General features: G+C 36.4%; 1 protein-coding gene across 3 annotated transcripts; it reads left to right on the forward strand.

The window, feature by feature from the left end:
- The first annotated feature begins 4,036 nt into the window (after positions 1 to 4,036).
- LOC116181709 (leucine-rich repeat serine/threonine-protein kinase 1-like) lies at positions 4,037 to 42,984 on the forward strand. 3 transcript variants are annotated; one of them, XM_031502120.1, is made up of 28 exons: positions 4,037 to 4,331; positions 7,679 to 7,838; positions 7,895 to 8,060; positions 8,455 to 8,570; positions 11,264 to 11,420; positions 11,468 to 11,608; positions 11,657 to 11,851; positions 12,835 to 13,029; positions 13,078 to 13,725; positions 14,314 to 14,477; positions 14,524 to 14,909; positions 14,958 to 15,136; positions 15,189 to 15,327; positions 15,374 to 15,645; positions 15,692 to 15,864; positions 15,919 to 16,283; positions 30,980 to 31,204; positions 31,253 to 31,729; positions 31,777 to 32,110; positions 32,155 to 32,536; positions 33,095 to 33,382; positions 33,429 to 33,887; positions 33,940 to 34,081; positions 34,135 to 34,563; positions 34,730 to 34,916; positions 41,598 to 41,846; positions 41,960 to 42,266; positions 42,315 to 42,984. In XM_031502120.1, exons 1-28 carry the CDS (start codon positions 4,238 to 4,240, stop codon positions 42,669 to 42,671), a joined length of 7,386 nt encoding a protein of 2,461 aa, XP_031357980.1. In that variant the 5' UTR covers positions 4,037 to 4,237; the 3' UTR covers positions 42,672 to 42,984. The 3 variants fall into 3 exon arrangements, with proteins under 3 accessions (XP_031357980.1, XP_031357981.1, XP_031357979.1); XM_031502121.1 differs by having other exon boundaries at positions 31,786 to 32,110; XM_031502119.1 differs by having other exon boundaries at positions 4,038 to 4,331; positions 31,771 to 32,110.
- Positions 42,985 to 51,784: the final 8,800 nt, after the last annotated feature.

Genomic DNA, 51,784 nt, shown 5'->3' on the forward strand with positions numbered 1-51,784 from the left:
TTCATTATCTTAGTTTCGTAAATGGCAGTAGTTTCGCTTCGCCCTTCCCCTAAAGTTTTAAAAGGAAATGCACCAGAAATTTATCACATTTACAGGTGATGAATGAATAATTGCCGCATTAATTACATTTACCGTAACATATACATGTTTTATATCTCAATAACGAGTTCTGCCATGATTAATGATTCAAGTGTTAGGTATGGAAGGAAACCAATGTAAGTAGGTTGCTTTCTTTCTTCTTATGCTGCTAGTGCAAAAGCTTCGTTATCAACTTCGTTGGGAAAACGGCGAAACATACTGTCCTGAGCAGAGGGAATATCTTAAATACACTCCAATCTTTTTTATGATTGCGGTCTGCGGACGAGATATACTGTATAGAATATCCCAATTTCAATATCCCCTTAGGAAATGTAGAGAAACTGTTTTTATATTTTCGCTTCTGTTTCCAAGAAAATTCGATTGCGCTCTTGGTCATTTCTTTAAATAGTAACTCAGCAACTGCGCAATTTCAAACAAGTATAAATTGTGTACAACTCTTGTGCAGATAAAGTACATTTTTTTAACCGAAATAGCTTTTGTTTTGACATCACCAATGGTTATATTTCTTGCAGACGTCTCAATCGCCCTTTGTGAGTACCCTCTTCCGACATTCCATTCTTGAGGTATAAGGGAATATACCCGATCACGATAAGAGGTCGAGGAGGAGGGCTGTGTTTGGACAGAAAGAAGGGCAGTAGTTGGTAGAAAACGGTTCCTTTTGTTGAGACCTTTAATTAGAATACAATGAGGGATACAATTAATTTTTAACCCCCCCCCCCCTTCCCGCTCAGCCCCGTCGCTCACTTGATCTCGAAAAAAAGAGTCGACGGAAACGTTACAGTTTGTACAAACCAATTTTATTTCAATGAGACCTGTTCATTAGAATACCCATGAAGGGTTAGAACATGCTTTACCCCCCCCCCCCCTCTGAACGTTAATCCCCCCCTCCCCCAAATTTCCTAAAGTTTAACTAAAGGCATGCGTATGCAAAATCTGAGACCAATTGGTTGTCGTATGTAAAAGTTATGCACGTTTTACTTTCAAAAACAGCATCTCAGGAAATAATTCGTGGGGAGGCCCCCCTTTTAGACAGCGAAATTGGATGGCCGTCTAGCACACCTGCAAGGTATAGGCTACCTACTGCAAAAAATTCCAGGACTCTAGGACCATTCCCTTAGAAGTCGTTCAAAACGGTAGAAGTGGGTCCGGACAGACAAAACGCAAACAATAGCACACTTTTTTTGATTCCTAAAAAATGCGTTAAAAATAGCACAATTCGTTTTTAATATCTCATTTATTTTTTTAAATACAGAAAAAACAAGGAATAGAAGCTATTCATACTCAATTTTTAGGTCATTTTTAAGAATTAAAAGGCTTCTTAGAATCTCGTAGACAGCGTGTTTATAATTTTCTATATTCGTGGGAACCGTGAAATTTTTTTTAGCAATCTTAGGAGTAGTTTGAGAAATTTTAGACACTATTTTCAAAATGTTCCTCCAACGCTTGAGGAATGTTAGAAATAAGAGATTAGAAATCTTTTCGAAACATTTTTGGAAAAATGATTTTGTTATTTCGAGTTTGTACTCTACTGCTCTACCAAGTAGACCACTTTACCCTAGACCCTACCCGATAAATTTTTTTATTAACCTGTAATTTTAGGAAATCGTTAAATGTCTTAGAAATCCTAATAGGAATTTTATTAACGATCGAGATCGTTTATAATTTTGTATTGCTGTCTGTCTGTCCGTCTATCTGTCTGTCCGTGTGCACGATAACTTTGTGAATCAAAAAATTTGGTTTGCGCATGCGCAATCCGATTTTTTACATCTCCGTTAGTTACGAACCGAATTGCATGAAATTTTGTATGTAGGCACCTCAAATAAAAGTAAAACTACAGCCGAATCAAAAAATTTGTTTTGCGCATGCAAACTAACGCCGATTCAAAAGTTCGTTTTACAAGCCATGCTGATCTGGTGGGACAGAATCAACCCCTTATGTATGTGTGAAGATCTCGAGGAACGTTCGGTATTCAGTTGTATCGGATTTTTAAAAACTATTTGCAAACCTTTTTAACAAACTTCCTATGAAATTTCAACTATCCAATTTTTTTTTAAATCATTCAAATCTTTATTTAGTAGTTTTTCTATAAATCTTCTTGAAAATTCTCGTTCGTTTCTCGTTTCTTATTGCTTCCTTTCTTTTCAAAGTTTTTTCTAAATTCATACTAAAGACTCATACAAGTCATACACCGGTGAGGGTTCAAAATGTTTCATTTGGGAATCCCAAAATTTGTATTTTTTAATTTTTTTCCCAGCAACTATCATACATGGGAGGATGGAATTAACAGATTTGCGTAGGTTTTTGAGTATGTCGTTGATTTTCCTAACATTTTTAAAAAATTCTTATTCCGACCCGGAAAAAAATTCTGTTCTCGATGAAACTTACATTGAATATTAAAAAAAAATGCAAATGAAACACTAAACCGCTCAGACGTGTTATTTACTCGTATTTATTTATTTGCCTTTATTTTTGAGTGGACGGGATTTCAACCAAGGCCGCTCTACCAACACAACCCACTATACATTTACAAATATCCATGCCCGAACCCGAATTCGAACCAGGAACCCTTAGCACTACAGTCCAGCTTCAACTGAACGGCGCCACACACTCAAAGGCTGGCCTTTGGTAGGTAGGTAGACATTTCATTTGTGAATGTGCGACAACTTTTTTAGGTGATTTCGATGATCGTAGGAAGAAACGGTTGCACATTTTGTTCTTACATAGATCGTGTATCCACCAAATTTTAATGAATTTGTTGATCCGACTAAGAATTACAATTAATTTTTCGAAAAAGTGTCTTTGGGTTCGTTATTTTCACGCTGAGAAATCTTCATAACCGACTTTTGCCGAAATCGAAATTTTTCGCGCAACCCCGTACCATCTTATAGGAATTTTAGAAATATTTTTCCAAGGTCAGAAAGGACATATCGCAAAATGCAGGTTAAGCTGCAGGTGACTGTTTCTGAGAAAAAAATTAAAAAAGAAACGCAAATTTTGGGACTTTTGCTCATAAACTATAAATTTTAGGTCATCGGCTTATTCGAAAAAAATGATTATTTTAGTATTCGCTTCTTTGGCATAAGTACTTAATACTTATTTGTGACAACTTATATATTTCCTCTTAACGCATGACAATGGGGATGGGCGTAAAGGGTTGAGCGATCCGCAATAGCTACAAGGTAGAAAATTATGTCGTTCCCATTGTCATTTTAGCTACCAGAACGCCTCTGGTCGCACTATTGTAATTTTACCATATAGATACCAGATACCACTGCGTTGCTAATTAGGAAATTAATCGAAGATCGTTTACAATACCTATTATATTATCCTAGTTACGTCAATTGATGTAATGAGGATGTAATGTAAGATAAGGAGTGTTAAATGAACCGCGTGTGACTATGTTTACAAAGTAATTGTTCTTTACAACCTATTATAATGTCATTTTCATTTCTGTTAAACAAAATGTTCGACTTCATTCCAATAGGGCAAACATGTAACTTTTTAAGTAAATGTCAAGACTCCTTTACAAAATCAAGCTCAGTTCATTTCAAATACCTACCCATTAATCCTCAACAATGCAGTGGCTCACCTATCCCGTATTGAGCAGTTAAACTGTAAATTGAATAATCACATTTTACCAATGAACAAACTTGCAATGGCAAGATGTGTTTTTACCGCAATATTAGTGCTCATTCTTGCTTATTTGATCGTAATATTGCTACACAGGAAGTTTAATAATTTGGAACTCACGACGCCAGGATATTAAACTGATTAAATTAATAAAGTAAGTTACTGATACTTTATATTGTAAGGAACTAGTTTTCATAACCACAAGTAACGTATTTATGGAAAGTATTTAATTTCGTTGTAAATTGCCGTATTTATAACCTTTCGTCTACGCAGTATTGATTTTAGTGTTGCACCCTCCTTTGCTATTCACGTCCTTTTAAAGGGAGAGGTCTTAAATGCCGGCCGTTTTTGTTTTTGTTTAAATATTGTTTGCAGAATTTTATTGTGTGCTGGTGGGGTGTAATTAATTAAGGGTCCAAAGAATCGAAATATATTTTTTAATAAGTAATTAAATCTTAAAATTTGAAATTTTTGTATCTACATATTTACAATCAAGAATTGCGGCAATATGTTTAAAAGAAAAAAGACGAGGTGTTCTCCTGAAGTTGCAATTGAAGCGTGTGATTACTTTGTCCGTGATCTTAGTGCAAATTTTGTAAAAGGCAAGTACTTCTGTTATTTTCCATTTAGGGATGTAACAAAATTTGTTTAGTTTCATTTAGATACTGTAAGTGTAAGTAATGACCAATTTATTTGTAAAACAGCAAAATGATATTCTTTTATTTCATTTACAACGGACCAATTAATATTTATAGTAGGGTCGGGGAATGCCATCGCACTCCAACAAGAGAACGACATTTTACCCTATATAAGAACCGGTTACTTAGTACCTATGTCATGTCATGTGAAGAATGAAATCGATAGACAAGACAAATTTTACGTTGATAACGCATTTTCCAACTGTCCACCTTGGCTTATTTTACCATCACCAGACTGCACCAGACACTATAACACCCCCTCAAATGAAACCGCATTGAACTGGGAACTAGGATGTTTTCCGATTTTCCACTTCCTGCGTTCCACCAAAAAAAGCTAGGAAACGACAATTATCGATAACTATTGATAATAATAATCCTTAATTGTCGATAATAATAGATTATTATTGACATCCGTCGAAAATTGTCGATCTCTGATTGTTATTGATTAATCGAATAGCGATAATTATCGAGAGAAAACTATGGATACTTTTTCCTAAATCCTATATCGATATAAATATATTCTCAATGCGTACACTCTTTAACAATTTTGGTGATTTGGTATTGATATTGATAATTTAAATAAAAACAGGATGTTTTGAAAAATATTAAAACAACTACATATAGGTATTCCGTAGTTTTTTGAAATCAAAGGTGATCAACTAGAACTAGACAATAATCCTCAAAAATTTGGTACGTCCTTCAATAACCTCAAAATTATTAGTTTTTAATTTTTATTACACCATGGTTTTTAACAGAAACGGTATTAAGCATAATAGTATCTAATTCACGTCAACCAGCGTATAGTAGGTTGTGAATTGTGATAATATTTTATAAGTGTCCAATTCTTATGTAAGATTAATCAGTAGATTATCGATTTATCGACCAATCCTTTAAAATCACAATTAATCGATACATTTTTCAATAATTTTCGATAAATTATCGATTAGTCCAATTTTAAAAAATTAATCCATTATCTATTAATCGATAATTGACGATAAGTTATCGATTAATCGTTTTTTGGAAAGCACTACTTTTAATTGACTAATTTATCGATTAAACCATAATTTTTTTTAAATTTATCGGTCGGCAATTAATCGCGATTAATAGTTTTTCTTGCACAGCACTACTTCCAATACATTTTCTGTACCTACTCTTTATCCAATTTAAGCAACATGCTGCTAATAAACTCAGGATGTTTATTCAAAAATAGTTAAAGCAAATGTCAACGTATAATATATTTTTGAAATCAGAAAGAAATTTATTCAATGTTAAAAAATATATAGGGCGCTCCATTAAATATTTACTAAATTTGCATTTCTTACTAACTTTGCGATAATCATTTGTTTGCTTATATTCACTGGCGATATTATACGATACGGAATAACCCTGTACACCAAATCGGTGCGGGAGAGGAAATGTAATTTTTAGCAATTTTTGGCCGCGTACTGCTAACTTCAGATCTTTTTGGCGGCTCCATATGGAAGGCTATGCACATTGTTTTGTATCGTATTCGCACCGAAATCATTTCGTCAACAAAAGCTTTTGTTCTTAAATTGATGTGCTATTGCAGTTACTATCTCTGTGCGTCCGTCCGAGACCTTAACTGTTCCTACAATGTTTAGTACATTTTTACCACCCGCACTTTCGTAAGGGAGGCATTGCATAGAGGTAAAAAAATGACCACCCACTTTTTTGACCCCAAGTACACGTTTTGAAGCACCAGGAATCCGAATCAAACAAAAACTCGATGATATTGGTTTGTCGGTCCGTTTGTCTGTTCGCCTGTACTCTTATTTAACCGGCTGAACCGATTGGAATCAAATTTGGTACAGCTTTTAGACAGAACGCGCATGCGCAGGTGGTATCTGCTACTTTTGCTAGTCGCAGCAAATTTTTTGTTGTACTCTAGCACCTGATCCAAGAAAAATCTTTGTGATAAATCTGCGCATGCGTACATTGTCAACTTTTCTATTATAAAGATATTCCTTTGAGATCCGCGCTTTAACCATAAAAATGCTTGTATTTATTATATTATTATTATTTTTTATTATACTATATTTATTATTCGTGCGCAGCACCGTTACCACAGCTAACGGCCGCACTTATTTTCTTTTGTCTACATAAATAGCCTGTTTGTGTTCCTATACTACTTCAGGAGATACCGAACTCTTTGTAACAGGTAGTTGCACAACTAGGACTGAAATATCTGCTCGTACTAATAATTCTAGTTTTATTTTTAAATGATATAACAAATATCTATTTATTTATCACATGCTTGGATAAAGAACTAAATATACACGAGTCAAATACAAGATTTTATCCACAACCGCTAAATGACTAAGTTATTAAAACCCGATTAAAACCCTGATCGGTTTCCCAACATGGGTCGTGACTGTTAAGGACACATACACATACGCGGTTACGCGCGACGGAGGGCGGTGCGATGAAGCGCTTTTTTTCCTCACAATGATTTAATTAGGCAAATGCTCACTGGTGCGAAGCGCGACGCGGCGTATGAAATCAAAGTGAGCGAAAAAGGTGCTTCGTCGCGCCGCACTCCGACGCGCAGATTGTTTTCATAAAAGGGGTATCGGTCGTGTGGTATTCAATTTCACAAAAAAGTGGTACCCGGTCGCGAAAACCGCAAGACTGTATCTTCAAAAACAGCTGAGATATACTGCAGGCTCCATCAAAATAGGACACACTGTGCAAGCCGAAAAGAGTTAAGCAGGTAGGATTACAAGCAATCGCACATATTTGAACCATGATTTCGTAAAGTTTTTTTATAAATTTTTTTTGGCGTTTTGTATTATTTGTTTCGCGGTAAACAGGTGTAGACACTATTTATCATTTTAATAATTACATATATAATGCTAATAATATTTAAATTATGGTTCAGTGGTAGAGCGTTTGACTATAAATACGGAGGTCGGGTGAATTTTTCATCTGTGGCAGAGATGGGAATTACCTTAGACCGGCAGTTTTCCTAATTAGTAAGGTAAATACCGGAGTAGTATAGAACAACTTAAGACCTTCTGCAGAGGCACCTCTAAAAAGCATGATGCGGGTCATTCTGTAATTGGGCGCAAGCCTGTTGAGGGCCAGAACAAGAGAGGGATAATAAATAAATAAATAAAGCCATTTGGTTAGATATATAAAATGTCATGCACTGTAATACATTGTCACATTAAAATGTTGAACTCGTTTCTTAACGAAAAATATATTAAAAATTAATTGTGATATTTTTCCAGATGCTCGAGAAAAAGCAAGATTGGATATTCATGCAGCGCTCCGAGATGCTGTTATTCAAGGTGATTCAAGTTCCGTACAACAGTTGGTTACATCTCTGGCAAAAGATGCGGAGTTAATAATAAATATGGCACCTAGTGGAGCAAACACTCTACTATTCATGTATTGTTTCCATTTGAATAATTGCCTTACATTGATTTACTGTTAAATTTGTTTAGTGCTGCACAGACCGGAAATAAGGATATTGTAAAAATACTTTTGAATAATGGTGGTGATGGAAGGTATCATCCTGTAACGAAATACTCTCCGTTGTACATAGCATGTTACCATGGTCACAAGCATATAGTCGAAATGTTGCTCTTGCAATTTCCGGAATTAGTACAGGTAAATGAGGTTTGCCACATTGGCGTGGCGGATGGCTTGGCAAGTTATTTGTTATAGTCTTCACCTTGGTTTCACTATCATTTGCCATAAAACCATGCCGTCATTTCAAGGGTTTTTGCAAAACAACTTTTGTTTATCATCATACATGCTTAAAGCTTTTCACGGTTATCCAAGAATGAGAATATTTATGGATACAAACTATTGTTTATGATATGCCTTGTATAATGTATAGTGATAGATGATTAATAAAAACAAAAATGTTCAAATTAAAGTTGGTTTTATAAGGTAAAAAAATGTTTCATTGTTTATTAACACGCAAAAAAGGACTAACTTGCCAAGGCATTGCCTATTTAGTATACTAATTTGTGCCCAGTTTTTATTTTTTAATTTTTAGCAACATACAGTTGAGCGCTGGTTACCAATCCATGCTTGTTCAATTAATGGTCATTTAGGAGTTTTAGATATGTTATTTCATTTTTTATATCCTTCACATGTCCTCAGGAAGTTCAGGTAAGTGGCGTTATTTTGATAGTAAAAGAAATTTTGAAAGGGATTAAATCGAGTACCACTATATCACAGTTAAAATTTTATTATCAACACTACCAGATCAAGGATCAAAATTATAATTAAATGCACGAGTAAAGAATACTAAATGTTTCTGTAAATTAGGAAACAAAAAGTAGAGTTTTCATTAATGTCGAATACTAAAGAAGTACGGATGTCTAGAGTGCACTTTACACATGGGGTCATATGAATAAAAGGGAGCACTGATAAAATTTCAGTAAGTAGTCACATGCTTAATATAATAAATTGATTTGGCATTATTAAAAGGTGCTACTGTTAAAATTTTAGCAGGATCTGTCCAGAAAATTACTTCTGCGCATGCGCAGATGCGCAGAAGGATATGGCTTACTGGTCCGAAAATTAATAGGTATCGTCTCCAAGTGGCAAGCAATATGCTTCCAAATATTGACGCAATTTATCCCATTAAATTTTGCTAACAAGCCGGCCAACAACAACTACAACAATGAACTTTTTCCTGTGATGAAAACAAAATTTAACCTACCCCCATATATGGGTGCGGAAATGGTAAAAGTGAGCCAATAAATTATCTTCTATAAAATTAGTCAGTGAGGGTGGTAGTTTAATTACTACAAAATTATTGTTGTTAGTTCATAATCAATGCGGAAGCTGTGATGAGTTCGTTATAAACCTAGGTTGGCGCAGATTCGATCCAAGTTCTTGACATGTGGGTTTCACTATGGTTAAAATTGCATAACAAGTATAAATTGTGGCATACCATGTGCAGAGAGAGCACATTAATGATTTTAAATGCAGTACAATGTGGCTTGTCGAATGTTGTTGAATGTTTTATCTTACCAACGGATCCCTCCTTTACACTTTTCATTTTCTCTTTGTCGGTGCTCTCTTACTTCTCGAAATATGTGATGAATTATAAGAAACCTTAGATGGATGAACAGGAGTTAATGAATCACAATTCCTTTTGTCGAAACTTAAGTACCTACCTAGAAATACACTGGGTTAGTAGAAATTAATCTGGAAACCAGGAAGAGGGCGTCGCTTTGCTGGAAACAATTGTTACAATATTATTGTAACCATAGCAAAAGCTACCGACCCAGTTAAATTAATCAGCTCAATAATAAATTGGACAAAACATGACGGACATAGAGCATATGATCACACTCACTTTTACCCACTCCAAAGCATGTGCCTCAGAGATCTATAGTCCATACGCTGAGCAATGTAACATAAGTCATTAAGTCTTAAATCAAATGTCATTTATACCGCGACCGATAGTTGTATTGAATATGTACCTGAAATGCAATGTAAAAACCCGTTCCATGCGGGCGAAAGCTACTAAAAACAAACCTTATGGAAACTTAAAAATAATAGGACAATAGCTTTCAACTACCTAAGAGTCAGCGGCTCTCAATACAATTTGTACAATTTGTTGTATGCACACAAACTTACACGAACAATATAACTAATGAAACCATTGGACTGTTTTGGCATAGTGGAGCTTAGAAAATTCACCTCTATTCTCTAATTCCTGAGCCTCACTATCCCTCAGTCCACGGCAACCCTCTGAAATCCTGTTTGCAATCTTGTCACAGTTTCTCACCTGTCCATCTGCTGTGTAAATCTGTAGTTTCGCTGTTAATAGTGTCTCTTAAAACTGGTTTCATAATATATACATATCACATGTTTATATACCGTTGAATTTACTTTATCCCTGTTTATGGTTCCTGGTGTTTTTAGCGCATTTTTGCAAATTTATTTGTAAAAAGTAGCTTTTAATCTCACTTTGGCTGGCTGGCTGGCTGGCTGGCTGGCTGGCAGCAAATGTGGGCGCGTAGAAGAACTCTTGTAGAAAGGCAACGGGTGTACGTGTATCTACAGGGCCGTGAAATTTGTCAACCTTAGGGACATGGCTACATGATGTGGGGTTGGCGACATCTGGGCGTCATCCTCGAGCGTAGTATACTAACGTGAAGGTTTTTCAGTTTTTTCCTATCTTCTACTACAGTTTTGGTCCGATTCTTTTGAAATTGGTGTCGTCGGAAAGATGTTGTAAACGCGCACAACTCCTGCGTGGCGGAATTTTGTTTTTTGTCCTAGGGGCGAAATTAGCGACCTTTTGCGAGTCGCGCGCTCGCGTCTTCGAGAAGTAGTTAACTTAGGGCGCCTTTTACCTTCCGTTGCGAACTCACGCGGTTTAACGTTTCGTAAATCTCGAATCGCTGTCTCTCTTTCTCGTGTCGCCAATAGAAGTGAATTGCGAGTGAACGGGACGTCGGAAGTGGGTACCGTAAAAGAGAATGTGGTAGCCCGCGACACGATCTCGCTGATGGTGGAGTCAAATGTTCAATCGCGAATTGCGGGTGAACGGGACGTCGGAAGTGGGTACCGTCAAAGGGAATGTGGTAGCCCCCGACACGATCTTACTGATGGTGGAGTCAAATCTTTAAAAGCGAATTGCGGGTGCACGCGGAAAGTGGGAAGCGGTTAGTGAATGTAGTAGCCTTCGACAAGATCTGTTATTGATGGTTGAGTCGAAAGTGGCTAATAGAATACTGATCTGCCACACAAAAATGCGCTGAAGTCCCTTCGATCTCAAACGAGGACTTTGATAATTTTTTGTATTTGTGTCATATTGTCAACTAACAAAAACTTATTTTTAGGGACACAACTGGTAAATGGGAGTATTATATGCCGTTTGATATTAACGAAAGAGATGCGACTGGACAAAATATACTTTATGTCGCTTGCTTATTAGGAAATAAAAAATTGTTAGATATGATTTTAAAATTTAAAGTAAAGGCTGCTAGAATTAAAGAAGTAAGGGAGGTTTCCTAAGTAAAACTAATTTTATGAGTGATTTAAAGGAGGAAGACGACGAAACAACGCCGAGTTCAGAAGTACAAAATTTAGTTAGTCCCACTGGTCGGCGTATTTCTGATGGAATTCAATCAATTATGTCCAAACTGAGTTTGTCAACGGGAAGTTCTTTTGATCGAGCATCTGATGTACTACATTTAAACTAATTGCAAACAATTATTTTAAATTTTTTTTAGAGCGATAACAATTCATCGATGGTTTGTCCATTGAAGATTGACATATACTGTAATAATAATACAGAAACGGCGTTACATGCGGCAGTTAAAGGAAAACATTATGACATTGTTCTTGCACTTTTAAATTTTGGCGCAAATCCGAATATAATTATTAGAAGTTACCACGATATTAATGACGATATTGATATTTTTTATGTTAGTATTGCTTATAAAGACAGGGTTCACAAACTGTGGGGGATGGAAGTGTAATTTTGGAAAGTGGACGATGCTGTATTGCGATATTAGGTTGTATCACATAAAATAGTGGGTTGTGGCTCTTGAAAAAATTCATTCTAATTTTTTAATTGTAGCAGCTAAGCCCATTAGTTATTATAACTGATTCACCTGCACTATATTCACAGGAAAAACATATTGCATACAGGCACTAAACCACTCGCATAAACATCTGTCCAGGTAACTCAGGTATAAAATTTCTCAAGGCACATTCAGCATGTGATATCATGAAAAATCTCGATAAAACTTCAATTTTGGTAAATTGGGAAATACAGCAGCCTTGGTCACTTCCACAATTACAAAGAATGATTTAACAAATTTTGAATTAGCATCTGACATAATCATGGGCACGAATAAAAAGTCATGAGAACTTTTATAGTGTGGGTCGTAATATGGGCTCGATTAAACACAAACCTAATCATTTCAAGACAAATCAAATTTATTTGACAAATTCAATCAATAAATCTGAAATAAAAACAAGCACTTAGGGCCAGATGACAAATACCACGCACATGCTTCGATTAAAACAATTTAAAATTAAAGGATGTAATTACAATCATTTTTTGGTGGTAGAAAACTTCCCTTTCACAAGTAACAACCTACAGATATTCTATTTCTTCGTAAACGTGAACAATGCCTTTGCTTAACTTGAATTATAACACTCACCTTTATAACGATGTATTATAAACTCTTAAATACTCTAACTTTCTTCTGCAACACGAACTTTACCATTATATAGACTGACTGTCTTTTCAAACTTACCTTTGAAAAATGCCACATTCATAAGTGTTTTATGGTTCAAAGGTTTCTACAACATGTTTATACAATTTCCAGATAAATACATTTCCATGCCTTACAGTTACCAAGTTGGAGTTTGCATTTTTTTTTCTTTATGGTTATTTCAGAATATGAACTGTTGTTCTGCAGAAGAACTAAATTATAGTCAATCAACGGCTTTAGTAGAAGCGTGCCGCAATCGTGACGTTCCATTAGTTGACTTGTTATTAAAATTTGGTGCGAGAGACGACGAATGTAAGGCAATATCTCTTACAGTTCAAAATAAGGATGAAACATTGATTGCAAAATTACTGTCTGTGAAAGTAAGAGACTCGTTTATCCGTATATAAATTTTACTTTTACTTTTATAGGCGCATCCCGATCCAGAATATAAAATTAATAAGAAAGCGATGACTGAAAGCATAAATTCGCCACAATTTTCAATATTTTCAAATGTTACCCAGCTCACTTATAGTTCTTTGTTTCCCAATACCCCTACTATGATTAATTGGCATAATCAACGTTGCCATTTATCACAGATACGATCTCAGTGGCTCACCGATGCCGCATTGCATTTAAATCAGAAGTTGAAACAAAATCCTCGCAGTTACGATATAGCTCTATATGCCATAACTCGATTGGACATATCGAACAACAGCTTAACGTCGCTACCTTTATCAGTATTCCAATTATACAGTTTGAAGTACTTAAACGTAGCTCAGAATAAGATTGAAAAATTACCTGTACCGATGGAGTCACCGAAGAAAAACAATCGTAGGAAAAAGGGAGGCAAAGACGATTTGTGTTACGGATGTCCTGTACTAGAAGAATTATACATACAAGACAATAGATTGGATCACATTCCGGAGGCTATATTTAAGCTACCTGCTCTAGTTACAATTGTTGCATCGAATAACAAACTGCAACATTTGCCGTATAATATGTGGCAAGCTCCCAAATTAAAAGAACTGAACTGTGCATTTAATCTGCTAAAGGAATTACCTAGTAGTCCTGCTGATGTAAGTTTTCACTCTTAATGTTTCATTTGATTGGCATTACATTTTTGTTGCTTTATCATAAGTGTATCTACCTTAGAGGCGGAAGACAGTCTGCTTTTCTGTTCATTTCCATTCCTTCCCATCATTTATTGTTTGAGTTCTATTTTACTTATTATCTTTGTAGTACAACAAACTCTACCACAATGGAATTCCTGTTATTTCTTTCTTGCATGAAACCAAAGCGAAAATTCACAAAACAAATATTTAAATCCCAGCGCTATCAATTACACGAAGAAGTAGGCTAAGAAGTTCGCGTCTTTTCTAAGAAAGTAAAAACTTCTTTTGGGGACTTCGTTTTAATTTCTTTTTTGGGTTTACCACCTAATCAATGTGTGAATCACACACATTTAAGAAAATCAAGAATTACTTTTGAGTCAGGATCCTTTCCTCATCATGAGTACTGTGTTCCTTTTAACTTTATCCTTTTCCAGTCTTACATATCTACCTTTATTTTACTTCTTGTTCCTGTTTCATTTGCATTGCACATTCTCTTTTCTTATTTTATTTGTAATCTGTATTCAGCAGTTATTTTTTGAACATATGTTTCAGAATCCCAAGGAAGAAGCTGATAGACTGAGTGTTAGTTCAAGTGATAGTCAACTGTCGATCTATGCAGAAGCTGATGTAGAATCTGATATACATTCGGATTTTGAGAGTGATTCTGACGACTTCATACAATCAGTGAGATATAGGAAAAAGGACAAATGTCTTCGGTAAAAGTTGTTAAACGTTAACTATATTTTTAATTCAAGTTTCTAGGCAAATGGATTTGGTTAAACATCACATTTGGAGTAAAAGTGTTGAAGTTACTGAACAAATTTTGCATAACGATGAATCAACTATGGAGAAAGCGTCACAATTATCAGCATTGAATTTAGCTCATAACCTCTTTACGAGTATACCTGTTGTTCTTCCATGTCTGGCGGTTAACCTGACCAGGTTAAACATGGCATTTAATACGCTGCGATCGATGTCTCATATTACTAGCTATCCAAGTTCTTTAAAACAACTTGACCTCAGTCACAATCAGATCACCTGCTGGCCCAGTTTGCCTCAAGTGGAAGCACATGATACAATGGAGTTGGCCAATTTGGCATGTTACTGTGGAAGCGGCAATAAGGATAAATTGTCATCACTTGGAAATGGTATTCTGTAATATGGAATATATTCAAATAAATTTAGGTAATTTAAAGTTCACAGACAGTCTGGTCAATCTATTCGGAATATGGTACTTCAATCGGTTTGTTCACATCGACGACACCTACGTTTGGATAATTTGAGAACGCTAATATTGGCAGACAATCATTTGACACGAATTCAATTGGCTACCGATGACGATGGTGATTTTGTTGAGGATGAAGATAGTGAACGGGTACAGTTTTTTTAACGCTTACCTACATTGAGCATTTACATTTAATTTTTAGAGTGTACTTACGGCCAAAGCTCGTCTAATGTTTCCCAACATATCTATGCTTGATGTTACCAACAATAAATTAAAAGAAATCCCAGTTAACATTTACGAATTAAACAACTTATCTGTACTAAACATCAGCGGAAACACAGGCAAGACATCTTCTATTCGAATATTGGGTATAGTACCATTCTTTAGGTATTACCGAGTTACCACCTCAAATGGGCCTATTGTCACGCCTTTGGAACTTAAACACGCGTGGTTGCTCTTTACAAGAACCACTAAAATCTATGATCGAAAGTAAAAAGTATAAAACAATGGATATTATCGGTTATTTAAAATCGGTGCTTGAGGATGCCAGACCTTATGCGCGAATGAAGTTGATGATCGTTGGCGTTCAGGGAATAGGCAAAACCAGTTTATTAGATCAGTTGCGCCAAGAAGGGATATCACGTAAAAAACCGACAGAAGTAAGTTTTCATACCATCACGTTGTTGATACATGCTAACCTTTTAGCACTGGGCTAAGCGTATGGGAAATAAAAATATAAACGTCAAAACATCAAGAGGTATGAACATGTCTACTGTGGGCGTAGACATTGGTGATTGGATATATGAAAAGAAAATTCGAAACCAATCTATCCATGGTCCAGTTATATTTAGAACTTGGGATTTTGGGGGCCAAAAGGAGTAAGCTTTATGATCTCATTTTAAAAGGGGAACTCATATTGTTTTCTTTCATAGATACTACGCTACGCATCAGTACTTTTTGTCAAAACGAAGTTTATATCTTGTCGTATGGCGTATAATAGACGGCCATAAGGGCATCAATGAAATACTACAATGGCTGGTAAACATTCAAGCGAGAGCACCTAACTCTCCTGTGATAATTGTTGGTACGCATTATGATGTGGTTCAAGAGTCAAATCCTAATGTGTCTGAGGAATATCAGCAAGTTATTAGAGAAAGGTTCATTAACATAGTAGACGCTGAAAAATGTGGATTGCCTAGGGTGTTAGATACAATTGAAATCAGTTGTAAAACTAGGCACAATTTGAAACTGTTGTGTAATTTAATTTACGACACTGTCTTCAGTCTACGCCCGCCAGGTAAGTTATTTATTGATTTATATCGTTGATACTTTTAGCACTGCATGATTGTGATACGATAGCTTTGGTAAAGGTGTGATGAAAAACAAGTAGGTTTGTCCTCAAATTTTCAGAATTGAAAGATGTAGCATTCTTGGAAAATCGTTTCGTGGTCTAAATAAAGCACACCTAGTTTTGTTCCATCTAACATCTTCAGGCCATATGCTTAAGACAGTCATAGGGTTGAGGTTAGAGTTGTGGCATAGTGAAAAGGCAACCTCTGCGGTCAGGGAAATTTTGCTAATTTGATGAGAAATATGGTTGACAATTGATCTAGTGGTGGGTTGGTTTGGAAATTTTTTTTTTCTTCTGAATGACTGTGTTTTCTGTAATATTAAATTTATTGCCAAAGTTGGGATGGAAGGTGCATTAATCACTCACGTTCATAATTTTTTGTTGTCTACATTTTGCTCACTCTTCTATGATAGCAGTCCCTCTTCCACAATGTTCTAAATATAAACCTCCCGTCAGGAAAGATTGCCGGTCATAGAACACTTGATCCCGGTTTACAATCTATGTTTTTCTAAAGATGTGAGCGACTTCCGGGATAGTATCGTGTCAATATTGAACAAAAAGACTTTTTGTTCAACATTGGCATGATCCTATTCTGGTTAATATCATGAATCTTCTTTGGACACCGGTACAGATTTAAAATAATTTTAAGTCCTGATTTAATTAAAACTACTATATCTGCATTAAGTTCTTGAAATACATCTAAGTCTCGACACAGATGTGATAATTACCCAAATCATATAAATTTCAATAACTTTTTTGTTTTTTGATCAATAGCCTCAAACTTTTTTTTTATCATATGTAACTTCCGATTCTCCATAAAAAAAGTCTCTTGAGTTTTTTTGACATAATGTATACTTTACGAAATATTTAATAAATTGGAAAAAAATCAAGATGGCGGCCATTTTTTTCCAAGTTCCACCAATGCGACAAAGTGCGATTTTTGAGAGGTTAATAAGGACCCTATTGGGTACTCATTTCCGCAGAGATCACTTTGTTACTAATTTTTTCTACCTCACTTGTATAAACCTGCCTAGATTGACCAGCCTAACAACTATATATTTCGGAATGTGAACCCAGTCACGAGTGAATGTGTGCCATAATGGTCTAGTGGCAAAAATTTTCAGCTTGCAACCGCGGCTGGGGTCTGATTCTTTGCATAAAATTTTTTTTTCCAAAAAGCGTATCGTAATTCAACCGAGTTGAACGTTATTTGTAGGTTTAAGATTGCCTTCTACGTCTTCAAATAAACAAATAGAGATGACTGTCCGTAATTTAGCGTAATAGTATTTTACATTATTAGCCAGGTAAGTGAGTTTTTACTGGCGATAGGAGAAGTTGACTGGCGAGCCGTCAGGCGAGCCTGTCATCTTCTAGAGCCAGTAAAAACTATTACCTGGCGTATAATGTACAATATTTTATTTGTTACTCAATTGTAATTACAGTGGCGGAACAACGTAGCCACGGGCCTGTGTGCGAAATTTTTTGCTGGGCCCCCATTATGATACGAAGTATTGATAAGAATATTAATTTAGGTATGAATTTTGGCTACAAAAAAAACCAATTGATAAGAATTTATGTTCCTGAACCTGAACATAGAAAAATACGAGGAAAAATATGTGGTAACCTTAGAGTCAGAGCGCGGATTCAGCGCTTACGCTTATCATTTCCCCACGATTTAGAAAAGGAACCTTATTATTCAGAAAGTCATTCGTTCGGTTATAGTGGCTATAGTATCTCACAACTCATGACAATTTATAGCTAATTTTTTTGTACCCTTGAAGTTATGCTGCGTATTTTAGTACAAAAAATTAAATTTAGTACATTTTCAGTACAATTAAAAAAATTACTCAATCGCTGGCTGCAGTCTTCAGTTGGTCTCACGCCGTGCTAGAGGTATGCTGCAAAAGGTTCCATTTACCGTGTTCCGTGTTTCCGTCTTTCCGTGAACAGTGTATTATTTCCGAGTATGACAATCTCGGGCCCCGGGCCCCTTTTTAGCCCGGGTCCGTGTACTTCGCACACATTGAACACCGGTAGTTCCGCCACTGATTGTAAACAATAGTAAACGTAAATAATTAGTTCTTAAATTGATCTCGAAAAAATGTCTAAAATATCATGTTATCCATGTAACAGAGACTTCGCATTAATTCTGGCCAATGAAATGACTAGATTACTAACTTGTAAAATTTTTACAGCTGTCAGTTTTACAAGTCAGTAGCGTTTAAACATGACGTTTACCCGTTTGCGTTTTGTCTTGTTAATCAACGTTTACAACTGAGTAACAAATAAACAAATTGTTATGTCTCTGAATTAATGATACGTATAATGCATAGTTGGCATCGCTCTAATTTTTCGAGATGTAATTATTTTATTACGTATTGAATAGAACGAAATAGTATATTAAGTATGGAGAACGGTAAGGGATTTTTACCGTTCGAAGACAATTGTTTGGAGGAGGAGCGAAGCGACGACTCCAATTATTGTCTGAGAACGGTAACCCTTAACGTTCGACGTGCTTATAACATTTTTTGCGCGATCGAAATTAACATTATCCAACCAATATAACTATGCACTAAGAAATTAACGAGCAGAATAAATCGAAATGTTCGAAGTGGTATGGTGTACATCACTAGGCAACCAGTTTAAATGTCAAAATTGAAATTAATAATTTCATAAAAATGTGCATGTGTCTGATGTAGTTTACTAGCTTTGCACTTCCTTTATGACTTTATGAGCGTCTTGCTATAGGAAACAACAGCACAAATTTTACGTTTAATGTACCTAATAATAATTAAAGATTAAATGTAATGTAAGACTGTTGATTTTTAAAAAGGCGTCGGTAAGTATTTTTGCTGTTCTGTTTTTAGATCGGTAAGTAATTTTGGCGTCGTCGTAATCATAGCAACTGGTAAATTCTACGTACTGTCATGGAAACACCCATGGTAAATAGTCAGAAATGACCGATCGCGCAAAAAAGTAAAAACTTGCAACTTATTTCATTAAACGTGAATATATAAAAATGGCGACGGAGATGGGATCAAAACTCGAGAACGTTTTGGACCGAATTTGTAATGTTTTACAAGATTTACATGAAACGCAACGAAATTCCACGGGAACAGGAAATGCAATTCCAAAACGGAAGGTACATTTTCACTCCTACGATGAGACAAACGAAACGATGGAATACTTTATCGATCGATTAGAAAACTATTTAGAAAGAAAAGAAATCGCAGAGGATAAGGAAAAGGTGGGAATGCTGCTTGAACTTATTCCGCCGTCAGTATTCCAAACGCTCACAAATTTGACAGTTCCGGAAAAGCCAAAGGCAAAAACCTACGACGTATTAATTAACTTGTTGAGGACACATTTGAGCCCGAAGCCGAACGTATTTGCACAGCAACATCGCTTCGCAGTGCGAATACAGAATGAGAGTCTATCATGAAGTTTATTGAAGAATTGAAACGCCTCTCCATCAATTGCTCTTTTACATGTAGGTACCGATTGTGGAAAATCGACCATCGAGACACATTTGCGGACACAATTTATTCGTGGATTACGTGACGACGATATTCGGCAGGAGTTGTTGCGTCTAAAAGAGGACACAAAGTTCGACGAAATTGTACGGGAGGCGACAGCGATTAACACATCAAAAATTGAAAGCAGAGAAATCCAGAGAAGCCAGCAAACCCATAGTGAGCCTGTTAATGCAGTGAAGGAGCAACGAAAATGGAAAGCGTACGGAGGCCGACAAAAAGTTAACCCGACATCGTCGACAGAAACTACAAGATTTGACTTCACGGGAAAATGTTACAGATGCGGCCACGAAGGACACCGTGCTTTTAGATGTTCCATGAAAGACAAAATTTGTGCGAAGTGTAAGAAGGTATGCCACATTGCCACCGTTTGTATGCAGGGGGGAAACATTAAAACAGTTCGACAAGTAACGCAATCCGAAGATAATGATGACATCGTTGAAGACGATCAATTTGAAATGTATACGATTGGAAATATTTTTCACATGCACGGCGTAAAAAGCGGAGGGAGTGGCAAGTTTATGGTGAACATCCAGGTGGAAGAGAACAATTGTGAATTTGAACTGGATACGGGGGCAGCAGTTTCGACGATGTCTTACCGAAATTTTTTGAAGGTGTGTCCTGGGCTCTCGATTTCCGACACATCTTCTCGATTGAGGACTTACTCTGGTGAGATAATTGAGCCACTGGGCACATGTAATATTACGATCAGTTTTGGAAACAAAGTAACCATTGGGCGCTTATTTATTGTGGGAGATGATGTTGACTCTATTTGCGGCCGACAGTGGATTAGGATCCTGGATCTTCATAAACGTCCGCTGAATGACTTAGAAATTCACGAGGTCACGGTCACGCAAGCAAATTCCGATGAATTGTTGAAGTCGGTTTTTGAAGGAATTTCGGCGATGTTTTTTCGATGATAAATTAGGTCGAATTCCAACGATGGAGAGCAATTTACAAATGCTAGAGAACACCGCGCCAAAATTTTGGAGAGCTCGACAGTACCGTATGCCTTGAAAGATCGTGTGAACGCTGAAATTGATCGACTTGAGGCGATGGGCGTGATTGAAAAGGTTGTTCACAGTCAATGAGGAACACCCGTGGTTCCGATTGTAAAATCTGACGACTCCATTCGTTTGTGTGCGGATTACAAGGTGACATTGAATCGATTTTTGAAGGATGACAAGTACCCCATTCCCAGGATCGAAGATATTTTTGCGAAAATGAGCGGGGGAAGATTATTCTGTACACTTGATGTCAGTCGCGCGTATCTACACATGCCTGTTGACGAACATAGCGCAATGTTGCAAGCATAAGTACTGAAAAAGGGGTTTACAAGGTCAATAGATTAATGTTCGGAGTAAAGACTGCACCCAATATCTGGCAGCGCTTTATGGATCAACTACTGCACGAATTGGATGGGGTAGCCTGTTTCTTTGATGATATAATCGTGCAAGGATCAACGATCGAAGAAACTATGCAAAGATTAAGAAACGTACTGACGAAACTGCGAAACAACGATTTGCACTTGAAGAAGGAAAAGTGCCAATTCTTCAAGTCGAACGTGAAGTATTTGGGCCATCGAATTGAATCGAGGGGCCTGCATCCTCTGGATGATAAGACCACCGCGATACGCAATGCTACAACACCTACAAACGTCGAGGAACTGCGTACATTTTAATAATAATAATAATAATAATAATAATAACGAAACATACACACTGCATACATTGATTACAAAAAAGCATTCGATTCAGTACCACACTCTTGGTTACAACAAGTACTCTCAATATACAAAGTCAGCAACAATATTACACAATTCCTCAATTACATAATGTCATGTTGGAACACTACGTTAACACTTACACTAAACGACACCAAACTTATTACTGACCCAATACAAATTAAAAGAGGAATTTTTCAAGGCGATTCTTTAAGTCCGCTCTGGTTTTGTCTTGCTCTTAACCCACTTTCACATTTGTTAAACACTACTAACTTTGGGTACAATATTAAACACAACCACGAAATACATCACAACATTACACACCTGTTTTACATGGACGATCTTAAATTGTACTCTTCCACAAGCATAAAACTTAATCACCTTCTACACATTACCGAAACATTCTCACGTGACATACAAATGGACTTTGGAATTGATAAATGTAAAACACAACACATCACAGTTGGTAAAAGACAACTTTTAGATTATGAGCTAGAACAGGGTAATTTAATAAATTCCATGGACGAGAATGAAACTTATAAGTATCTTGGTTTTCAGCAAAATACACATATTAAACATACGAGTATAAAACAAACACTTATCACACAATACCTACAAAGAGTACGCAGTATACCTACTTAAAACAAAATTACACGGTAGAAATACAATCAAAGCTATTAACACTTATGCCATACCAGTGCTTACATACTCTTTCGGGATTATACGTTGGACAAATACAGATTTAGAACAAATACAGAGAAACACACGTACATTATTAACAAAACACCATATACATCACCCTCACTCCTCCACTATACGACTTTACCTTCCTCGTTCGGAAGGAGGTAGAGGACTTACAGATATAAAACTATTACACCAAACACAAATACACAATTTACGACAATACTTTTATAACAAATCAGATACGTCAGTCTTACACAAAACAGTAACATATGCAGACAAATCTTACACACCACTTAACCTACACGAAACTAATGTACTCCCACCCACATCCAAACTTACATACATCACAAATAACATACGGACATGGAACCAAAAGCCTTTACATGGACGATTTCCACAAGAGGTTGGCCAGGATTGTGTTGACTCTATAGCAACGCACAGTTGGTTGTCTGAATGTGATGTCTTCCCGGAGACTGAGGGTTTCATGTTAGCAATACAAGACCAGGTCATTAACACACGCAACTATAAAAAAACACATACATAAAGATAAAACAGTGACAAATGATTCTTGTCGACTTTGTTCACAAACATCAGAAACAATCCAACATATAATATCGGCATGCACACGACTTGCACAAACTGAATACAAACATTGACACGATCAGGTAGCTAAAATCATACATCAAAAATTAGCACTTAAACACAATCTCATAACAGATACGACACCATACTACAAATACACGCCACAGATCATACTCGAAAACAACACACACAAATTATATTGGGACAGGACACTACTCACAGATAAAACTATCCACAATAATAGACCAGACATTACACTTATAGATAAAACACAAAAATCCATTTGTATTATAGACATTGCCATCCCCAACACTAACAACTTAACTAAAACACATGCAGAAAAACACCGCAAATACACCGATATAGCTATCGAGCTTAAGACGCAATGGAGAATGAAATCTACTGTTATAGTTCCCATTATTCTTAGTGCTACTGGAGTTATACCAAAGACAATACACCACAACAAACTATTAGGTTTAGACAAAAACACATACAAACATTTACAAAAAGCAGTCATTATCAACACATGCCATATTGTTCGTAAATTTCTAAACATAACACAAGATACTACATACAGAAATGATCCACAACGTATACATGTAAACAACAGTACTCGCTCACAACACGGTACACAACATACTGTAATATCTCCACCTCTAACCCAAACAAGCACACAAATACAACTTACCGAACAAACAAGTACAACAAATGATACAACATATACTACAATCAGAGATTCACCTCTGAAGCAAACCACATTATCACCACCCAGTAGTATTCAACCCAAACGCAAAAGCCTAAACAGCACTTTAGACTCACAACATGACACACAACATACTGTAATATTTCCAAACTTAACTCAACCAACCACACAAACACAACTTTCTGAACAAACAAACGCAATAAATACAAGTAACGCAACACGCACTACAAAGACTCCCTCACCCACACGACCTAGCACAGCTGAAAAACACAATACTCTTTCTTCTCAGAAACACACCACGTTATCACAAACACAACCCACTCGTACTCAACCCAAACGCAACAACCTTAACACAGGCTCACAAAATACTGTAATGTCTCCACCAATAACCCATGCAACAACAGAAATACAACTTCAAGAACAAAGAAACACCATAAATACAAGTAACGCAACATGCACTACAAAGACAGGTCCATACAATAAAGTTACACGCCCTAGCACATTTAAAAAACACAAAACTCCTTCTTCACAGAAACACACCACATTTTCACAACCCACTCGTATTCAACCGAAACGCAAAAACCTTAACAGAACTACAGGCTCACAACATACTAAACTATCTCCACCAAAAACCCAAGCAACTTCACAAATACAACCTCAAGAACAAAGAAACATCATAAATACAAGTAACGCAACATGCACTACAAAGACAGCTCCACCCAATAAAGTTACACGCCCTAGCACAATTAAAAAACACATAACTCCTTCTTCACCGAAGCACACCACGTTATCACAACCCACTCGTATTCAACCCAAACGCAGAAACCTATACAGTATACAGCACTACTAGCTCACAAAATACTGTAATATCTCCATCAATAACCCAAGCAACCTCACAAATACAACCTCAAGAGCAAAGAAACACCATAAACACAAGAAACGCAACATGTACTACAAAGACAGGTCCATCCAATAAAGTTACACGCCCTAGCACAGTTAAAAAACACAATACTCCTTCTTCTCAGAAACAACCCACTCGTATACAACCGAAACGCAAAAACCTTAACAGCACCACAGGCTCACAAAATACTGCAATATCTCCACAAAAAACCCAAGCAACCTCACAAATACGACCTCAGGAACAAAGAAACACCATAAATACAATTAAAAAACACAAAACTCCTTCTTCACAGAAGCACACCACGTTATCACAACCCACTCGTATTCAACCTAAACGCAAAGCCAAAGAAACACTTACACAATAAACTCCATTTAATAAAATTACAGGAATTATTATAATGATTTTTTTGTTTTGTTTTCCTCTTACCTGATAGCGTTGGCTATTGTGCCCATCAATAGGTATGTTGGTAAGTACGAATTACATTATCCCTAGATGTCCAATGTACGTGTGTGATTTTTTTTTTTTTTTTTAATGACCCTACATAACTTCACCAGACACAGACACTAATCGTTACTTGATTTTAATCCGTGCGATTAGTTAACCAGGCTAGACCTGAGTTCTCACAAGAAACACCGATAATAATAATAATAATGACCTTTATTCACATATTATATACAAAAGTAACAACACAAAAATGAAAAATAAGGCGTAACGATATATCAAATATATAATAGTGAAAGGGTGAAGTTCAGACTAATTCGTCTGCTCTTCCACTTAACCCCAATATACACTTCATTTTTTTATGGCGAAATGAGTGATGTTTCTCTTAAATAAAACGGTATACCTGTGTTTGTTAAAAAAATGTGAAAATGAAACTAATAATAATGTAGAAACACAATAAAAAAAAACTTAAAGTGTTAAAAGAACTGGTTAACATTGGATTTGACTTCTATAAAGTAAAAGTCGCGTTTGTGTTTTAAAAGGCTTCAAGGAAAGATTTTTGATAAAAGCTGGCAACGAGTCGTATTGTTTTGTATATTTTTGGGCTTGATAAATTATTATCACCGTTTTATACCCGATCTGGCTACGAAGATAAAACCATTGAACAGTCTCCTGGGAAAGGAGGTTAAATTTATCTGGTCAGATAAATGCAAAAAGGCGTTTGATATAATAAAAAAAGAATTGACCAGCGACCGCGTTTTGATGCACTATGACCCGAAATTGCCATTGATCGTGGAAACTGATGCTTCATCTGTTGGTCTCGGTGCCGTGTTATCACATAAGATGTCCAATGGGATGGAAAGACCAATCGCCTTTGCATCCCGAACATTGTCGAAAAGCGAACAAAATTATAGCCAAATAGATAACGAAGCAACCGCAATTTTTTGGGGCATTAACAAATTTTTCCAATATTGCTACGGCCGGAAATTTGTATTGCGCACGGACCATAAGCCGCTAGTGACGATCTTTAACCCCGACAAGGCACTACCAACGCTTTCAGCAATGCGAATGCTGAATTACGCAATATACTTGTCAGAATTCAATTATACAATAGAGTATCGGAGCACGCACGAAAATTTAAATGCAGATTATTTTTCACGTTTCCCAGAACCAACAAAGATTGCTGAAGACGAAACGAGCATATTTCAAACGAAGCAGATAGAGTACATGCCAGTAACACGAGAACAAATTCGACGAGAAACTATTAAAGATGAAGTATTGCGTAAAGTTTGCCACGAACTGGAGAGTAGTTCATCGAACCCGAACGAAACACAAACGAAGTATAACATGCACGATGGATGCATTTTCTATGGTATGCGCGTTGTCATCCCAAAATCACTGCAACAAACAGTTTTGAACGAATTACACGATGCTCATTTGGGAATGACGAAGATGAAGGCTATGGCACGTAGTTACTGTTTTTGGAATGGTATTGATGCCGATATTGAACTGACGGTAAAGAAATGTCGAAGTTGCTGTTTGGTTCAGAAGGAAGCCGCCAAAGTTCCAGTGCATTCGTGGGAGTTTCCATCGTTCCCATTTCAACGAATTCATATAGACTATGCTGGGCCATTCATGAACACGAACTTTCTATTGATCGTCGACGCTTACAGTAAGTGGCCGGAGATTTTTCCTACGAGGAATACTGACACGAAAACTACGATTCGAATTTTGAGAAGGACGTTTGCTAGGTTTGGTATTCCAGTTACGATGGTTAGCGACAATGGCCCACAATTTCGATCAAACGAGATGGACACATTTACGAAACAAAATGGTATTCGCCACAAATTGACGGCGCCATACCATCCAGCAAGTAATGGGCAGGCTGAACGTTATGTGCAAATGCTGAAGAAGGGTTTGCGTTGCATGGCAGATGAGCCTGGTGATTTGGATTTGAAGTTGGATCGCCTGATGATACAATATCGAAAGGCACCGAACAGTACAACAGGTCAAAGTCCAGCTGAACTCATGTTTGGGCGACAAATCCGAACCAAATTGGATCTCATGAAACGAGATCTGACCACTGAGATGAATGAAAATTCGTCGAATGAACCAGTATCACGAGAATTTGTATCAGGTGACAAAGTACAGATTCGCTCATACCGAAACTTACGAGTTAAATGGGAATTTGGGACTGTATTCGCACGATGTGGCCTTACACATTATGATGTAGAAGTGGATGGCAGACATGGAAAGTGTCACGTAAACCAGATGCGACGAACGCTTTGTGAAGGAGGAGATGATATCCATGCAGATCATTCAGATTCGGCCTTAGAAGCCGCACCAAGTACATCGCAACCACATCCAACCATTATGTCGAAATCAGCCGAGACAAGAGCAGCGTGTTTTTCTACCGATTCTTCGGTGATTGACTCAACTTCACCCATGAGATTACCGGTTGGTAAATCAACACCTTCTAGGCAATCAAATACTTGGCAACAATCGCCGCAGCAACAGAAGTCTGAAACTGACCAAGAACCGACGTTGGTACAACCAGATTCAGCCGTTTGTAAGGAAACACCACTTCCATAATAAAATAATCTACTTCTTTATGAAATGTCAAACAAATTGCCAATCACAACGGACTGCGGCTAACGTCTCCACTTCCGTCGTCATGAAACGCGAAATTCTTTGAAATACTTCCATCCTCTTATTAGCACCAGATGTGTCTTACTTAAAACATCTAAGTTGAATAATTTGCAAAATTGATAAAATTAAAACGGAGAATTACGCTTCTAACAAATTTCGAAGAAGAAAAATACAAATACAATTTCACATGAAACGAATTAACTTTGTGTTTATTTTGTAAATAATCCCCCAGATTAAAAATTAAGCATATTTTCATATACAGGATGTCCCGTCATTATTTTTAGTGTTTAGACTGAAATAACGTTTACATGAAGTGGGTTACCCAACATTACTCAGTTCAACTGACAGGAGTGTATTTTAGTTGTCCGCAAATTGAGCAGAACACATTCCAATCACAACTGTCTTGTTTAATATAATTTTGCGATGAAATAAATTTGTTGCTGTTTTCTTTTGTTTTTGCGTTCTGGAGCGGTAATTATTTTTTTTTGGTTGATATATTTGTTGTGTTAAACAATATATATGTTACGGGCAAACTGCGAAATCCGGCATTTTGCAAAATGCCTAGGCATTTCGCGAAATGACGAATGCAACAGGCAAAGTAAGAAACGGAGCTGCAGTTTGCACTTTGCCTGCCTCTCTTTAGGGATTTCGCGAAATGCCTAAACATTCAGGCAAAGTGGGAATTCTCTGTTATTTTCCACAGATTGCGCGTGCAGCTGTGCCAAACGTAAAACCGTCGCGTTAGTACCTTCCCCCATTTGATATATTCTCCACAGTAAATCCAAAGCGTGACTCAACAGAAAACTCATAGAAGAAATGCAGTCTAAACGTGAGCGCATGGCAACGGTGTATGCGCAATCTGTGAGAAATGACGAAACCTTCGCACTTTGCCTGTGCCTGTGCGAACTGCAGTTCCGTTTCTTACTTTGCCTGTTGCATTCGTCATTTCGCGAAATGCCTAGGCATTTTGCAAAATGCCGGATTTCGCAGTTTGCCGGTAACATATAGCTTGAATTTTTGTTATAACGTCATTCAGTTTTTCTTCTCTTTTAAACTGTTTTAACACAGACTTCCTCCTTGTTCCCACAAATGAGTGTCATATACCTGCATTGAGAAACTTTTTGTTCTTTTTTACACAGGTTGTTTTAACCACATCGTTTTATTGAAAACCATGCGTGTGTCTCATTTGTCTCTCTAGAAGTTCTGGCAATGAGTTTTCTCAAAACGTAATCTGGTCTTCTACCTACCTTGTCTTGCTACATAGCTTAGAGTGGAACCCTTTTCGATATATTTGACCCAATATGTGAACCGGGGATTTTGCAACAAACTGAGGGTGGGCTATCTAGGGAGCTGCTCCCATCTGGTGTTATATACAGGCTGATTAAAATTCGAGGGCCACCATGGGGATCTCAGGAACTGTAAGAGATAGATAGGTAGTTTAAATTTGGCAAAGTTGCGTACACGAACTTATAAATTAAGATGGACTGCTAATGGTGAATTAACAAATGACACCTACATGGGGGCCGCCATGATGTGCACTCACTTGGCGCGAAATTCAAATCAACTAATAAACAAGCATTAACCCAACATTAACCTCACGTTTTCTAAATAAATTACTGTGACACATGTCATTTTCCAAGGCTGCAATAGTCTCAAAACTTGAGCACTAAGAAAATTCTCCTCGAAAATAACTAAAATGTGCACATCATGGCGGCGCCCATGCTAGGGCCATTTCTACCTCTATGCAACTGTTTGATCAGCAGTCCATCTTAATTTATAAGATCGTGGTTGCGTATTTTGATGCTTAACAAAATGCAGTTTTGAAACTTAAAAAATTCCCGACTACTTTCGGAGATATCCGGAAATCACCGAAATTTTGCAAAATCGTTTTTATTTTTTACTGAAGTTATTTAAAAAGATATTTCGAAATAAATAACACATTATTATGGCCACTTCTTTCTCTCTACAAGATGGTAGTTTCAAATTTTAAATCCGACGTTTCGTCTCCGGTTGACCATCATCAACTTTGTTTTTTCTTATGGAAGTAATTTTTACTTTTTCTGTCATTTGAGAGAATTCAAAAGAGAGTTCAAAAATATAAACATCACAATTTTTTTAAGTTATTAAAATATTTTCTTTTTCACCTAGAAAACGTTGACTTAGGTAGTGTACGTACGTAGTTTCTTGCGTTTTTACGAATTAATAGCGCTATTTAGTGATGTTTACATTTTTGAAATCAGAAAAAATTCTCCATCAAATGACACAAAAAGTAAAAAACATAGATGATGATGATGGTTGACTGGAGACGAAACGTCAAACTTAAAATTTAAAAATAGTATCTTGTAGAGAGACAAAAGTGGTCATAATAATGTATCATTTATTTCGAAATATTTTTTTAAATAACTTCAGTAAAAAATAAAAACGATTTTGCAAAGTTTCGACTTTTTCCGGATATTCCGAAAGTAGGCGGAATTTTTTAAGTGTCAAAACTGCATTTTGTTAAGCATCAAAATACGCAACTTTGCCAAATTTAAACTACCTACCTATCTCTTACAGTTTCCGAAATCCCCATGGTGGCCCTCGAATTTGAATCACCCTGTATAAGATTCCCTGGGAGGACGGCTACGTCCACGTGGGGTGGTTCCGTCTGTTAGGAGGTACTTAATTACCATAAAATAATGGAATTAAATCGGTCGGAGAATTACACTTTAAGAAATGTTGCAAAACATCTTCATTGCCTATTACGGACCTTTGTAGTAAGGAACCACTCAACTACAGGCACATATATACTGGGTGTTCAAAATTGTCAGATAGTTCGCTACTGAATAGGGCGCTTTGTTTCACCTTATACTAGACTCAAAAATTAGTTGCAAAGGGATGTATCTATGCATTTTAGTCCAGTAAAATTAGACCTGAAAGGGGGAGTACCTCAAAGTGATCTGGAGAATGCTGGAAATCGTTCTGAAACCATAACATAGTCTTAAAAGCGAATAATCTGAGTTTGTATCCCTTCAAGTGTTGAGGATAACCGTGCTCCAAAAACTATGAAATTTTCAGACTTTCTTCAGTTTTTCGGTAATCATCCCTAAACAAGGCATCTTAGCGAAAACTATACCAAGTGACAAGTTAAAGAGCATTAATTTCTGCGTCGACTGAGCCCCTCATCTTTAAAACAATTTATAAGGTAATCGATGGCTGAAAAATAATGTTTCCATATTTGCTATAATGTACCATTTGACGAATTTCTGTCGTCTATAGCATCCAATTGAATTTTCCTTCCATTATTTAAATAGTATTTGATCTATGCATTCAATAACATACCAGATTACTAATACTTTCGAACTCATACTCTACTAGGGGTGGCTTCCCACTTATTCCTAATACAGTATGACTTAATTATTATACTGATACTGAATCATTTTGTAGGAAGTAAAGAACTACTACTGGAGCAAAAAGTGCCCGCTACTTACCTTGCCTTAGAAGATGTTGTTAATCACGTTGCTATGGAGCGCCGATTAAATAATCTAGATCCTGTTCTAACTGCAGAACAGTATCGCACTACTGTGACTAACGAAATGCAGTTGCGATGTAATCGATCGTTTAGGGATTGGGCGGAACTGCATCAAGCAACCCTCTTCCTCCATGATAATGGTATCGATTCTGGTGTTCTTAATCACGAATTTCAGTTTCTGTTTTAAGGTGTGCTGCTTCATTACGATGACGCCACTTTAAAGGACTTGTATTTTCTCGATCCACAATGGCTTTGTGATATGCTAGCGCATGTTGTTACGATAAGAGAAATAAATCCTTTTGCAAGGACTGGTATAATGAAATTAGATGACTTGAAGCATATATTTAAGTCAAATAATATCGGTTCACTCGACACCAAGGATTATATAGTTAATTTGCTGAATAAATTTGAGGTCGCGCTAACGTGGGATTCCAGGACTTTGTTGATACCATCACTGTTGCCATGTGAGGAAGATACATATTTAGAACAGTTACATCCGGGTTTGTGTCACACTACTGTTAAAGTTAAGGTACCATTGAGGTCACGTGGGTGGGCTGTTAGAAATAAAAAAATGATGGTGTCTCCCAAATCTGTGTTGTACAACGAATGTAGTAAGAAAGGAAAATTTGTAATGAATATGCCGTCTACGTCGCACGCTTCCAAAGGTAAAAATTATCCTGTTCATTCGTCTCATTTTTCTTTACAGTTTTAGATGAAACAGAACCAGAAGTTGCTCGATATCAAATCATGTCTCAGCCATCTGGGAAATCGATTACAAGATTATTATTGATGTCATATTTTCCATCCGGATTTTGGTCTCGATTGATGTCACGTATTTTGGCAGATGATTCAATCATAGATATAATTAGATCATTCTTTATTTTACCCAAAGACATAGCGCAAGATCCGGAGATTGCAAAAATATTAGAGTTAAAAGCAGAATGGGTTTTGTGGCAAACAGGTTTACAGTTGAAATACGGAGACAGCACTTTATTTAGAATACGTGAAATTTTGAGCACATCAGGATCGTATTACAGACAGCTGAAGTAAGTTGGAATTTGCATTGTTTTATTTATTTGTTGTTTTCTAGGTTTAGATTAAAGCAAGATGGTGTCTGGTGCGATGTCGATTTACATAATACCTCCATTTTGGAAATATATTTTCCTGTTGACTCTTTAGTGATTAAGCCAATGCAAAATGAAAATGGTAGCCTTTCTAAAGGCAAACTTCAAAGTGAATTGGTAGTCGAATGCACCACCGAATCCACTGCCCAGCTTCTGGCTCTTGCTGTTGATCATATTGATATACTCTTAGAAGATTGGTATCCCACCTTAGGCACACGATTTGTACATACATCGGAGGGAAAATTTTTAATTACTAGACTAGTGCCTTGTCCAAAATGTTTGTCTTTTGTTTCGGAGAATGACTTGCACGGTGATCTTTTTGATTATTCTCAAAAACAAATGTTGGAGGTAAGTGTATCAATTAATATTGCTGCGTGTAATTGCGCCACCCACGCCATTGGGTGTGGTCACTACGCCACCCATAAAGCACCTGTCCAGTTAGCTCAAGACGAATCAAAATTGAAACTTAGAATTTAAATTTTTCAACTTGAGAGCTTAGATCAACTTCCAATTCCAAAGAATTTATTACACAAATATTGATCAACACCTGAAATAAATCTTGAGCAACAATAAAAAATCTGACATGAAAACTATTTGCGTCGCACAAAGGATTCGAATAACCACAATTAATTAATTGACAACAAAAATTTATTTCGAAACACATGAAACAGTTAGAACCAAATCCCTCAAAAAAAGAAAAGCTTACAAAGTTTGTTTGGACATAGTACCCCACACGCAGGTTGTCGATAATTAAAAATAAAATTTTTTTTAAGTTACTTAGTTTTTTTTTCACTAATTCAAATAATCTGGTCGTACAAGATTTTCCATAAAAAGGCACACACAAAACCCTCCTTGACAGCTTTCGGAAACTTCACTTTTTAAATAATTAAAATTGGTTTGTTACAGGATTTTCATGATCCACCTTATCATCATCAACACAGAGTGCGTAAATCCCAAGAGTCGTATACATCCGAATGTGATAGCGGCGTTGGCCCTGATTCAACAGACAGCAGCAGAATGCCTTCAGTTGAGGGACATCCAAACATGTACTCCGAAGATACGTCTAATAATTTAGCAAACCATATCAATTATAGTTGGATGGTGGAAGAGTGTATTTTAGCGGCCTATGGAAACAGATGCGTTACGTGTCCAACGCATTCGGATATTCGCTTGTCATTGATCGCCCCGGATGTTGTAAGTATTTTCTGTCAGTCTCTCTGTCATAATTAACTATTTGAAGATATTTCTGGATTTGGGCGAACGATATTTAATCAAATCGGAAAATATTAAAAAGGGACACCTACTTGGTCGTGGCGCTTTTGGTTTCGTTTTTAAAGGGACTTGCAAAAATCGTGGCACAAATTTAGTTATTGATGTTGCAATGAAGATGTTACAACCTGTACATCCAGGGCCAAATGCAAGACAATCTGCCGTTATTGCTTATAAAGCAGCGCAAGGAAAATGGGATAGAGATCCATTGCAATATGCTTGTAAAGCGTATTGTACAGCACGGCAAGAGTTGAATATATTATTATCTTTACGCCATCCTAATATCGTCCCATTTGTTGGAGTTTGCAATAGTCCTTTAGCTTTAGTTCTTGATTTGGCTCCAAAAGGGGCCTTAGATTTAGTACTGCGTCATTATCGAAGATCTGGGGCTAAAGTAGGACCTTATGCTTTGCAGTCGATTATTTTGCAAGTAAGCATTTGTATACAAGTGATTTAGTGTGTTAAGGCTTGTCTGTGTGTAGGTCGCAAAAGCCATTGAATATCTTCATCGCCAGCACATTATTTACAGAGATTTGAAATCGGAAAATGTACTCGTTTGGGAGATGCCCCCACCCTTTGTTGATCATCCTGAACATGCGATTCATATTAAAGTAGCTGATTATGGTACATAGATATTAGTAACTTGTAAGTGATATGCTACTACTTTAAAACTTCAGGTATAAGTCGTCTGACTTTGCCCTCTGGAACAAAAGGATTCGGTGGCACTGAAGGTTTTATGGCACCTGAAATAATGCGTTACAATGGTGAAGAGGAATATACAGAAAAAGTCGATTGTTTCTCGTTTGGAATGTTTATATATGAATTACTAACACTGCATCAACCATTTGAAGGGCACGAGTCTGTAAAGGAGTGTATTCTAGAAGGTGGTAGACCACCACTTTCTTACCGAGAAACGTTGTACCCCAGTTACTGTTTGGATTTGATGGTGCTTTGTTGGTCACAGCAACCAAAAGATCGTCCGTCCGCAAGTCAAATTGTATCAATTGCGACTGCACCTGAATTTATACATTTAAGTGATGTAGCGTCTTTGAAACATGCGGCGGTGGTTACTGCATCTGCTAGTGCTCCAGTTTCACATATTACAGGTGAGTATCTGTTCTCTTTTTTTGCAAATGGTTTTAAAAACTCATATAAAACAAAATTTAGTAAACATATATATTATAATTACATTATTTAAAGGGGCTTGTTAAAATAAATGTAGCCTATTGTTTTTCAAAATTTTTGTGCTTGTGTTTATTACTTAATTTGTAGAGGATGGGTTATTTGGTTCTGAAATGTGGCTGATGTGTGCCAATTCGCGAGTGGATTTATTACTGGCTTCGAATCGAGGATGGCTACAACACCATAGTATGGTGTTACCTATACGACCAACATCAGTTTGTACAGTAGGGAATTATATGTGGATAGGTGATTGTGTCGGCCAAATACACGCGTACTCGTAAGTATGGCTTATAATTAAAAATAATTTGATCTGTAATTTGTATATATCATTTATTTTATTTTACTTCTAAGCAGCAATCTCGAAATAAACAAGCTTTGCATGCGGCTTTGTAACACAGCTATTTTTTATACACAGTTATAATAATAATAATAATGATAATGCATTTTAAGCATCAAGTAAATAAGCGAAATTTAGTTTGAAAGAATATTCAATGCTGTTTTGCCACTTAACTCAGAAAGAGATAACAGGTTTGCGTTCTTAAATGTACTATATAATATAAAATGGTACATATCTTCATAACGAATTAAATAAAATTTGACAATAAATTAATAATTTGGCAGGCTTAGTAGCTTCATTCGGTTTTTTATACATAGGTAAATATAGTTGAGATCGCCTTGTTCATGCCCTTTTGCAACGGTTTCTAGAGCCAACAACACTGTAACGTGTTGACTCATATGCTTGAACACTCGCCCTTATCTTAACGCGCTTTATTTTTAGAATATTAGTTCTGTTCTCTTTCATAATAACACATACCTATAATATTGTATACCGGTAAACTCGATTTAACAAAAAATCTTTGACTGGTTTGCCATTGACATAAAGTTTGTTGAATTTGTCACCTCGCTTGACGACCCGCTGTGAGCCCTCGTATGGTGACGAGATAATGTTGGTTTAACTCGGTCAAAATTGTTCTTGTGCTTGAGATACACAAGTGTCATGGAGAAATTCTCCAGGAAGTCTGGGTGGACAACCATAGGTGCTGTAGCAACTAAGTCTTACTGAAAGTTATTTATAGCTGAACATCAATGAAAAATTGACTTAATTGGCGACTTCAGCGAGGATTTTCCTTTTTGTCTATAGACCAGGGATGGCCAACTTTGAAAAGTAGTAGATATTTTTTAACAAAAACATAAAAATACAATCTTTTCTAAGAGTCCAAGTTCAAATTGTATAAAAGTTAAGGTTTAATGCTAAGTATAAGAGAATCAGTAGGAAGCATTGATTTTGTTGTGCTAAATTTTTTTATAAAATGCTATATTAAAATTAAAGAGTGTTCCATAGCATTTGTTTTTTATATATTATATATTTATATAGCCTAAATTTGACTTAAATTTATTGTGCGGCCCCCGCTTTTAATGAAAGTATTGAAGTGGAACGCTGGGGAAAAGGAGGTCGGCCATCCCTGCTATAGACGATGCCTTTTTCTGTTGACACGCTCAAATCAGAGGTTTTTGATTGGTATGAATCGTAAATTGCCTTGTTTCTACAAGTGTGTGAAGTGTTGAATCGCGAGTGGTTGTAACTCGTTATCGACGAGTTGATGGAGGACGCTCCAACGCAAAAGTCGGAAGCGTCGGCATATGGTGATAACTTAGCGCTTTTGTTGCTGCTTCTGAAATTGACGCCTGTAACACAGTATTGACGAGAGTTGCATGGTCTGGGCGACGTTACAATGTGACGAACTTCGGTAGTAACTCCACGCACAAATGGCATGAGAAATTAAATAAGCGGAATAATGATTAATTGATAACAATCTAATTTAAAAGAAAAGTAAATAAATTTACAAATTATAGTCACTTATGGCCGTTTGCACCGACTAATTTAAGTGGAGCTTAGCTTAAGCGTAGCTTAAAATCTATGGCAACGATTATTGAGACAATGGTTGCCATGGATTTTAAGCTACGCTTAAGCTAAGCCCCGCTTAAATTTTTCGGTGCAAACGGGCATTTAATCATGTGAGCGGACGAAAGTAGTGGCAGTCGGCGGCAACCTGGATGTGATGTCGGCGAAAACAGCGTAAACGGTAACTCCAGAAATCGGACGAGTTCAGCAAAAAAACTAAAACAAAATTATGACGAACATCCTAGCGGGAATGACAGCAACAAAACACAAATTATTAGCGGTATTTACGGGAAAGCAAATGCAGGAAACCGAAACAATATCTCCTTCCGTATAATTAATGGAACAGGAAGTAGTAAAAAGCTTACCTTGCAATAAAACAGCGGTAGAAATTACTGTGCAAGAACAAGCAAAAGCTGTAGATACAGTGCTGTATACTTAATGTAAAAGCAAAAATTAAATGGTGTGAATGTATAAAAAATTTATGGAAACGCTCCCAATTACAGAAGTTATGAAACGTCACTTGCGAAAACACAAAACATAACACAAAACAAAAATATATAAATTCCAAAATAAGGAGAGAGAACGTAGGAAATTCCGAGCCGGTTGGCATATTTGTTTTTGTACTCCGTGGACTAAATCAACGTGTTTTGTCATCATTTAACGGACTAAAGTGCAGGACAAAAAGTTACAGTACACACTGAATTGTCAAACACAATTTAATGATAATGGTTACCTTTATACATATGTTCATTTTTATTCTTACACCATATTTTACACTTATTATACCGTTTTCCATATATCTTTTTGAATTTGGAAGGCAGGTGGTTTCCTTATAGCTTGTTCTTCAGAGCTTTAAACTATCATTTGTACGCCGTAGTTTTAAACTAGAATCTTTAAATCAAACTGACATTTATCGTTATACGGCACGAACTTAAAAGTTTGTGTTATACGGTCACAATTTGACATTACCAGGTATATTGATCCTACAATCAATCAAATTTTTTCTTTCAAATTTGCACTTTAACATTGAAATTGCCATAGCTAATTACCAGAGTACAAAAAATAGCGTATATTCCACAGGACTAAATTGCGTCCTGATCCCTCGGGTGCTTCTTCTGTACCCTCGGTATTAAAACACACCTTAAGGTCCCTATACTCTGTTTTTTAACTAGGAAGACGGATTTAAAACTTCCCGCAAAAAATCTTGGTTTCTATTGGCTCGCGCTGCGCCCGTTTTACACCCAGGTAAATTGCTATTGACACGATTCTCGTCCTTAAGCTGGATTCACATGAATACGAAATCCGACGATACGGTCATCCGAAATGCTTATGATTGGTCAATAGTTTGAAATGACAAGCACATTTCAAATTATTGACCAATCATAAGCATTTCGGATGACCGTATCGTCGGATTTCGTCTTAGACTCTCTTTCCTTGTCTAGGATTTCGTATTCATGTGTTGATATTTCGCGTCCTAAGTGTACTGGAATTAGTGATGGATTCAACTCCAAGTACCAGTAAAGCAACTGGGATTGTTGCCCCTTCGAAACGTTCTGGTTGTCATAACGCTGTTGCAAATGTGAGGTCTGACGACTGGCGGAATTGTCTGCAACACGTTATTAAGGAAGAAAATAAGGTGTGTAGATTGGATGGCCTAATGGATACACTTATAGAACCATTAATTATTTCACTCGGATCGGAGGACAGTGACAGTTTTAATGAACTTTTGGAAGTCAGTGACTAAATCGCTTATACGTAAATCAGTGAACTGTGCTGTTTAATAATATTGTTCTGAATTTGTTCAATAACTTAACATTTGTTGTAAATTGTAATGCGGATTGTGTAGTATTACAACTGATAAAACATTTAACTACAATTGAAAATAATGTTTCAAAGGCTAATAAATGTATGCAGGATTATTACCTATTATCAATGTATTACCTGTTTATTATAATTTGCTTTTAAAAGTATGATGTATGCATAATATAAAGGAGTTCCTACCAAATAATAACACAAAACCATAAATAATGAAATCTATCCAAATGTGAAAGAAAATCACATCACACAACCCACAATACATGTCTGTATAAAATGAGTATTATTTTTGTTACTAGATTCTAGTGACATTTTCAGTGTAAATCAGCGTTTTTAAATCCGTCTTCCTAGTTAAAAAACAGAGTATAGATGTATAATATACTATTAAAACTCTCCAAAAATTAAAACTTCTTTAATTAATTGTGCGGCCTGCGGACGTCTTAAAAAACTGTAATTGGTGTTAAAATTTAAATTATGTAGAGCACTTCTTTTGAGACCTCTTGCGACTTAATCGGATGTTGTGTAGGCACCACTTTTATTTAGCTACTGTTAATTGCAATTTTTAAAGTCGATAGTTCAGTAAGACTCATTGTTAATTGGAATTCCTCAAGTCGGCATAAAGGTCGCTCATCAAAACTGATATCGGCGTAACCCTGTATGGCCTTGCAGATTTAATGTTCGTTTTAATTGACCATAGAGGAAACAAAAACCTGCTAATAATGACTTAATGGAGTTGAAATTCTAAAATATTAATTTTCCTCGTCTTCTAAATAACAAGCGCTTTCGGACGCAAAACTAATTAAAACATATTGAGAGGCACAATTGCAAACTTCACAGATCTTGGGGTGGTTAAGTCAAAGTCGTCATCTACACATTATGAGCCGTGAGCACTTATTTAATGTTGCCCTAATGTCCTATAGATTCATTCGCCAGATCATTCCCCTATCTACCACCTGGGGACGCGCTTGTTAGGGAGTTTACAAAATTCGATAGAATTACATTGGTCATGACAAGGAATTTGAAAATGATCTTATATTTTGCAACCTGAAGAACCTGGTTGGTTGTAATGGTTTGTTTCGGTATACATAGGAAAATATGTGTAAGCACTTGCATTGCTTGAACCTTTTGACATGTATTTCTTATAACGTGAGGTTAGTTCGGCGCTGTAAAACTCAAACCCCGCCGCATAAACGGCCAGCTAGCTCAGATTCTTAATTAAAAGAAGGGCTCGAGATGAGAATCTTCCACAGCGGTTTGTTCGTTTGGGCATATAACATAAGTTTTTGATCTTTGGTAGTCACTAGAAATGGTTAGTTGAGCGCCACCCAATTTTGCACAAATTCTGACCTCTCCTGTATAGAAATTGGGAAAACACAAGAGAGCCAAATAATAAATTCACTACGAGCAATTCTGATTTATTAATCCTGGCAAAAAACGGTGCAGGATCGGCAAATAAAATGTATCTTCAATACGACAATAACAAATACTTTAAATGACAAAAATAATCCCCAAATAAATTCATGAACACTTCCCTAATAATTACGTTACCAGACCCCTACAACAATGATCGAGCAAAAATGTAGTTAAGATTTCAATGGATTCAAAGATTGAATTAAGTTAACCCGAATAACAACTCATATAGGCAACACTGGGTACAAGTAAATTAAAAATCTTACCTTGAATAACACATACGCTGTCTTCTCCGAAAAAGAGCTCTCCTTCGAAGTTCCAGTTCTGTAACACAAAAACAAACCCCAAGCTACAACGCTCGGAACGATTATATGAGCCAGAAGGGCCAAAACTAAAATAGCTTACTCGTAGCCGGCTCGTTTACCCATACGTTAAATACAGGTGCGTTGCTCTTGAAGAGAGACACGACCTCAAACACTAGATGCGAACAAAATACAAAGCTCCAATCATAAATCGTCGGAAGGTTACACTAGATTAACGGTATTGAAGCAATTAAAAAAAAAAAGGTTGTGTAAAAGATCGTATCTTCCGAAAATTCCACAATCAGCTGGTCGCTCCCGGTATCGTTTAGGTGTTAGCGCTTATCTACTCGGTGGTACGCCGGATAGCTGCCGGCAATCAACAGGTGTTCGTACTCCGGAATATTCGCAAGATGCAAATTCATTTACATACAAGGATTCGTCTGTACAAGGATTGACCTACTACATGGATTGACCGGTACAAGAATTCATCTACTACATGGATTGACCGGTACAAGAATTCGTCTACTACATGGACCCCCTAAAAGTAATGAAGATGTAACACTCCCTAACGAGATTTTTAATAACATACCTGAAATCGTCAGGAGGGTAATGAAAAATACTTAAATCAATGAAATAGGGAAATTATCCAACCTCAAATTGTGAATCTGAAAGAATTTTAGATAACATAACGTAAAAGAAAGTCAACGCCATTTCACTTACATGTAGGTAGGGCGATGAACCTCCACCAGATATATAGCCTCGCAATGGAGAAAACGGCTTCTGAGTTACACTACTCGACAACGCCAATAAAAAGGTAAAATTGCCAGAGATTTCACATGAATGATGGCAAATATTACCCACTGGTTTAAGAAGAATTCACAATGCCACGCTCTACAACAAGTACAACCTCGTTGGTTTTAAAACGGAAATGAAGTGAAAAATTAACGCGATTCTGCGCGAGGAAAGAAGCACGCGTACAAGTGACGCCATCTCACCTATATCCTGCCTAACCTAGCAAGCGGTAATTTTGAAATTTGAATAAGAATAAACTAAACTGTTACACCCTCTAATAGTTAATATGTCAATACTCCTATAAGGCGTTGTATGATTTTTTGGTTGGTCCATGCATGCGTAAATTCAGTTTTTAATCGCGTGGAGAGGTCCATTTTTAGCGCATTTTCCAACTCGTGTTGAAAGGGGTTACAATGGCCACTTTCTCTGTCCGTCCAAAAACTCTTGACGATTAATTTGCGCATGTGCAATACCAAATTTTTTATTCAGATTTTTTGAAATTTTTACCAGCTGCTTCTGGTAAAGACGAGCATATCGCAGACTGTAAAAATCAGATGTGCGCATGCTCAAACTGTGCAATGTCAACTTTCTTATTTATAGTTATATTTTTGAAATTGAAAAAAAGCATGCCCAATGCTACTTTGAAATACCTTAACAAAGACAAAACGTAAATAAAATGCACCTGTGCAAGCACAAATTTAATAAGCAACAAGTAACAATTCTGTGTTCTTTTCAGAGTAACTGAAGGGTATAAAGTGTTTTCCTATGCTTTGGAAAGTTCCAACAACAGTAGCATTAGCAGCTTACTGTATTTACCAACATTGAAAAGAGTCGCTTGCGGCTTATCAAATGGAAGATTGTTTTTGTTAAATACCGAAGCCATTCCAAGTACCCCAACGTCAGAAGAAGGCAGCTTTGTTATGACTGAATTAGGATCAACATTTACTCTGTACTCTTTATGTGCAACGTTTAAAGAGGAAGGAACGTATGTATATTTATTCGTTTTTTAATTAGAAGATGGTACTTTAATTTAAGATCAAGTTGAGTTACCTGACCATCATATCGATTTTTACTGTAATTAAGTGACTTTTGTTTCAGTGTTTGCGAGCTGTGGTGTGGTCAATCTCATGGGCAAATTTCAATATATAGCATTAAAGATCACATTGTGACTAATCACGAAATTATAAACCATTTTCAATCAGTAATTGAATCCGCAAACGTCTTAAATCTTATTGCAAATGAGAATTCCATTTATTCGTACGTGTCACCTGGATGCATTGTATATCAATGGAGAATAAAAAGTCGCGATGTTGTGAACAAGTTGGACTGCTCCAAACTGGTTCCATGTTCCGAAAGTTTAAAATCCATCGCCATTGAGGAACATTTAAGTCCCACCAACTGTCAGGTTAGGAAGCTACACATTTCCTGAAGAAAACTAATTAATCTATTTAAGGTTACGAGTTTGGCAATATTAAATTCAGAGTTGTATATTGGAACAAGTTGGGGCTGTATTATAATTGCAGAACGTTCGTCTTTGCGTCCCATAACGGTATTTAGACCATTTGAAGAAGAAGTGCGTGCGATTGTTCCATTAATAATGAATAAGAGTAGCAAGGAAAATAGTGATAATACCCCCTTATTAGCTACAATTGGCCGCGGTTATCGTAGTTTATTAACCAGATATACTGATGTATCTATTAATATTGGAAATACAATTCAAAGTCCTACTGCAACAACATCTTTTTCTATTATTAACAAACAAAATATGTTCCTTTTGCTGTGGCGCGCAGAGCATTGGGGTTCCTCCTAATTGTTATCCAATATTTTTTGGAGTTATAAATGTTTGATTTTTCCACCATGATAAGTTCAGGTAATTTTCAAAAGTTAGTGCCTGTTGATATAATCTGTAAATAGTTTTGAAATTTTATTTTTTTCACTTTCATTAATTTTATTAAAATGTGAGTTAAACACATGACTGTATTTTAAATGTTTACTGTATATTTGTGACTTGTTGATCAAATTGATGTAGTCTGTGATCTGTTATAGTAGTTTTAAATTTGTGATTTTATTACTTTATTGTATTATTTAGTGTGAATTTACACAATACATATACATTGTTAATGTTTGGATATTTTCCTAATAGAACTGAAACGAAAACCAGTACATGTTTCATCCTAGGCCCTTTTGACTATTTTACACCTACATTACCCAGAGCAATGATTTGAAATACAACCATTAGAAATAAAGGACATTTTGCTGTTTAGTTGCTGAACAGTGGTAGCACCATAGTTGCATTACCTGATTCATTATGAAGAAATGTTTGCTGTGGCCATTATTACTCTATTCTTATTGTACTTACAACTGCAAGCAAGAATTGATTCAAATTACTCAATGTTGAAAGGGGAATAGTTGCACAATGTGGTTGTTGATTCAGAGTTATGTAACTGTGTGAAATAAGAAATAAGCTGCAACATAGCTCCGTAAGAGGTAAGGAAAGGAGCATTCACAGTTCCGTAAGGCCGTAAAGGAGTATGAGTATTAGATTATTAGTATGAGTATAGACGTGCTTCATATTGCTCCAGTTGTCTTGGTAAACAATAAATTCAAGTGTAGGTACTAGTGATAACCTTTGGTGTTTATCGGCTTTTATGTTACACACAATCATTTGGAACTTACCAGTATCTACCTTTATCTACAAAACTTCGAAGTCATGGCACCAGTAGCGAATTTGTGCTTTCATTGTAATAAAACTGATACCAATCCTGTGGTGTACAGTGTGATGGTTGCAAAAAGCATATTCATTACAGCTGCTCCCAAATTGATACTGATGATGCTAAACGCATAACGCGGCAACGTACTAGGGGAGTAAAGTATTTTTGCAATCCTTGTGACAAAGCTGTTGATCAATTTTCGCTGCTCAAGGAGTTATTGGAAAATATGTTCGACAGAATGGAGAAACTTGAAAAACACGCTACTCAACTAATGACTTATCAATCACCATAAAATTTTGAATAGAAGTCCGTGAAAGAACTAAACGCGAATGTAATTTATTGTGTATTAATGTACCTGAAGCTCCCGGAATGGATATCAGTGCAGTCAAGGATATTCTAAATGCCGTTTTGCCAGATGACAATCAACTTATTACTGCTGATAACATACTGCGCGGTCCCTGATCTATCTAAATCTCTTCCTATATGTATTACTTTTGCGAATGCTGCTAATGCAATGAAAGTTCTACGTAACAAGAGTAAATAAAAGAATAACCCTAGCTTTGAGAGGGTCGCCATTAATAACGATCAGACCCCATACCAACGGCAATTACTTTGTCACTGCTAGCACTGAACTTAATGATTGTCTTGCAAACGGTGAGAGTCATCTCACTATTAAATATGTGAATAGAGTACCTACAGTCATTAGAAAAAACTAATATGTTCCAGCAGCAACAACTTGCTATGTTATTACCCGAATGTGAGAAGTTTAAGAAATAAAATGCGTGACTTTTAAGTATCGATTAGTGTTTGTGAGTTTGATGGTATATGTCTTGTTGAAACGTGGTTCGGTAACGACATAGATAGTTCCGAGTTCTTCCCTTCGGAGTACAGAGTTCATCATTGTGATCGCAATTTTGAGAGTACTAACACATCTCGTGGAGGAGGAGTAGTGATTGCTACCATAGAGTAAATACAATTGTATTTCCTCTATGTTGCTACCAAATACGAAATCCTGGTAGAAACAGTAGATCTAACTGATCTACTAATCGCATTAAATTCATTTCATATTATTGGTTGCAAATGCAAGATCACCGACAAAAATAATGATAAAATGAAGCTTACTGCCACTTTGGCCAACCAACCATATACTATCTAAAATGGCAACGTTGAAGTGTAAGTTGCTGGTGTAGAATGGGCCCATGATACTACAACTTAAGGCTGGAATTGAAGTACTGTGACGAAGAATATTTAGAAGGAATGGAAGAATCTAGCATTACGACTCCAGCTGCTCTCAGTGGTATGGGTGGTTCGACAAAACTGAAAAAACTGCTTGGAGAATTTAGGCGCCACTAATTTTCGTTAAATTTGGCCGTACAGGAAAAACTAGAACCTTGCTCCCTGTGATTCTGGAAATGCAAGACGAATAATGAGGAGAAAATAGAGAAAAGTAGTGAAATAGGAATATTTTTATTGTAGGGCGAATGATGGTGAATGAGAAATGGCAGTGGAACGATAACAGGGAATTAAAGCAAAAAAAATCACGGAACGAGATCTCGTCTCACAGTAAGACACAAAAGTGACTAAAATAATTAATTAAACGGATGGTAAGATGACTGAATTAATGAATTAATGGTTTTTTTTTAAAAATTAAACTTAACGGGCAATCATATGTGAATAACGGTGAATTGGAAGGTGCTTAGCTGTTTTCCTGGCTCCTGAAGTTGTCCAGCGGTTGTTCGGCAAACTCGGTGAATAGACCAGTGGCTAAGTGTGGGGAAAATAAGGATAGGGAAGAGGATAGAAGGGATCAAATGGAAAGAAATTTGAGGGTATCGATAGAAGACTGAAGACGGACGACGAAGACTGAAGGTGGACGACTGAAGACTGAAGACGGACGACGAAGACTGAAGACGGACGACGAAGACTGAAGATGGACGACGGAAGACGAAGAGTTTGAAGCAGTACGGTACAGGTATAATAAATAAGAAGGGGAAAAAATACAAGGCCTAGATGGTGTGGGCCTTAAATGTAGAAACAATATAATATTTTGGGTGCTATAATTGGTGGTAGTAAATTAACGCTCGGATCAAAAGGGGTTGAAATCCGGCGAGCAAGGAGTTAAAATATTTATATTGATTGTACTCGGAAACACAAGTGCGCCTCTCCACTACTCTTGATCCCCAAAATAGGGTTTCAAAGGACGGATACTAAATCCTTTTTGTTGAGTAGGGTGACTTTTAAGAGGGTAATATCCTAAAAATTATCCAAAACGGAAAACGAAACGTAGAAGATTTTGAAAAAAAAACGAACAGTAATACCAATAATTAAGGAACATAAAAAGTTATCCCGAAAAAAAGATTAGATTTTTGAAAAGAGCGGGAAAGATTAGCGTAGTTTAGACGAAATACCAACAGATGGCCCTGAAACGAATCAGAGGCGTAACATTGAATAAAAGAGTACACATAAGCTTCGAAAATTAGAATAGTGAAAACAGTAAGGAAAGAAGAAGCGTTTAAAGCGTGAAAAGGTAAATACAATTGTAAGAAGAGGGCAAGAATCGAAAGAAGCGAAGAAATCAAAAGAAGAAATTTAAGAAAATGGGTACGCCTATGAGATTAAATTCAAAACAAAATAAACAAATTCCTAACCTAAAAATCAAAATAAATTACGCAAAACCTCAGAGTAAGAAATAAAGATAGAGTACGCGTACGCTATAACAACGTGAACGTTTGTTTTGAACCAACATCTCAGTTAATTTGACCGTTGAGAGGACGAAAGTAAACATTAGTCAGTGGCGTAGGGTTCATTTATCTTTATGGGCAACAAAGTTTATGTTTTGTTTACATGTGCAAACGTAATAACGTATCACTAAATATTTATGATCAAAAGCTGTATGTGTTTGAAAGGTCCCTATTGATCTATGATAAGGTATGGTGATACTTCAAAGTGGGAACTTAGAAGGAAATCTAAACAAATTAAAATGCGAAAATTCCCGTATGCACGTCTATGACTTCAAAACACATACCGATGAAAGGTTATGTTGGTAAATTCAATAATTCCACAAATAATACAGCTTTTCCCCATTTCAAAGGGCTCCCATAAATTAATACACCATAAATCGAATAAGTCCTGCACTATAAAAACGCCTAAAAATTAAGGAATCACGTTTTAACGAAATAAACAAAATACCTCTCAACGGAAAACAAAGTTACAGTGTTGCCGCTGTGGTGCACTAATCACCATAAGCATAATTTTTCTTGTTACGCCGTTTAATTGTAAGTTAAAATTGTTTGGGTTACTGAACTCTTATAAGCATCTTAAAATCCATTTAGATTACTCCAGATGCATATGTTATTAATATTCCCTTAAAAACTATCTCGTGAAATGTGACAACTTAGCCTCCTGCAATGTTAGTAAACAAACGAGATGATGGCTCGCATAGATTACAGTGACTTTATAAGGACAGTGGCGACAACTTATCATAATCCGCCATATTGGAGCTAAAAAATTGATTGTAAGATCAATATACCTTGTCATGTCAAATTGTGAGCGTAGAATAATAAATGTCAGTTTCATTTAAGTAAAGATTCTTGTTCAAAACGAACGGCGCAGAAATGATCGTTTAAAGCTTTGCAGAACAACCTATGGGAAAACAAATGCCTCCCAAATTCAAAAAGGTATGGGTATATGGAAAACAGTATAATAAGTATGAAATATGGTGCAATATCCAAAATGTACATATAAATAATCATTAAATTGTGTTTGACATTTCAGTGTCTTCTGTCACTTCTTGTCCCCTGTCGCGTGTTGCTCCTTCCGGACTTAAAAGTATTTCTTTAGTCTCTTAAATGGAAGACAAAACACGTTGATCTAGTCCACGGAGTACAAGAGATCAATATTCCATGTGCTCCAGCAAACATGAAACCAATTCAAACGTATTTACGATCACAAATGAATTTGCTGCTAAATTTCGGATAAGCTGCTTCTCTAACCAGTTTTCTATCTAAACTCATTAGGTATTTAGGGCTCCTGAAAAAAATTTTACATCAATTACCAGTCGTAAGGTTAGGCACAGTTTTACATCTAAAAACACTAAGCGAATTACATACCTTATAATATCGTAATAAATCCAAACTATATGTATGCGTCTTTAAAAATCGAGTTTATATAAAACTGGAGACGGAAAACGTAAAATAAAGCAAATACAAGAAGCAAAGTGTAAACTAGTAACATGAAGCCGTGACAATTACAGGTGACACTGTCAAAACAGTATAATTAATAATTATAGCACGGAGTGCACCGCGTCGTTTTGAAGGCTTTCTATTGGCCAGTTTGGAATTTAGCTCCAATATGGCGACCGGAACCAACGACCAATCAAAAACGAGATACCCTGTTGTCGCCACTGTCTCTATAAAGTCACTGTAGCATAGATAAGCATCAAGGCATCTCTATCTTTATTTCTTACTCTGAGCGCAAAACTAAACTAAAAATGGACCTGTAACAGTACGATAAGTTGCATAACAAAACTTCGGTTTTATTTCGTGGTTATTTTTAAAATTAACCATTTTATATCGAAATTCAAACATGTTCATACTAATATACGATGTATTGAATCATCTGAATGTTTTTTAAGATCTTCAATGAAAATAGATGAATTTGGTATCATTAGAAAGATAAGATTACGCAGAATTAAATTTGCATAAGTAAATTATTAACAAATGTATACGTGCTCTTCTAACCACGAAACAAAAATGTTAAATAAAACGTGGCCATTATTATTTTCTGCTGTTCAATTTAGTGTGTGTGTGGCTATTTACACTTAGATGGCGGTAATGCCTATCGGTTCCTAATCCAGTGGTTCAAAACTTTTTTTGTATTATGGGTACATTTATGGTCATACCTCAAATAACGTCAATGAAGGCGATGCGTGTGAAATCGATAATATTGTCATTCATTTGTTTATTTCACGTTAGATTTACCTACAATTCTTTGAAACGCTGATAAGGACTACATCACCCTATACCTAGACCTATAGGTAATACAGATGCTAGCTCTCAATTTTGCCAATGCTTAAAAAATTGATTGCTGTAGGTACATCAATAATCCCGTTGCATCAATCTATAGTCGCTGCAACCTACCAAAAAATAAAGGAATAGCAGGAACACAGAGAAGATCGTGCGCGTGAGCTTATCTTGTTAAGTTTGTAGTATCATGGTAGAAATATAGCCATTAGTGATGTAAAAAGTTGCAGTGCGAATATCTCGAGATTAGAATGACGGAGAGTACTCACAAAGTGCTATTGAAACAACTGGACTAGGCAAGGCATATCTACTGGTGGGGTCAAAACTTCAAATGCGAACATCTCGAGGACGGAGTAGTGTCCAAGAATCCCTCTCCCTAAAATCGAATGCTATTCTTCATATTATCTTGTTTTATGTTGCCAGGTTTTTACAATTAAGTAAGTTAGAACCTCGGTTAGAACAGAACATCGTTCGTTGTAAATTTTAACATTGTCTTCTCAGGTGTGCAGGAGTTCAGCTAGCCCGTAGATGTTACACCTAATCGTGGTGATATAATTGTTGTTCGCGAGACGCGAGAACCGTTTAATGAAACGCTAAAGACTTTATTAAATGGACAATTTCAGAAACTGTTTGAAACAAATTTAAATTGAAGTTATAAACCTCTTTTGGTTTGGAGTTGACCATAATAAAATTTAAGCGTTATTAGTTATTTTATGGATGTTCACCGATTTCAATCGCTACATATTTCAATAACTTGCTTGGGCTAGTTTTGCCCGAACATTTAAGGTGTAGGTACCTAAGTGTAAAATTTCTGTAAAAAATGCATGTCGATATCTTATTGTTTGCATCTCCGATTGTTTCTCGGACCGTGATGTACAATTTTGGGAAGTATAAAAAACCGAAAGTGATTTATGGCGAAAATCATATACAGTGAATTTTTTTTAAATGCGAACATAGGAGTTTGCATGTAATGTAATTTCCCTATGTTCGTATCGTATATTGGTTCAGCTTTATATGCGATGCGGCAAATGATTACTAAAATCATGTTTCATAAGAGCGGTACAATTTCGATCGCGTTGTACATATTCACCTTTCTATTTGAGGAAACTAAGTAGGTACTACTACCTGTTTAGTTGAAAACTTGTCACCCAAATGGGATAATATAATACAATGTATTTTATTTACATCACACAAACATTAGTAAATTCACGAAATAAAATATTTTGAATTGCAACGCCCTACATTGGCGCCACGTTTTCCTTGCGGCAGAAGTATTGAACTAAAAATGAATATGGCTGTTTGAAAAGTAAGTGGTACTGATTTTCTATAAATCTTCTGAAGTATACAGTTTCTACCGCTTATTTTTAAACTCAAAGCTTTCTGGGTGATGGTAAATGTATTAAAATAATAACAACTCTCTACGCCATGAAAAAAAAATTCATGTTATTGTCGATTTTCTTTTTACTACTAAAAATATTTCTTATATAATGTATATCATTGCATTCTGTACTAATACATTTATGATATTCGAAAAGAAATTCGACAAATAGTGCCATAAAATTTGAAATTTATAGAAAAAGGGTGCAGGTTGTTTTGAACTACTATTCAATATGGCGCCGTTAGCCTAACCATATATATAAGAGAAGTATATGGATAAACGAGTGGACACGCCTATCGCCAACGTTAGTGGATGGAAATATACTTCTGTCATTAGTTGGGAACTAGGCGCTAATGCGCTTGCGTGTTATTATGTAGTGTTATTTACCAAGCATTTACTCCAGTTTGACATAACGGATTGAGGTTAAATTGTTTGTTTAGTTTATGAGTTATTGAACTTTTGTTTAATTTTAATAGTAAAGAAGCCTTTCATACTTATATAAATCAGTATACGTAAGTGATACACAATAATTGTAAAGAAATACCTAATGTTTGGCAATTTTAGTGTGTTCATTACTTAGAAATAAAGAAATGCAGGTACTTGTGGGAAAGTGGATTCTTCGGTTTCATGGCACAAGTAAGTTACAATGCAATTATCTGCAATCAATTCATTTATGCCATACTTGTTATTAGATTCCCAAGTGAAAAAAGCAACAAGAATCGGTGACTGCAAGCATGTGAACTATCGGAATTCGATGATGTAAAAACAAGGTTGTGTTCTCGTCATTTTAACCGCTATGACTGCATTGATTTGGATGCACGCAAGCATGATGGGGGCACGAAGTTATATGGGGGTCACTTAACACCTAAAAGATTTCCAACTCGACAATGTTAATTTTATTTTAAAATCAGTAAATGTCTTTAATTTAATTGTGTTTCGTTGAACATTGGTAATGTATCACTTTATATTATAGCTGATGCGAACTTATCCAATTTCAAGTTATATTCAAGATATAATCCCTATAGGTATATTATTTCAATTGCAATTTAAGTTTCTAAATCGTTACAAAGTTTGCCTTCGAAGTTGAAGGGTGTAACCGTAAACAAACTCCGCTGAGGAAGCTCGAAAGTTCTCCGTGAAAATGCTACAGTTTCCAAGCAGAACGATACGGAGTACCTTGAACCAGAACGCACTGGGGGGCACGTGAGCGCTGATTTGAGTTGGCAGTGAAATCATTCAAGTAGGCCATTGACTGCAGGTCCCGAATCCTTGTGTGCCGAAAACAATGTTGAGGGCACAAAAAAGGGAAGATTCAAATTGTCGTCGCTGATCGGTGAAGATGCTAGTAGGGGAATCGAAGCGATATAGTCAACAGGTAAGAAACGCTTCGGCGGCGATTGGTCTTGGGAGGGTGGGCCTCGGCCAGCTAGTATACTTATCTAAAGACATCACAGGATCAGACAATAGTGATAGGAGTCGGCAGGTGGAATGGGGCCAATGTGGTGAATATGAATCTGCATGAAGCGAATAGAAGTCTGGGTGAAGTTTCCGAATGGTGCGTGGTTGTGTTTACATATGGTAATTGCACACAATAATGGTTTAATAAAATTTTAACCCTATTTTCGAGTTATAGGTTATGAAATTTGAAATTGGCGCTACTTAAAAGTAGGCGGAGAGAAGTAAATATTTACTTGGGGAGTTTGCGCATAAATACAGAGTTGAGGACTAAGGAATAGGGCAGCTCTCTTTTATGGCGAACAATTTGCACATTGCAATCATAGGCGGTTATCCATATACTTCTCTTATATATATG

The sequence above is a fragment of the Photinus pyralis genome, unplaced genomic scaffold, assembly GCF_008802855.1.
Source record: "Photinus pyralis isolate 1611_PpyrPB1 unplaced genomic scaffold, Ppyr1.3 Ppyr1.4_unclustered_Scaffold1858, whole genome shotgun sequence".
In the NCBI taxonomy this organism is placed as follows: domain Eukaryota; kingdom Metazoa; phylum Arthropoda; class Insecta; order Coleoptera; family Lampyridae; genus Photinus; species Photinus pyralis.

Excerpts from the sequence above, each read along its gene's own strand:
- LOC116181709 (XM_031502119.1), top strand. The coding sequence starts at position 4,238 with ATGTTTAAAAGAAAAAAGACGAGGTGTTCTCCTGAAGTTGCAATTGAA. Across the intron at positions 14,478-14,523 it reads AAAAAGGACAAATGTCTTCG|GCAAATGGATTTGGTTAAAC; the intron begins GTAAAAGTTGTT and ends TCAAGTTTCTAG. Across the intron at positions 34,917-41,597 it reads GGCCAAATACACGCGTACTC|AGTAACTGAAGGGTATAAAG; the intron begins GTAAGTATGGCT and ends TGTTCTTTTCAG.